Source organism: Saccostrea echinata, unplaced genomic scaffold, assembly GCF_033153115.1.
Source record: "Saccostrea echinata isolate AGI-Se365-2 ecotype Australia unplaced genomic scaffold, CSIRO_AGI_Sech_v1 ptg000006l, whole genome shotgun sequence".
In the NCBI taxonomy this organism is placed as follows: Eukaryota; Metazoa; Mollusca; class Bivalvia; order Ostreida; family Ostreidae; genus Saccostrea; species Saccostrea echinata.
Genome location: NW_026889755.1, coordinates 13,051,426 through 13,112,500, shown reverse-complemented (window position 1 = coordinate 13,112,500; position 61,075 = coordinate 13,051,426). Strand labels below are relative to the sequence as shown.

The 61,075-nt window shown below is 33.2% G+C and overlaps 1 protein-coding gene and 1 long non-coding RNA gene across 2 annotated transcripts; one reads left to right on the top strand and one right to left on the bottom strand.

Moving 5' to 3' along the window:
• The first annotated feature begins 8,266 nt into the window (after positions 1-8,266).
• Positions 8,267-55,332, top strand: LOC133180408 (transient receptor potential cation channel subfamily M member 2-like). The gene is made up of 20 exons (XM_061314938.1): positions 8,267-8,447; positions 17,454-17,641; positions 17,849-17,963; positions 18,718-18,865; positions 19,330-19,441; positions 19,740-19,836; positions 22,132-22,475; positions 25,432-25,539; positions 29,054-29,125; positions 29,322-29,424; positions 42,383-42,541; positions 44,586-44,685; positions 46,972-47,203; positions 47,400-47,462; positions 49,705-49,857; positions 50,801-51,061; positions 51,977-52,169; positions 52,615-52,774; positions 54,546-54,804; positions 55,324-55,332. The coding sequence occupies exons 1-20, from the start codon at positions 8,267-8,269 to the stop codon at positions 55,330-55,332; spliced, it is 3,057 nt and encodes a 1,018-aa protein (XP_061170922.1).
• On the bottom strand, positions 34,981-37,259 carry LOC133180285 (uncharacterized). Its single transcript, XR_009720316.1, has 4 exons — positions 37,010-37,259; positions 36,646-36,754; positions 35,952-36,036; positions 34,981-35,174 (listed from the first exon to the last, which is right to left on the bottom strand). It is a non-coding gene; the product is annotated as an uncharacterized LOC133180285 (long non-coding RNA).
• Positions 55,333-61,075: the final 5,743 nt, after the last annotated feature.

The window sequence follows — 61,075 nt, the reverse complement described above, 5'->3', positions numbered from 1 at the left end:
ACACATTCAAAACTTTGATTTAAGATTCTAATGTAAATTCTAACACATATCACCAATAGTTAAACAGCACATAATCAGTTTGTCTAGCTCAATTTTCCACAAATATTTTTACCAAGTTTAACATTAAACTGACTTGTTAATAGTTTTAAAGATTTTAAATCTAAAAATAGCATCAGTTGCAAGTTACATGTGCAGCATATGCAAAATTACTAATATTATGCACAATAAAAGGTTTGCATAGTAAAATATAAACATAACAATCTATTATTCAGACAATTTTCAACGATATAACTTACATGGCTGCCGCTATCTATGACTAGAAATCTTTTCAACGAAAAAACGCTTGTGCATCAACTTCGTGCAGATTACAGGAAATGCAGATATACAAGAGAAAATAAACTAAACAAAGACGGATACACAAAATCTCCGGATTTATCCGGTGTGGTAACATTACAATACTTCAAATGAAAAGCCAGAAGATAACTTCCAAGGCATGTACTGCTTCTTTAGGTTAAGGAATATTGTGTAATATATAGACTTGATCAATTATCCAGATAGGACGTCAGTAAGAGGACATCTTCAATAAATGTAACATTTTCCAAAGTGAAATCATTTTGGTGTTTTTATTTAAGGTCAACCAAATTATATTAATAAATTTGTACGGTATATCCAGTGTTTGTAATGCCTTTCTTGCAATTCGATCTTCATTATCGACCGCAGCTGCGGTCGATCCATTTGTTGTTGTGTTAGAAAGTGAACATGGGGAAATGAGGTGTTATTTTATTGTGTTGATAGAATAATTCCTTATTGAAAGTATGCATTAAAGTAATGAATAAGTATTTTAAAGAAAAAGTTTATATTCGCAGTACAGTTAAGGCAACATTTTCTATAAAAAGGCACCAAAAACGAGACACTCAAAGTTCAACAGTCTTATTTTTTAGCATGAAACTCTATCTGAAATATCTTAATGGCTTTATGAAGAGTTTGGCCATCGCGTTTCACATCGGTATTTTTTGTCATCATGTGACCCTCTACAGTCACGTGAGCTCCGATTTTAGGTCAAAATATGAAATGTCAAATTTAACCAAAAAGTGCAAGGGCAAGGCAAACAATATTTGAACTGCACAAGGTTTCATTGTGTCCCTTGGTAACTATCCTATCGAAAAACTGATGCTCATTCAGTCAGATTTCTGAGATATTTAAGTTATTCATTGAAAACAAACGCCAGTATTCAAAATTAGGGTATTTTTCATTATTTAATCGGAAATTTTAAATTGCCTAATGAATTACAAAGAAATGAGCATCACTTTTTAAAAACTATACAGTAAAATAAAGAATTTAAAATAAAAACCTACCTCTTGGGTTGTCGCCTTGCCCTTGCACTTTCTGATTAAAAATTGAAATCTTAACACATTCATTCTAAATATAGTTTTCAAACGCATCATTGACCCAGCATGGGAGATAACTCTGTGGTACTTAATAGAGGATGTGTACCTTGCAAATTTTAAACAAAGTAATACCTACGGACTGTGCTGGGCTTTATTTCACTAAGTCAAAACGGTATGCATAAAAAAATCTTTGACATTACTTTGTTTTGCATATCTTCGTTATTTTATACGCTACACAAGACGTACATGACACCTACCGCATTTCCTCCGTTCGTCAACAATAGGCCTTAATTTGCCGCAATATCCATCATGTAAATCAATTGGAAAATGCCTATGGTTAAAAATATTGAAAGATACAATCATTTGTAATAAAAAAAAAAATAGACAGCCCTTATCAATGATAAAACATTTATTCTTCCTCAGTAGACACACAGAAAAAATATTTCCAGCAGAACTTAGTTTTTTTTTTTACATAAATTATTTGTGATTATTTTAGTTATCAAATCTTCAACTGTTTATAGATTCTGTACTGCGTTAAAAGTTTTAAGAACAGGAGGAAGGGATTGGGGTGCTTACTCCTGTATTTAATAACCTGTTTTCCTTTCTACAGATCTACCCCCCCCCCCTTCCCCATCACCAGTTTACCTCTGGCTCCTTTGATACCATATACCTTACTGACATGTTAAAAATAAATTATTAAACAGTGTTTACATCAGGTTTTACTTATTTGGACATTCACTATTGTAGCACAAATCACATTTTGGAAGGGGGGGGGGGGGCTTTAGTCTCATGTTTTTGAGTTATTATCTATCAATATGCAAACAAGATAATCGGAGTAAAAACTTTGTAATCAAGAAACAGATACTCTGTTAAAGAACAGGTGAACAAAATATTCATGCTGAAATTTAGATCTTGTTGTACCCAAAAACACAGACAGGCGCGGAGTCAGAATGGAAGTGAAATGAACGGCTGGGGTCCGCTTTGAGACCCCCAGTGGATCCAGGGCGAAGCCCTGATGAGGGCCCAGGGGCGAAGTCCCTGGAAGCTCATGGTTTTTACCGAATATTTCATTCAAAACCATGCCATTTCGATTTTCTTTAGAAAATACAAGACATAGTAATATTGTTTTTAACACAAAGTTAAATACTTCCGTGCAAATTTATTGTACATGTAGAGGCTGAATATTTTTTTAAAAAGATATATTGGTATCATCTTTCGGCAACAAATATAATTAATTTCAATTGATAACAAAAATGAGATTTCAAATCATATTCTAGTGGATCACAGCATTCAACGGTTGATATTTTCTCAAAGATCTTTAAAAAAAAATATCAATGTGTTGTAGGAGAATTAAAAATTAATGAATGTTTTATTTGGTTTTGGCAATGATATAATAAAACGTTACAATTTTTTTTTTAATAGACATGGTAATATAAAATTTGAATTTGAATTGAAACAGTATGAGATAAAATAATTTGAAACACAAATATTTACTGCATGGTATTGATATTTTTTCTCTTCTCGGAAATCTCTCCCTCTCCCCCCTCCCCCCATTTTTTTTTATTTGAAAACGATGTGTACGCACCTGCGTATTTGCGTATAGGCAGCTACGCGCCTGTCAGAATACATGCAAATAAATATATTCAAATCTTAACAGCCTTCAAACTTTCACACCATTGTACTGTTAAAAATTCAAAGTATTAATTATCTAGAAAATTTATTTAATTAAAAACAGCTTTTCAATTTCAAAGGCAGGCTGTGAAGGGATTTCTGAGCAGGTGCAAAATATTTCAAACAGTCCACAGTTCAAACAGTTCTTCTGGATGAAATCAATTCTGAAAACAAAATGAAATACCATTATGGAAAATTCATTGGTGTTTTAAAAAAGTGATACTCAAAACAATGCATTGAGTAACATGGAAAGCATATACATGACTCTTCTGTTCTTATTATCAAAACATTCCAATATTCTTGCTAGGAATATGTATGGTTTATAGCTATTATGGAGCATACCTTTTTATTTTATTGGTGCAAACACTTGCTGCCTGAATGAATTGTTCAAATTGTTTGGGAGTAGCTACAACACAATATATATGTAATGAGTGAAATACATAATGATTACTATTGTATAATGAAATGACATTGCATTGTGCAAAACAAACCATGCTATACTATATTTTCTGAAATTCATAAAATAAATGGAAACAAACTTTTGATACAAAACTTTTCTGGGAAATTGAAACCGATGACATTTGCAAAAGTAGAATTGGTAGCTATACTCAATTTAAGTAGAAAAAAATAAATCAATATACTAGAGATAGCATTTAATTCTTTCACCCATACAAAATTTAAAAAAAAAATTTAACACTGGCATACTATAAACTTAATGTGAAATGCTTTAGTGTGATCATACCCAGTGGAGAAATTGATGCATCTATTTTGATAGTTCTGGCTGATGTAAATGCCAGTCTTAACCAGTTCTGTGGCAGCTACAATGATAAAAGAATTATACATATAAACTGTTAATAAATACATGTATATACATATAAGACTGGCTTAATGTACATGTGGTCAGACAAATGAAAATTCAAATATCAATCTTCACTAATGTAGAAATTCTACAAATTTACAGCCTAGTGATACAGAAAGAAAAGTTCTACGGATGAATTTCACATATGAAGCACTGGTAAAATCTGAAATCCTAAAATTCACACATTTTTGATTGCCAGAGGTATAAATTAAAATTTATAGGGTCTTATACTCTTGTATGTACAGTGCACGTACATTATACACCGTGCAGTTTGACTTCACATTGAAATACATTGTAAGTGTGACTGCATCTAAATTATAATTTGATATCATGACATGCTCTGCTTATATTATGTTACATGTTTGTACATGTATGCCAAAGGACAACATCATTACATGTTAAAAACTGTGCAACTTTCATAATGTGTGGGGGGGGGGGGGCATACACACAAGGCACTGCATTACAGTTTGTGACGGCTGTAATAATACATCTTATTGTACATGTTCACGGTTATTTTACATCTATGTAAAGAACAGTATGTCTACATGTTAATACCTATGCGCATACACACCTTAATGAACAGAAAAGGACCTAGGGAGGTAGTGCGGATCGTCTCAGTTTCCCATGATTTCCCGAAATAACGTCATCATCTTCTCATCAAAAACATAAACAAGGCCTAGGTCTCTTATTTTATCCCTATTCTCTTTGAAGATTGCCTGATTGTTGCATTTATCTACTGCATATCTCAGCTGCTGTCGCCACGTTTTTAGATGTAAACAACATTCCGTGTCACCGAGTGCAAGCGCTTGGCTGAAGCCGAATGCAGCCAAACGACACAATAAAAAGAGAATTATTTCGAAGACGTGTTGTTACTATATAAGAGAAAATCACTAATGTTTATTTATTTAAACCTGAAAATACAGACATTCATTACAAATTCTCGCAATCATCATTAAATAGCTTTTTTGAGCTCTATTTCCTTATATAGATCTATCAAGGCGGAGCAACTGTCATGACGTCAAACCTCATTATGACCTCATTACCATATTATCTTCATGTGTAGCCTTAACTGTACTGCGTTATCTCAATTATTGATATAAATGCTTTTTTTTTTTTGCTCAGTTTTAATCAAATATCAAATTTATAACTTTTCCCAAAAGATGGGAGTGTATAATGTATAAAAGCAACTCGATACGATCGCAAGCTTCCGGAAAATTAGTTTTTTTTTTTTAAATATTGAGGAGATATGTTTTGAATTTGCTACAGGTGCGAATGACAAAACGATAAATGTTCATTACTTCACATTTACTGTGATGTTCATCATCACTGCACGCTTGCAGAAATCATCGGCATCAGGTTTAATAGATTTAGGGAATACATTTGATTTCCATTAATGGAACTCTTCAAATTAGAGACGCGTTTGATCGTCTGACTGGGACAGCATGACGATGCGGATAATATAAAAACATACCAATCTCTGTCCAATTTTGAATGTTTATTGTATTTGTCATTCCAATTAAAGGATAGCAAAACTAATAGACGTATGCAAGGGAACGAGAATCCTAAATATATCATCCATTAATAAAAACACGACATTTCAGAGGCATGTGCCGTTGTATTTAGATGTACCATTCGATGAATAGATACAAACATGTACGATCAACAATAGGTATAAATTGATATCGTTGTTGTTTCTACTTTTGATGCATATAAAGTCCACAACAATAAAATGTTTCATTTGCATTTTTGTAAGGATTTGTTGATTGACATTCAACATGTGTTTATGTTACGTTTTTCCCAGAAATCCCGCGAGATTTGTATATTTTTCCGACTTTTTCACAAAAGAGCGTACTAAGAACTATAACTCTTCCATATTGGAAATAGAACGTATTCAGACGATTTGATGCTTTGAATCAAAATGTTATATTTTGAAAAAAAAAACAAAACAAAACATTAATATAACCAGTTTAAAAAAGTTTCATATCTTAGCAGAATTATAATGTTCAATAAAATAGGTAATTAAAATACATATATTTCTGTTCCTAGATTTTATAAAGCGTAATTTAACGTGTAGTCCTCGACTATACATCTTTTGCTAGAAGCTTTGGTGTGTCTTGCGTATGATAAATAAGATTTTGATTTTTTTATTTTCACCTTGGGGGTCAAATTTAAAAAATGAAACAAAACTTTTTTACAAGAACTGGTACCTAGAACTTCATATTTATTGTAAACAGAGGCCATACTTTCTTTTGCAACATCAAAATGGGTGTTCTGTTGACATAAAAAAAGATTTTGTCTTTTTTTTGTCTCTCTGGGAATTGAATATATAGCTCAAAAATGGTGTGTGTGTTTTTTTATTTTAAAAAGACCTGAAATGAAAATATCATTTGAAATAAGTTCACTCGCGTTATACGTAAGGAATAACCAAAGAGAGGACTCAAAAATTGACGAGAACACCAATCCATAATAATTAACTGACATTTATTTAAAAGAAAAAAAAACAGCAGGGGCACAATATGAACATTTACCAGTCAAACACACAAGCCAGGTAGACGCATTTAAATACCTTATCTATTTATGGCTATATTTATGTGATTTGAACATTGTAGTTTGCTTTCCTACCGATGAATCCCCAAAGATTAAGCTTAATGTATGTTGGTCAGGTAACTTTACCCAAAGAATAACTTGCCTTGAAAAATTCTATTCCACGGCAGAGAGAACTGAATTCTTACATTCTTGAGAAATTATCGACCAAAACCCTGACACGGTATTGATACTTTTCAATCGTTCGTTCAAAGAGTCTGCTTTTTACTTGTGTCTACTGCTCCACAAAACGGAAGAAAATGGCGAATTAAGTTGTTTAGATTTGTTTTCCATCTGTATTTCTTTACTTCGAATGGGACGTTAAACAAAAAAAAATCTTGATTTCACCATTTCCAGTACTAAATGCAATGTAAACGCGAGGCAAATGAAAACGTTATTAATGATATTTTTAGAGATAATAACTATTAACTACTGAAATGCCATGGGTAAACAAAATAATAAAGCTATCTCTGATAGTGTATTGAAAAAAGCCTGCGTATGCGCTGTCCCCAGATTTGTAATCTATATAGATATTTCTTTAGACCGATAATTATTCGTTATCCTCACCCTTTTAACTGTAAGATTGAAGGATAAAATAGTAAACATCTCCAAAAAAGTATTTCATCTAAATTTAAATGCCTTTTATTCAAAATGCAGGCATTGTATTTAAATAGCGGTAGTTCTTTGTTGAACATTTGAAACCAATGTGTGAAATCCTTGTACGAGGACATACATTTTCAGAAAACATATCGATTAAGTTCTAAAATTCAAGTTTCAAACAAGTGTAATCATCTGCAACAACTGTTCCAACTGACTTTGAAAATTGAAATGCGTCGACGTAATATTGACCATATTGCAAAACAATTTCTAAAGGCTGATGTGTACTCTAACCTGTTTTAAATTTTTTTAAGTATATGTTTTGATGGTGTAATTTTTTGGTCGGGTATCTTATTGAAATATTCTGCATTAAGCAGGTAAGGGAAATAAATTTATTGTTTGGAAGGCTTATATATTTATGAAAGAAGTTTTAATAGCATGTCTTTTATGCCTTTGAATCGTTACATTATTGAATTTATAAAAAATTTTAAAAGACCATTTTATTAATAAATACACAACACGTGTTTATTTTGGAACTGGAATTCTGATTTGTGGAACCGCTATGTAAGTAAGCTAATAAGTGCGACTCCAAATAAACGCTAAACTTCAAATCTGATTTGTTGAATCGTATGTGTAACTGTTAAATACAAGCATTCTGAGAGTGTTGCATTAGCAATACTAGTCCCCTACCGGCAAGTGTAATCTGGTAAAAAAATGAAAATGCCATAATTCCTTCAAAAATCAATGAAGCCGAACGAAATGCAAACTTGATCTATAACTCATCAAGGTTAAGTCACATACCAAAAATCAGCTCAATATCTGCAAGCGTTTAGAAAAAAGTGCGGAAAACCCAGAAAAATTGAAAAGGTCGTAATTCCGTCAAAAATCATTGAAGCAGAACGAAATGCAAACTTGATCTGTAACTAATCAAGATACACTCACATACAAAAAAGCTCAATATCTGTAAACGTTTAGAAAAAAAGTCCGGAAAACCAAGTGGGACATACTGACAGACCGACAGATGGACGGACAGACTCAGAGGAAACCTATAGTCCCTTCCGGTTTCACCGGTAGGGGATAATAAGTCGATACACTTACTAACATTGATCAAACTTCTTTTACTCCCACAACAGCAATATTATTTTGTAGATTGTCCTGAAATTTAACAATGGATCAAAGTGACATGAACGACACATCTGGGAAGATTTGGGAACCTCTGGTTAAGGAGTTCGGAACTCCAAAACTTGTTTTGTCCGTAATCGGTGACTCGGACAGCTTTGTCCCCAGAGCCTGGCCAAAATCAGTTTTTCAGACGGCACTGATTGAGACTCACAAAAGCAGTGGGGGAGGTTGGTGACAAGAGATTTACATTCAAAACTACAAATGTATTACATTACCAGTGTAGTTCATTTAGTATTAATTTAAGACCTTGAGCATTTTTTAAATAAAACATTCTCTGAAGACATGCAATTTCCATTTAATGTTATTTATATATAAAATTTCTTTATTGCATTATTGCATAATACACCCATATAGGTCACGCAATACCATCCAACATAAAAAAAAAAATAGAGAAAATTGGATGTTTATAAACAATAGGCGCAATTTAAGTTATTTACTCAATATTTGTTACACCGATGTGGACCTTTTATTTCTTAATTCTAATGATTTTTTTATAAAAGTGCTAAGAGCCGGTATAACTTCAACTGTACATGTAGGACGAAGTATATATTCAAGTTTTTGTATGGATGATTTAAGATAGAATGAGGTACAATAATCTAGCATGGTTTTTATGCCCCTGGATCGAAAGATCCCGGGGGTATATTGTTTTTGTCCTGTCTGTCTGTCTGTTGTCAACTTTAACCTTGCCCATAACTTTTGATTGGTTGGAGCCATGATTTTCATATTTCACATGTGTATTCCTCGTGACAAGACCTTTCTTTGGATACCATCATATTTGACCTTGACCTTGGAGTTTGACCCACTTTTGCAAAATTTTATGAGACTTTAACCTTGGCCAAAACTTCTGAACAGTTGGTGCTTAGGGTTTCAAACTACATATGTAAATTTCTTGTGACAAGGCCTTCCTTTGGATACCAATAACTTTGACATTTTGTCTTTGACATTGCAGTTTGACCTACTTTTGAAAAACTTTAACCTTGGCCATAACTTTTGAACAGTTGGAGTTTCAAACTTCACATGTGTATCCCTTGTAACAAGACCTTCCTCTGGATATCAACCTCTTTGACCTTGACCTAGGAGTTTGAAGTACTTTTGAAAAACTTTAACCTTGGCCATAACTTTTGAACGGTTGGAGCTAAGGCTTTCATACTTCACATATGTAATCCTTGTGACAAGACCTTCCTTTGGATACCAACCACTTTGACCATGACATAGGAGTTTGACCTACTTTGAAAAACTTTAACCTTGGCCATAACTTTTGAATGGTTGATGCTAGGGCTTTCATATTTCACATATGTAACCCTTGTGACAAGACCTTCCCTTGGATACCAACCCCTTTGACCTTGACATAGGAGTTTGACCTATTTTCGAAAAACTTTAACCTTGGCCATAACGTTTGAATCGTTGATGCTAGGGCTTTCATACTTCACATATGTAATCCTTGTGACAAGACCTTCCTTTGGATACCAACAACTTTAACCTTGACATTGACGTTTTACTTACTATTAAAAGACTTTAACCTTCACCGTAACTTTTGAACAGTTGCAGCTATGGCTTTCAAATTTCACAGGTCTATTCCTCGAGACGAGGCCTTTATTTGGATACCAACATTTTTTATCTTTTGGCCTGGATTTTGACTTGCATTTGAGAACGCTAACCTTCGCCATAAGCTGCCATACGGGGGCATCAGTGTTTCACAAACACATCTTGTTATAAGTATATTCCTTGCTTGTATATTACAATTACATTGTTAAAAGATATGAAATTCATCATCAATAGCATTACATGAAGTGCATAGTCTTTGCTGTCGAGGTATTTTCTTATGTCCAGTAGTTTCTATCAGTAGGCAGTAGTCACTTGTTCGAAATTTAGTTAGCAATTGTCTATTCTTGAAACTATTTTCAAGCATAAGATATTTTTCCATTTAGATATTGTGTTTTATTTTACTGTACAAGTATAGTTTAGAGTTTCCTGTGAATTTAGATACTTTTTTCATAGTTTTGTCTTTATAATTTTCTATTACTATTTTCTTCAAATTCTTTTAAACTGAATTTTGAATGTTGTTAAATTTTTCCTCTTTTTTCTGTAGTCATTACTATTTTCTTTAAATATAGACAGTGCGAGGGTATGCCACGAGTAAAATCCCTCTTCATGCAAAGACATGTTGATATATATGACTCTTCAATCATGGGGATGGATTACATTCTGAGAGTTTAGTCGTACAAAGTATTATATCTTTAGTTTTAATAAAGAAGAGACTGGAAGCCTACCTAGTTCACATAATGATGAAATATTGCATGCTGTTTTGTTGAGTCCTAGAACTGTTTTACAATATCTGGCATGTACGTTTTGATAGACAGATTTTTCTTGTAACGCGAGATCATCACTTGAGTTCTTATTTTTCATTGCTCTAAGCATTGCTCTGTACGATTGAAGGTAATCATCCATAAGCCAGATTTCACTATTAAAGCATAACATAGAGCGAACAAGAGTGTCAAATAATCTACAAGACAACTTCACAGGTAAATGTAAAATGGAGAATTTTTTTCGTAGGGAGAATATTGCTTTCAAAGCTTTCTTAGACAGCTCTAGTATTCCTTTGTTTCCACTACCTTTGTGATCAATTATTGTGCCAAGGAAATTATATTCTTTTACTTCTTCAAGAGGGTGATTATCATAATAAAAACAGGGGTTGCTTTAAATATCTTTTGAAAAGTTAAAACTTTTGTTTTTGTAGTATTAACAGTTAGTTGCCAATTTAAGCAATAATTTTGCAATTTGTTCAGTGTATTCTGTAAATCAGTATGGGACTCTGAGAGCAGAACAAGGTCATCTGCAAAGCTTAAAGTAGATACATGTGTGTATTCGAGTATTAGTGGATCACACGACTGATCAAATGTGTCAAGTAGGTAATTAATAGAACAATTGAATAATGTTGGGCTTATACTATGCCCTTGTTTTACTCCTCTATCAAGTTTAATATAATTGGAATGAGTGTTTTCGAATTTAATAGCTGATTCACATGAATTGCACATACAGTAAAACTTGTTGAATCCGGATGTTGTGCATTCCGGCATGTTGTTCAGTCCGGCGTAATATTTTAGTCCCTTGAATTTTCTTCATAATTTATGTTAAATAAATGTTGCTCAATCCGGATCTTGCCTATTCTGTAAACCGGCCGCTATTTAAAGAACTAACTACTCATAATTAGTACAAATTATCTCCTCTACTCCGGCCACTTATTTTTACCTGTGCCCGCTGGTCATTAGAGAAGTCTCGCGTTGGGGTAATTATTGTCCCGTTAATGATCTATCCTGTATGGACAGTTTAGATTTTAACAAACGTGATTAAAAAAAAACATCGATGACTCAAGTACGGCGAGGAAACTCGCAAAGGAACGAGTGATAGTGATGGTTGCGTGTAGCATGTCTGTAGAAAAACTTGAAGACTTATTCATGACCTCCTTTCTACTTTCGTTTTGCGTGCTCGACGTGCAATTCGAATCATTTCCCTTTGTGTCGCTAGTTTACAACGACCATAACGACAGAAGATTTTGGTCCAATATTCATTATAACATTTGAAATAAACAAATACCGTGTCTAAATATTCAATTTTAAAAGAAAGAAATTAATAAGGAATCTGTCCCTAACAAAATAATATTTACAGCTACGATGAGGTTTTGGAGCGTGTTTAAAACATTGAACGATTTTCAAATTTAATGAATGACAAGAGATATAAAACTTAAACAGAAATGAAAATTCTGAAGAACAAACAGAGTTCAAAACAAACAAAATAGACGATTTTTTCAAGTGAAACCTAAAAAATGACATTTGATAAAGTATTTATTTACTACTCTGTTTATATCTATGTAATTTTTAACTTGCTATAACGGTTCAATTTTCTCCAATCCGGATGTTGTCTAATCCGGCGAAAAATTTTGGAACCACTGGTCGCCGGATTAGACAAGTTTTACTGTACTTTGAATAATTTTAGGAAAAAAAATTGGCCAATTTGATTGTTCATTAATTTGTATAAAAGGCCATTATGCCAAACAGTGTAAAATGCTTTGCGCAGATCCACAAAAACATGCATATATTTTTGTTTTATTTCGAACAATGTATTTTGTTATTAAAGTTTTAAGAAGAAAAAGGCTGTCTGTTGTTCTGTGGTCTGTTCTAAAGCCAAATAGTTGTTTTGAGAATAATTTATCATAATGTAGCATTAATTTTTTTAAGTATAGCACTAAATAGTTTTGCTATGCAGTATCTGGAGTGAGATCTCCGGCATGCAATATTAAGTTTAATAGTTTAATTATAGCTTTACAAGTAACCACTGAGGTATGTTTTAATATTTCATTTGGAAAAAGATCTGGTCCTGCACTTTTATTAGTTTTAAGCTTATGAATTAATTTCTTGACTTTAGTGATGGTTAATGGTTGGTCAGTAATTAAGTTTTCTTTCAAAAAAAATTATACTGAATTACATGATCTTGAATTCTTTTCTGAAAATCTTTATTGATTTTCTTTACATATACCTTGTGTCTTACAATGGTTTATAACTTTATTGATGTTTACTAATATATCTGCTTTATTATTAGAGCTTTTATCTCTTTTAAGAGAATTAAGCACTTCCCAGTATTGTTTGGGGTTTGTTTCTTTCCAATTCAATAATTTATCATCTAATTTTTTCTGGAATAAATTCTTTTGTTGTTTTACCATTTTTTTTTCATTTGTTTACAGTGAGTAAAATAATCACATCTAATTTTTGAATTAAAAGGTTCATTTTTCATCTTAGTTCCTAGCATTAACACAGTTTGTTTTCAAATCTTTAATCTGAGTGTCAAACCTTGGTTTGTTCCTCTTAGCCTTTTTTTTTCTTACAATTGATGATTTTACAAGATTTCATTGCTAAATCTTGTAAAATTGAATTAAGTGCCTCTGTAGCTTTATCTATACCTTCTGCATTTTGTTCATTAATTGTATTTTCATAGGATAAAATCTGTTCTAGTAATTAAGGATCAGACAAAACAACTTATAATTTAAATTTTGAAATATTTTCCCATTTATAAGAGCATTTAAAAAAATTTCAACTGTAAAGCTCTTGATCTAGAGGTAACTTCACTATTGGGCTTATTGCACTGAATACATACAGATATTTCTGCATGATTTGATCAATATGTGGGATCAGTTACTTTAAAAAAAATTTATATCATTTAAAAGGTCCACATCGGCCAAAATATAGTCAGCAGCGGTCGGAATACACTTCTGTAATACTGTATGACTCAATCATGAATCATTGGTGCATCTATTAAAATTATGTAATAAGTAATAATACACTTTCAAGTCCGGAGACACTAAGAAATACTGTCATCGATATAGAACATGTAATAATACATTAATGATATAACATAATAACATTATGTGTATGCTACATGTATGAGTAAAATACATGCTTTGTTGATCAATACATCATTACAAATAACAGAGTAATAGTGAGTATATATGGCATACATTCATGTAAATCATGTATTAATATATATGTATGTATGTATATATACAGTATATGTCATGACCATCTTTTTAGTTACAACATAAGCACAACTCATAATTATGGATTAATTATAGTCAAGTCCCAAATGTAACCGTAAAAGTCGCACATAACATCGGTTGGAATGCTGTTCGATTCGTGATAGTATGAGCCCCTCTTTACACCATAATTTTTATAGCTTTGATAATGGTTCGGAGACTTTCCAGTCCAGGTTCGAGGTATTGAACTTCGATGACGTTGGTAGGGGAAGGAACTAGTTAGGTAGTTTAGGAAAAGCCTGGTTTCGTCTCTTTGAAACAGAGTGATCATTACTAATCTCATCATCACTGGGAACATAATGAACCTTACTTTTGCCTGCATCGTCTTTTATTTCCACTGTACATTCCTTTCCCCGAGAAGTTTTCTGTGCAGTCAATTTTGCTGCCTCGTCAATCTGTTCACGTTTATGTCAAAAACTTGTACTCTCTGCTTTACTTGTTCAGTCGTAGCATTGTTTTGATTTAATATTTTTTCAAGTGTCAGCTCTCTTTCATTTGCTTGGTTCAATTTTTAGCTCTACTGGTAAGAGACCAGAGGAGCTTATGCAAAAGTAAGGAGTCCGTCGTCCGTCCGTCTATCTGTCTGTCAACAATTTTTCAAAATGCTACTCTTCCTACAGTTTTAGTCTGAATTCAATACAACTTGGCACACAAGTAGACTACACTAAGATACAGAATTCTGTATATCGGTTTTTACTTTCAATGGACGGTGTTGCCATGGTTACTAAAAATAGATATTTTGGGAAGTACATTCAAAACACTACTCCTCCTACAGTTTTGGTCTGATTTCAGTATAACATAGCACACAAGTAGACTACACTTAGATGCATAGTTCTGTGTATCGGTTTTTGATTTCAATGAAATATGTTGCCATGGTTACTAAAAATAGAAATTTCTGTGAAAAACTTTCAAAACGCTATTCCTCCTACAGTTTTGATCTGATTTCAATATAACTTTGCACACAAGTAGACTACACTAAGATGTATAATTCTGTATATCGGTTTTTGATTTCAGTGAACGGTGTTGCCTTGGTTACTAAAAATAGAAATTTCTGTGAAATTCTTTCAATACCCTACTCCGCTACAGTCTTGGTCTGATTTCAGTATAACTTGGCACACAAGTAGACAACATTAAGATACATAATTCTATATATTGGTTTTTGATTTCGATGCACGGTGTTGCCATGGTTACTAAAAATAGAAATTTCTTTGAAATACTTAAAAAATGTTACTCCTCCTACAGTTTTGTCTGATTTCAGTATAACTCATCACACAAGTAGACTACACTAAGATACATAATTGTCTTTATTTTTTTTTATTTGTTGAATGATGTTGCCATGGTTACTTAAACCGAAATTTCTGTAAAATTCTTTTAAAAGGCTATTCATCCTACAGTTTTGATGATTAATATAAATCTTGCCGAAAAAAGAGACTAAACCAAGGATCATTATTCTATTTATTGCTGTTGCAAAGTTTCACGTATAAGTGCTACTTTTATCTTCTTTTGTTATAAGTACAAACCAGTAGAGCTACAGTCTCATCAGAGACTTCTGGTTTCAAGATGGGACTGTCACGATCTCCTTCAGAAGTTTTGTCTAGTTTCTTCTCTAGTCTCTGAATCGTCTCTGTTAATGCGTTTTTTTCATTGAATTTCATATGACACTCAATTAGTTTCATTTTCATCTTGTGAAGAGCATGTAAATATTACACAGACATACTTGGTTCTTGTTTTCCATCTTTATCATTTGTTTTGTTATTCATTTCAAGTTCTCATGAAACATCAACTTCTGGTTCTATATTATCATAGATTTGATCGAATTCTTTACGCAATGTCTCACTTTCATCTAAAATTGTAGACTGACCGTCATTAGGAAGTGTAGATTGACTGTCGTCCAGAATTGTGGATGGACTCTCATTTTGAACTTAATACTCACTATCATCTAGAGTTTTTTTTTAATAGATAAATTTGATTTTCTATCAACATCTAGGTTGGGCGGTTTAAGAAAGGGCTATTTTCTGATTTTTTGTCAAACAATTTTGGGGGATAACTTCCCTTTGTACATGTATCAATAGTATTCCGAATTCGTTCAAATTCTTTTTGTATCAATTTTTGACACATATTACCTTGTACTAGGCAACGATTTGTGGTATAATACAATGTAATTGTAATAATTTTCACATCTTTCGTTTTTTATTTGAACGGTAGATTTTGCAAGTGCCGAGAGTGATAGTTTTTCCTCGAATGGGTGCATCTTGTCAAACAATCAATAAATCAACCTTCCCATGTATCCTCGTTCAAGCATTTCACTATTGTTCTGATGTAAAATGATTTCTCTAGTATTCACAGTTCAAACATATTTATAAGTTACAATTATTTTGGAATTTTTAACATTATAAATACTTATAGACCCTATATGGTAATATCTCTTCATGCAAAAAGAAAAAAAACCCATTTAATTTATTAAAATAGAAATAGGCATCGCATGATTGGCAACAGTAATTTTTTATTCCTAATATCCAGGGAAAAGATATTGACCTTGACCTTACCTTGCCTCTAAAATAAAACGGTCAAATTTAATCTAACTGATACCATCACTTAATGATATTGTCTTCTTGATTCTGTGAAAATTTCATTGATTTTTAAATATAAGAAATAAGTGTTCTTACGAGAAGAATCCCTCCTTAAATCATATATTTGTCTGAAATCAAAATTACATGGCAACTTATACATTCTTGTGATAATAAATATCAACTATGTTCAGTTAATTACTACGTGTACATTGAATCTGTATAATTATGAAGACAGAACTACTTTAATATATTCCCAAATATCTTTGCCTTTTAAATTAGGCCCCGGCTTTCAAGAAGTTCCGACGAACAATAATTTTTGTTTAATTTGAATACATAGACGAACTCATAAACTAAATAAGAAGATTTTAAAAGACGGACCTTTGCAAGCTTATTTTTCATACGTGTCTCGGAGTACATACAATCAAAAGCCAAAAAAGTTGTGGTTAAACAAAGGATTTCTAATTTGTAAATGATCCAAAGGATTTTTCAAATCGTCCATAACAAAATAAGGCTTTAGTTAACCATATTTTACTTTAGTATCCACGTTTTTACTGTAGGAAATCAGAGTTTTTAATACAATGAATTAACGTCTTTTAATCTTTTAATAATGGATTTCAAATTGTTGTATTTAATTTTCTGAAATTGCTACATGTATTTTTTTTCCCTTAAAATCACGAATAATGATGGATCCTCTCTCGTAATTTTCGTATATGTTTATTTCCCGTTGACTTCACTTCTAAATCAGATATATGTTTTGAACTCAAAGGTTCTTATTAAAGGAGTTTTTAAGAAGTTTTTTTAAAAAATTATCCAACGAACCTAGTTTGAAAGCCTAAAAATGTGTGTATTTTGAGATATGCAAAAATGATGTCAATGATGTATACAAAGTGGTGATAAAAAAGTGACATTTTGTCTTTCAAGGTAAATTGCTACTTTGCCATCAGTAAAACATCCAAGTATTTCACAAAATAAACCTGATTAAACAAATTATTAATATTGGACTTTTTTTGATTTTTCAGATACGTGGATTCTTTACGGCAATAAAAATGTGGGTGTATCAAAGATTGTAAGAGACGCAAAAGATGTTTACACCACAATGGAGAAGTCAAAGACTAAAAAAGGAAACGATATTATATTAATTGGAACTTCATCAACAGATTCTACTGAAAAAGGCCAAATCCAAATTGAAGATCAAGAAAAACTCAGTGTACGAATATTTGGATATTGGAGTCTACACCTTAAAGCAATATCGTATAAAATCATACAATGTGTTTAATACAATTTAAAATGAACACAGCATAAAAATGCTACAAAAGTATTTATAATGTTTCATGAATGTCCTCTTTCTTGATAGTGAAATAATGTAATTGAAAGCCAAACGGTTCTGTTTTATATAAATTAATTTTGTTTCCAGCCAAACAGTGCTGTTATGAACTTGTCCAACTTATTAGAACTAGAAGAATTTGTTCAGAAACAAATGGTATCTATCTTCACAAGCTTAACTACAGAAGAACATATTCCTGGTTTTGGTAATTACACTTGGACATTTTATAATTAATATTTTCTATTAAAATTACTATATACATAGGTATTTAAGGAATGTTATGTAAACACTGTATGTACAAAACAAAAAAAAATTGATAAGCATCATCATTAGGACTTTCCTAGGCTGTGCAATAGTTCATAGAATTTATTACGCAACTAAGGAAAACTAAAAGTTTTACCCAAAAAGCAATGACTGTAAAGTCTGTCTCTCTCTCTCTCTCGGGTTTAAATAGGGTATTCATATCGTGAACTTTAATCCATTTGAAATGGCTGGAAAAGATTTGCAATACACAAAGAACCGAAATTTCCTACGTTTCAGAATACCTCAGAAAATTATCACTGGGAAAGGTACACTGAAAATTTCATGTACGTTGTGTTTGACCTTAAATTTGAAATGATGGAGAACCCTGCATAGCATTAATATTCGCCTAAGAATAAGAGTCATATACTAAATTGATCGACAGTCTATTATTCACCGTAATAATTCGAAATTATTCTTACCTTTATTGTTGATATTATCCGGGCAACGCAATGCCGATTAGCCGTTAAGCAAACACCATGCATTTGACATTACTTCTGTCCAGTTGTTACCGGGAATCGGAAATGTAGGAAATGAAAGAGAAGACTGGGAAATGAGGTCTAAAATTAAAAACCACCAAAGTCTTACATATATAAAAAATCAGATAGCCTTAATATCAAAGAGGTTTATAAATGAAAATATATGTTTTTCATCCATAGTCATGCATATACCGATTGTAATAATCCTTCTGGAGGGAGATGTTGATGACATTAAACATGTTGCTGAAGCTGTCCATAAAAATGTGCCGGTCATCGTCATCAAGGGTTCAGGCAAAGCAGCGGATATCATCCTGGACTTTCTCAAAAGGTAAAAAAAAATGTAAAAGGTTTGAACTATTCCTTTCCTTTTTTTCTCTCTCTCTGATATGGTAATCGGAAGGGCGTGTGTTCGAATCACAGCCGCGACTGATCCAAATTGAGAAAAAATAGGAAGCAACTGTTCCTTCGCAAGGCGCTCGATACTTTGAAGTCAAAATTTGAAGTCCTTTGGATGAAATCTTAACAACCGAGGCCCCGTGTCACTGTAGGCGTTGGCACGATAAAGAACCCTCACTGCTCAATGGCCCTGAGTGCCGAGTAAATTCTAAATTTGAAACCTTTTACCGGTATATGGTGACGGCTCTATATGAGTAAAAAATTCATCAACGGGACGTAAAACAACAGTCAATTAATCTCTCTAATACGAATGAGCTTTTGTTGAATTCTATCATATTCGCACAACATTATAACAGATTATTCACTATTTGATACTTTTGTTTGTGTTGAATATAGCGAGGATAACCTTCGAAGCCAGGCAGCACTTCTATTTGGACTCAAGTTCGATGACAATCACTTTGATGAGTTGGAAAAGAACCTCAAGAAACTGAGAGAAAGACCGTGGATGGTATGATGTATGCATTTGTTTTAGAAGCTTTCAGACTGCAACAGGCCGGTTTCTTCAAACTACAATTTGAAGTGGAATATTAAGTCTGCAAAATTTGCGGGTGCCCCACACTGATAAATACATCCGTTCGATGTCACTTGCATGTAGTATATTTTTGTTCCCTTTATCCATCCTAGATCAATGTTGTGAAGAGAACTTGAATCAAGGTAAAAACTCTAGTCTTAAATCTATGACTAGGTTTTACAAAAATCAAAGTTTAGTGATACTGAAACTGGACAAAATCAATTCTTTACCTTAGGTGAGCGAGTTTGACACTGAACATGATGATCCATTGATGTTTCCCAAGCTTGTTGGTGAAGCAGTGGTAAGGGGGTGGGCATTGGAAGAAGTGCATGGTACGGTTTGTATGGTTTGTATGGAAATTTTCTTAGGGAACGATCATTTGATTCTAAAGGGGGGGGGGGAGTGCTGGCAAAATTTTTCGAGTCAGATTATTCATTTTCATGCCAGTCAAGGAGAGATTATTTATTTTCCAAATGATCAAGGACAGATAATTAATTTTCTTCTTCACTGAAAAAAGTTTGTTAAACAAAAAAAAGAAAGGAAATGTCCCAACTCCAAAACTCTATTTCGTGTGTGTTGGGGGGGGGGGGCACAAGTCAAGGTCAGACTATTTATTTTCTTGTCGGTCGAGGACAGATTATTTTTTTCGAGGTCAGATTATTCATTTCCAAAAAAATGGCAGCCCCCCTCTCAGAATAAAATGGTCTTCCCCTTATGAAATCGCGGTTTGCACATCGAAGATGCAATATTTTTATATTCCATATGCAAAGGATAATTCTTAACTTGCCGAAAACATCCTTCCGTAAAGGAAAGGCAATTCTAATCAAACGAAGCCCTGTTGCCTAACAAAATTTGCTATAGTTAACTTTACATGTAGTTTATTATAGCCCTTTTCGCCCGCTTGGCACAGTGATTAGAGAGTCTGTGCTAAAAACAAATGTTTAGAGTATCAAATAAATTTAGGGGAAAAAATACCTCGTCGTTCTCCCTTAACAATAAGTGTTCAAGATCAGAGGCCCAAGGTAAGAAAAATAGGCCTATTTTGAAATTGATTTCGAAATAAACTTTGGTTTAATATATGAAGAGAAAGAAAGTATAATTTAAAGCCATTTGATTTATTAGTATTTCACTGGCGAAAGAGGGTATGTGATGATATATATATATATATATGCATTTGTATATTTCTCTGGTAAAGTTCCAAACCTTTTTTTTAACATTCCCAGCTTTGTTAATCTGATTAAAGCGACTCTATAGTCTGTATGTAAAACAGGACTACGAATGTATATCGTATGTATGAAACATTTGATTTTTAGCTCACCTGAGCTGAAAGCTCAAGTGAGCTTTTCTGATCACCCGTTGTCCGTCCGTCCGTCCGTCCGTCTGTAAACTTTTCACATTTTCAACTTCTTCTCAAGAACCACTGGGCCAATTTTAACCAAACTTGGTACAAAGTATCCCTGGGTGAAGGGGAGTTCAAATTGTTAAAATAAAGGGCCAAGTCCCCTTACAAGGAGAGATAATCAAGAAAAGACAAAAATAGTGTGGGGTCATTAAAAAATCTTCTTCTGAAGAACCACTGGGCCAGAAAAGCTGAAACTTATGTGGAAGCATCCTTGGGTAGTGTAGATTCTAAATTGTTAAAATCATGACCCCCGGGGGTAGGGCGGGGCCACAATAGGGAATCCAAGTTTTACATTGAAATATATAGGAAAAATTTTTAAAAATCTTCTTCTCAAGAACCACTGGGCCAGAAAAGCTGAAACTTATGTGGAAGCATCCTTGGGTAGTGTAGATTCTAAATTGTTAAAATCATGACCCCCGGGGGTAGGGCGGGGCCACAATAGGGAATCCAAGTTTTACATTGAAATATATAGGAAAAATCTTTTAAAATCTTCTCAAGAACCACTGGGCCAGAAAAGCTGAAACTTATGTGGAAGCATCCTTGGGTAGTGTAGATTCTAAATTGTTAAAATCATGACCCCCGGGGGTAGGGCGGGGCCACAATAGGGAATCCAAGTTTTACATTGAAATATATAGGAAAAATCTTTTAAAATCTTCTTCTCAAGAACCACTGGGCCAGAAAAGCTGAAACTTATGTGGAAGCATCCTTGGGTAGTGTAGATTCTAAATTGTTAAAATCATGACCCCTGGGGTAGGGCGGGGCCACAATAGGGAATCCAAGTTTTACATTGAAATATATAGGAAAAATCTTTAAAAATCTTCTTCTCAAGAACCACTGGGCCAGAAAAGCTGAAACTTATGTGGAAGCATCCTTGGGTAGTGCAGATTCTAAATTATTAAAATCATGACCCCCGGGGGTAGGGCGGGGCCACAAAAGGGAATCCAAGTTTTACATTGAAATATATAGGAAAAATCTTAAAAAATCTTCTTCTCAAGAACCACTGGGCCAGAAAACGCTGAAACTTATGTGGAAGCATCCTTGGGTAGTGTAGATTCTAAATTGTTCAAACAGGACCCCCCGGGGTAGGGCGGGGCCACAATAGGTATTACAAGGGGGGGGGGGGGGAATCTGGTAAAGAACAGCATGACTAAAGTTACTCAGGTGAGCGATGTTGCCCATGGGCCTCTTGTTTCTGTGATTGATCAAAAGTATTTATCTTATTCAGAAACACCTGCATTACCGGAAAAAGGCGATTTATACGGCATTTCGTCGTATGAAAGTGCAAAAGTTCCCGCTGAAGTCCCAAATGGTTCCCTTATAAAGGAAAACGGTTATTTGTGCAGTGAAAATAAGCATGACAAACCGGTTGTATCTTGGAGTTTGGAAGCTCATAAGGACGAAGTCACCAAAGACAAGAAAGTCACCATTGCCGAAAAATTACTGACATCTTTCGGTACAGAGGGATATATTGTGGATTCAAAATATACATCTCCACCCTCACTTCCGCTTTATTTTTACGTCGGATACCAAGTGTTACAGGAACATAATCTTCTTATGGAATGTGGCCATGTAAGTAAAGGATAATGTATACTTTTTGTAATGCATTTTTTCTGATAAATATTACCGAGCTTTCATTATAATAAATCACATTAGGTTAAATAGGCACAAAACCAATCCCCTTTTAGCTCACCTGAGCTGAAAGCTCAAGTAAGCTTTTCTGATCATCCATTGTCCGCCCGTCCGTCTGTAAACTTTTCACATTTTCAACTTCTTCTCAAGAACCAGTGGGCCAATTTTAACCAAACTTGGTGCAAAGCATCCTTGCGTGAAGGAGAGTTTCAATTGTTTAAATGGACGGCCAATCCTCCTTACAAGGGGAGATAATCAAGAAAAGACAAAAATAGGATGGGGTCCTTAAAAAGTCTTTTTCTAAAAACCATTGGGCCAGAAAAGCTGAAACTTTTATGGAAGCATCTTGGGATAGTATAGATTCTAATTTTTTAAAGTCATGACCCCCGGTGGTAGGGCGGGCCACAATAGGGAATCCAAGGTTACCTTGAAATATGTAGTAAAAATCTTTTAAAATCTTCTCAAAAACCCCTAGGCCAGAAAAGCTGAAACTTAAGTGGAAGCATCCTCGGGTAGTGTAGATTCTATATTGTTAAAATCATGACCCCCGGGGGTAGGGCGGAGTCACAATAACGAATCAAAGATTTACATTGAAATTTATAGTAAAAAATCTTTTGAAAATCTTCTCAAGAACTACTATGCCAGAAATGCTGAAAATTATGTGTGAAGCATCCTGGGGTAGTGAAAATCTAAATTGGTCAAATCATGAATCCCTGGGTGTAAGGGGTGGGCACAATAGGGAATCAAAGATTTACATTGAAATATATAGAACAAATCTTTTAAATTCTTCTTGTAAAGAACCACTATACAAGAAATGCTGAAACTTATTTGGAAGCATCTTAGGGTAGTGAAGATATTAAATTTTTAAAATCACAACAGACAGGGGTAGAGCGGGGCCACAATAGGGAATCCAAGTTTTACATTGAAACATATAGAAGAAATCTTTTAAAAATCTTCTCAAGAACCACTGTGCCACAATAGCTGAAACTTATGTGGAAGCATCCTTGGGTAGAACCCTAAGAAAAAAATACCACAGTAAACTATAGTTAACTATAGTTTACTATAGTTAACTATAGTACCAAAGTAAAAACTTTGGAACTTTGATTTACTATAGTGAAAACTTTGGAACTTTGATTTACTATAGTAACAAATTTGGAACTTTGATTTACTATTGTGAAAACTTTGGAACTTTGATTTACTATAGTGAAAACTTTGGAACTTTGATTTACTATAATGAAAACTTTGGAACTTTGATTTACTATAATGAAAAATTTGGAACTTTAATTTACTATAGTACATGTAAACACTTTGAAACTTTGATTAAGTACTATAAATCCCGTGGAATTATGTTTTTGATTCGCATTCTTTACATTTTATGATATTTCAAGTTTAAGATTCATAAAAGCTTAAGAGAACATTTTAAAAATCCGACCCCTCTCCTAAAAGAATAATGTACAATATAGGAATTTTAATGTAAAGGTTGTCGATTGCGCCGATAAATAAGCAATATTTATTTCAATGCATTTAATTTTAATGTTATGCAGATGTAACGTAAGTCTTATTTATGGAGAAAAAATAATGAAAAAAATTGTGTCATTTAGAATCAAAATATCTGCTTCATCAACTTCAGTAAACATGTAATTTTTTTTAAATTTATAAATGTAAATATTGCATTTGAATTAACTTCTTCGTATGTTTAAATAAAGATGTACAACAAAAACCAGCTCCAACCAACCCCATATCCATCCCCTCCCCTAAAACGGCTAAATAATAATAATAAAAAAATAATAAAGATACATAAGTTGTTAAACTAATGAAAAAAACTTTGAAACTTTGATTAAGTATAGGGAAAACTTTGAAACTTTAATTAACTATAGTAAAAACTTTGGAACTTGGATTTACTATAGTGAAAACTTTCGAACTTTGATTTACTATAGTGAAAACTTTGGATCTTTGATTTACTATAGTAAAAACTTTGGAACTTTGATTTACTATAGTGAAAACTTTGGAACTTTGATTTACTATAGTTAACTATAGTAAACTATAGTTAAATATAGTTTACTATAGTATTTTTTGTTAGGGAATAGATACTAAATTATTCAAATCCTGACCCCCGGGGGTAGGGCTGGACCATAATAGGGAATCCAATTTTTACATTAAAATACATATATATAGCAAAAAATCTTTAAAATCCTTCTCCTCAAGAACCACTGGGCCACAAAAGCTGAAACTTATGTTGGAGCATCCTGGGGTAGTGTAGATTCTAAACTAATCAAATCATTACCCGTGGGAGTAGGGCGTAGCCACAATAGGGAATCCAATTTTTACATTGAAATATATAGGAAAAATTTTAAAAATCTCCTCCCCTAAAAAGCACTGGGTCAGAATAGCTGAAACTTATGTGAAAGGGTAATGTATATTCTAAATTATTCAGATCATGACCCCCAGGGGTAGGGCGTGGCCACAATATATAATCAAATGTTTACAATGAAATTTATTGGGAAAATCTTCTCAAGAACCACTGGGGCAGAAATGCTGACACTTATGTGGAAGCATCCTGGGGTAGTGTTAATTTTAAATTCGTAAAATCATGACTCCCGGGGGTAGGGTTGGGCCACAATAAGTATCATTACAAGGGGAAATTTTGGTGAAGAACAACAGGGCCAAAGTAACTCAAGTGATCGTTGTGGCCCATGGGCCTCTTGTTTCTTTTCTTTCTCAATCGTAAAAAAGCAAGGTTTTGATGGCATAATCATTTTTGGAAAATAAAAGATAGACGAAATAATACAAAAGAGGCTTATTTGGAAGGCTGAATGCTTATAAAAAGCTATCAAGTAACCAAAAAATAGTGTAGTTTTATGAATTAATCATGTTAACTCATTACTGTCTTTTTCAGATATTACTATTGGAGGCGCTGAAATCCAATAGAACCGATTATGTCAAAGTCCTCATGGATCACGGTGTATCTGTCAAAAAGAAAGATATGCCAGTTCTTTACAGATCGGTACGTTCTTAGTTTAATTCTTCTAACGAAGCTTGGCGGATACATATAACAACAGGATAAAAGTTATGATAATGATAACCTAACTTTTAAAATTTCTTGCTTCCATAGGCCACAGACACTTGATTTGTATACAGGGTGTCCCGACCTGATTTTTGCCACAATCTACCAATCTAAACTCAATTTCAGACACTCCGACTTAAAACTCGTATTCTCTTAATTTATCAGTCATTTACCCCTTTAGCAAAAGAAAGTTCGCTTAAAAAAAAATTTTGACTATTTTTTTTCTTTTCGTATTGAATCGTTTCAAACGTCCTTTGTGGGGCCTCTTTATTGTAAAATATGCATAATAAAAATTGTCTAAATGCACTTGTCGACTTTATATTGGATACTTCAACTTCCGATTATGTTAATACTATAGGATAAAACCAGAAACTTCCGAAATCTGAACTGAAGTCTAAAGGTAGGTTTATAGACAGTTTTTGATAATTTCATGTCCGAATAAAAGAAACTTATTCTTGAGATAGATATTAATAATGAGGTTTGTCTTGACAGCATTTAAAGTGAGCTTTTAGCAACTTCTGTGGTCTTTATAGTAATGCTTTGAATAATATCTCTTTGGCCCAAGAATATGACTCGAGAAACATAAATCTTCGCAGTGAGTTGCCATATGGGGGCATAAACATTTCACGAACACATCTTATTTTAATATTCTTTTCGTGATAAGGAACACAATCTCAGTTTGGCTCAACTTATATATTTTTATTATACACCCGCTCCAAAGGAAGGGGGTTGGGGGTTGGGGGGTTATACTGTTTAACCCTTCTGTGTCTAGCTGTTTGTCGTTCGTCGCAGTTTTCTTAGCAACTACATGTACTCTTTGCAGATGTTGGAAAGAGTGTGTTGCAGTTCTTTTGTTATTTTCCCTAACGTTGTAGCAGTTTAAAAGAAAAATTTCAAGTAACAGAAAACGGTCTTAAATTTTTTTCAGATACAACGGTATATACAGCACAATGTAGAACAATATTTAGAAACTGCATATCGACTACCAGTTTGCCATTAAATGAAGTGTAAATTAGCCACTTAGGAAAATAAGTCAAGTTTTCTGTTTTTCGAATAGGGAATCCCCATTGTTTTGAAAAATTGCCTCCTTGAAACAGAATGAATTTGATATACGCATAAAGAGACAGGATTTTTCTTCAAAACTGCCATTTCCGATTTTTGTTTCAAAGAGGCATATTTTTGAAAATCACAAAAATCGAATAAATATTATTATCCATCCGAAATGGAAAATGTGCACATAAAATAGCACTTAATACTTCAGTGTTGGAGCTGGTCTAGTGGTAAAATGTGTGGAATCTTTGCGAAGTTTCTTTTGCCTAAGAATGGGTTCGAATCCTGGAATGGCTGGTATGTGTATACATATTTTTTTTCTTAAATAATGGAATTACAATGTAACAACTCTCTTGAGAGAGAAAGAGAGGGGGAGATGTCGTAAAGTTAATGAGTAATATTTTAAATGCATGCAGAATTAAATTGTTTTCCTTGATATTGTGATTTAAATCAAATTAGACATACATTTAGTGGCGATGTCTTTAAAAATAAAGTGCACATGTACTATCATTTTAAATAATTTAATTTTTTCAGACTCATTTCGTTTCATTATTGTTCTGTTAATTAGTTGCTCAGATTTGACTTGAAACAACTAAATTGAAATGACTCAATGGAATTTTTTGGATATTGCATCAACAGCGTGATTATTGGACACATTTTTTTTAATACATATTTAAAAAATATTAACGCATGCTGTCTACAGCACATCTTTCAAAATGATGTGCGAGATGCACTTGCCATTAATTGTGCATTTTATCGTTCTAACTTTTCGCGTGCAATATGGCGATAGTGACCATAGATGTGAAAAAAAAGTTTACTATCAGGTCGCCAGTCTATAGGATAGAATAATTTTTATTTAAAGTCGGATAAATCAACAAGATAGGAAAAACTATGCATGAAATAAACATAACATGTGAAATGTTTTGCTAAAACACGATGGACATACCCGCCGTATAAATAAAGTCATCTACGTAGTATTATCTATATTAAGCGATAACTCTTCATGCGTCGTGGGTATTTAAATGTCCTTCTCGATATAGGGAATAATCACGAGTTTCTGCAACACCCTCTTTTAGCACACTCTTTGTTTTGGCATGTCATATGTTGGGATTCATTTTTGTAGGAATCTGATTTGAACTTCCTGACGTAAATCCGTGATTCTGCCAGATTTTCATCGCAATTTTCACAGCAAATGCTCATCGCAGTGCCTAACCAAAAAAAATACTATAGTAAACTATAGTTAACTGTAGTTTACTATAGTAAATCAAAGTTATCACTATGGTTAATCAACGTTTTCAAAGTGATCACTATAGTGCTATAGTTATAGTGATAACTTTAGAAACTTTGATTTACTAAAGTAAATAAAAATTTTAAAGTTATCACAATTGTAAAGATTTCATAGTGATCTCTATAGTATTTCAAAGTTTTCATAGTTATCACTATAGTGTCATAGTGATCACTAGAGTAAATCAAAGTGTCAAAGTTATCACTAGAGTAAATCAAAGTGTCAAAGTTATCACTATAGTTAACTAAAGTTTTCATAGTGTCAAAGTTATCACTAAAGTTAACTATAGTATTTTTTGATAGGGATGTGTCATGTTGTTACTTTGAATTTACCGAGTGGCAATAAATACAAAATTTACAACATGACAAAATTTTGTATTTACTGTCACCAGTAAATTCAAAATTTACAACATGACAGATGCTTGAAATTTTAGCACACTCCTTGTTTAGGCATGTCATTTGATGGGATTCGTTTCTGTACGAATCCGATTTCAACCTTCTGTTTATCCGTGCGTCTGTCTGTAATAATTTTTCGTCGCAGTTTTCTCATGAACTACTCTTCGCTGATGCTTGAAATATTTGCACACTTTTTGTTTAGGCATGGAATTTGGTTGGATTCATTTTGTATGAATCTGATGTCAACTTCCCGTTCATCAGTGTGTCTGTCTCTTTCAAATTTCCTCCGCAGTTTTCTCAGCATTTATTCAAACCAGATGCTGGGAATTTAAGCACACGTTTTGATTAGGCATTCCATATGGTGGGATTCATTTTTGTACGAATCCAATGTCAACTTCCTGTTCATCTGTGCGCGTCTGTCTGTGCAAAATTTCCATCGCAGTTTTTTTTTCAGCAGTTTCTAATCACAGATGCTAGAAGTTTTAGTACACTCTTTGTTAAGCCATGCCATATGGTGGGATTCATTTTGGACGAATCCAATCTCAACTTGTTTTCTGTTTTTCCGTGTGTCTGTCCATATATTCAAATAACAGCGTTTATTCAAATCAGAGCGGGGGTATTACAAGTTAGCATTGACTCACATACGTCCTGTTCACTGTGACAAATACAATAGTATCACTTTCAATTTTTTGCATATTTCAAATTTTAAATTATTTCTTTCAAGACTATTAGTTGTACAAAGCATGGACCAAAAGTTAAAGACTGTAACTGCTTAGGAATGATGTGGTTAATGAAGGTAAGTCGATAATTAATAGTATCAACGAGACGTTTGTTAAATATATGTTGAAGAAAAAAATAATAAGTGATAATAAGATATATGTAGGAGAATTCCTACTATATGTTTCTGTTTTGAACTAATCTCTCAATAGCTAATTTAAATAAATGGCCATAAACCGTAAACTTGAGTATATAGGTATTTCACTTTTTTTTAGTCAATAAACAAAGAAGAGGCCAAGAATTGTTTCAAGGACAAAAAGGTGGTTAAGGCTCTACAGGCTCCACAGACCATTTGCAGAGAACTGCTCGATTACCAGAGTAGGAAATACTTTTATTTTTTATTCCATATGTTATACATGTTTACAACACAGACACTTGGAAGCTGCCCCCCCCCTTTTCTTTTTTTCCTTTTAAATCTGGGGTAGACACACCTTTTTTCCTATTTTTGTAATATAATGTGTACTACGTGTTCAATAATGTAACCCTTTTGTTTCCATAAACTGTTAAATATATACCGTTTACGGCTGATACATAAAAAGAGAGAAGGCTTGCAACTCTTCTCTCGTCATCCGCCTCACCTAGCTTAAACTTCGCGTGATTATCAATCATGGTATTGCAAACATAAATAAATCTGTAACACACTCTTCTTCTTTCTATACTTCCATTTCATTTTTAAGTACCACCTTTTTGTCCCCCGCTTTCACTGAAAGTGGGGGATATTAATTTGGGTCTGTCCGTCCGTCCGTCCGTCTGTATTTCTGTCTGTCTGTAACACTTTCGTTTCCGCGCGATATCTCGAGAACCCTTTGAGCTTTCGCAATGAAATTTTGCACAGCAACTTCCTATGGCCTGAAAAAGAACCCTATTTATTTTGAGGTCAAAGGTCAAGGTCATAGATTCTGTCTGTTTTAACACTTTCGTTTCCGCACGATATCTCGCGAATTCTTTGAGCTTTTGCAATTAAATTTATACCATAACTCCCTATGGCCTCTCTTGCCCCTCTCAAAGTGTCCCGCCCCGTTTGTTCTTATTTATTGTATTAAAAGTCGCTTGGCACTATTTTTAGCACATGGGCATCTGGAGAGTTATTACGTATAATGCAGATTGTCGGCGGACTTTATATTCTAATTACATCTATTAGAACTGTTTAGTAAAGGCTAAATCAGACAACATTTATTGTGTAAAAGTTTGACAATATCAAAGGTGAATATAAACAGTATATGTGACTTCAAGTAAATGCATTTAATTGTTTGTATAATCAAGTGCCTCCGTGGTCTAGTGGTATGTTGCTCGCTTAGCAAGCGAGAGGCCCGGGTTCAACCCCCGGACGATTTAATTTTTTTTTTGATTTACTAAATGATACTATTCAACATGTGAAATGAAAAATTCATGATGTCTGGCGTGTACAAACTCATAAAATCATTATAACAGTGTGATAAATATACACATATTAAAGAATAAGCAATCAAATCTTTATATGCATATTGGCATTTTTTAAATTTGTTTCAATATACATGTATACATTTAATAATTCTATAAATACAGGGGACAGGTTGACCCCCCCCCCCCTGCATCTAGGGTAAATTTTTTTGTGAGTTCGATCCCCGGCGCCTGTGATGTCAGACTTTCTTTAGCAGTTGCTAACGCTATATAAATCCGTCGAACAGTATGCATAATAACGTTTAAGGACGTACAACACACCCACCACCAAAAAAATCCTGTCGTTTAATTTTCGCTATATTTGTATATTTCATACATGACTATATATACAATGCGTATGCACATTTTGGACAAAATCGTTCGAGTCGTATTTGGACAGGAAGTTCCAAAAGTTACCCCCCTTTGGTTGTTCACGCGGGGAATAAATTTCGATCGGCTAGCTATAAAATCCTTGATTTTCAAAAAAGTCCAGATAGTCTGGCTGTCAAATTTCATCGACTCATTCATTTAACCATTAACCACACAAATAAAGTATTTTTGTAGAGGTACACATCACCAAAATATTTTTTGAAGAACTTAAACAGAAAAACTATGGTTCATTTAAGCCTTGAAAAATGCGTATTTTTCATTTATAATATTTTTTAGGAAAAAAACCTATCGTTTAATTTTGTAAAAAAAATACGTTTTTAATGTAACTGGTTACAAAAGTAATCTTTTTGTAATTTTTTTAAACGAGCCGTTTTGATTTTATTGCGAAAAATCACCCCCCCCCTTTCTCCTTAAATCACGTTTCTCAAGGCTCTTTCAGACGTGGGACGAAAGCATTGTTAGATCTACATATACACATGAAAAATTCCAAGCTAGAAAATATATTTTGCTTTAAAAAACATTATTTACATTATAGATCAGAGTTCTTAAAACTTTTCAGTTCATTGAAATGCAGATGTATAGACACTTTTTGACGAAGCCCCCCCCCCCTCCCCCTTTTTTGTACGTAGTCATTAGAGCTTGATGAAACATGGGTTACCCTCGAGATATATATTTAATCTTTTAAATCGCTGAAGTACCAATTAATTAATTCATTCATGCAGATTTAAATTCTGACAACTAGAATAAGAGTTAAACTATCAACTACTAGAATAAAAGTAAAACTTATTATCTAAGGATTGTATGTCCACCTGTCCAATATGTAGTCCATACACATGGCTGACATGCATTTAATTTTATACCTGCGTATGAATTCAACTTACATTGAATTTCAATTTTATTTTTCATTAAAAGTGAACGCACAATGTTGAAAATTCAACTCTTCTCTTATGTAAACAGGCTGGTAAATGTATATATTGTTTCTTATTTATTTCAAAGAAGAGAGGGGTCTAAAAGTAACCCCACCCCCACCCCCTTGTATGCATACTTTTGTTGCTTCTATAGATAAAATTGAAATTTCGTATTCGTCTACATTAACTTAAATTTATCAAACTGTAAATTCTCCATCTATGTTTAAATTATTCATGTGTCAAAATATTCATGTACAGTGATACATGTATAACCGTTTTGTTTTGATTCGAGGAAATGCGCACTGAAATTGTTGACAGTGGTATATCACAAGTAGAGCTTTTTCAAAAAGCTTACCGTCTTTAGCAAAAACCTAAACAGTAAACTGACCAAAACCAATTCTTGGCTTTGTATTTCTTCATTAGTTTTTTTTTTTGACATAAAGATAAGCCCTACCAAGTGAAAAACAGATGCTCGGCTGTCTCCGTAAACTTCGGCTCTGCTGCCGAGATCATTCGGCAAACCTCACTCGGCACACCTCGGCTGATGACGGAATCAGCCGAAGTTTGCCGAATGGGCAAACCTAGGCTGATTCCGTGACCTTTGTGATATGTAATCGGCAAAACAAAGGGAAAAAGAATACATATATACAAGCTGTAAAGCTTGCATGCAATAAAGATCAATTCTGTTAACGTTAACAATAAAAATATAGAAACGTTTTTTGATAATTGCTATAAAAAAAAAAACTAGTATGTTATTTCGAATTAGTTCAACAGGCACTGTTCGTTCTGTCATATTTTTTTACATTCTCCCTTGCAGAGTTGTCGTTCGTTTCTCTCTCAGACACCTCTGCGATGGGCTCACGTCAAGATTTTTGACATAACGTAAAAAACATGACATTCAAAGGATTATTTCAAATTTGAATGTATGAGCCGATGGTAGAGAGTGATTTTTTTACGATTGAAAATCTTGAAAAATTGTTAAGTCGTACGAAAATTAGATCATCAGAAAATTATCTCCTTTGCCTTGAACAGCATTTCAACCAATGAAATAATTGAAAATTTTCTCATCATGCAATTTCTACCAATCACAAAAGAGAGGAAGTACATAGTCCGGAGACTGTAAAATACTTCAACTCTGTATACCGTCTTCCAAGGAAGACGGTAATAATCTAGATGGTCGGATAGGGCCAGTTTGTCGCATATAAGATATTCGTGAATTCAGGCCATTCAGTAAACAATTCTGTTACATTTTCGGTACTTAATTAGTATATATTATAGTTTTCAGTTCTTGAGTTCATCAGAATTCATTGTGTCTTCATAACTGTTCGACAAACAGGAGGAAATAACTCAACTAGGGGAGGGGGAAAATCTCCCACATATTTAGAGTTGTTCCTCTTTGATCAGTGAACTTTTGGAAACGGGTTGTAAAACATTTTTTTTCTTAAAAGGAGAACAAAACTACGATGGCCGATATCAGCCTGTACATATTCCGACTGCTATTGAAATTTGTACATTTAAGGTAGAGATTGATAGGTTGTCAACAAAAAAACTAACCATTGAAATTTTCTGAATTTTATATATGTTTGTGTTGAGTCTTTGTTCTAAATCATATTAAAAATTCAAGGTAGGTCATCGGGCTAGTTTAAGAGAAATTTGATTATTTTAATATAGCCTTCATCACCCACCGAAGAGCTGAAAAAGCAGGGTAAAATAATATAAGAAGAAGAAATGAAAAGGGCTATAAAATTTTTATTGATATATTAATTATCATTTGTCTTATATGAATTCAAACATCTGTCTATATGAATTAATATTTGACATCAATCTTAAAAGTATCAAGCATTGTAAACAAAAAACAGAATTACATTCACCAAGATGCATGGTCAAATTACGTTAAAATATTGCCTATTCATTGCTCAAAGACTCACACTTCTGCTTCCACAGTGAAAAAATTACCCATCAAATTTCTTTTTTTATTGCATATTATAATTAGTCATTAGGTATCTTAAATTTCAGAAAAAAATCATACTAGATAATGGGGTTTAATTTCAACCTGGCGCAAGTTTATTATCTTACACCCTACCCTACCCCCTTCCTTTACAAAGGATGCACTTTTGAAGAATATGGTGACTAAGAGAGATTATCAAAGAATTCATCAAAATATTTCACAGAAAATGCGTAAATTCTTTGTAATATTCTTCTAAATTACATTTTATATCACAAAAGCAAATATTTATACATCCTAGACACATGTTGCCCTGGTTGACCTTTTTGCACTTACATTCAAACAGATATAAACTTTCCTTTATATCGTTAAAATTGACTTTGATAGATTTATTATACATATGATTCTTGGATGAATTATCAATGACAATATCTTTTGACCAATTCTGTGCATAAATAAACTGTTCTTTTAATCTTCCTTTGACAACATTAGTATTAATTTCACTTTCCTTTAACAGTTTCTTTTTCATTCCAAATACATGTATAACATATATAAGAATACCCAGTGATTATGAAGTTTTGTAAACAGAATCAATCCACAGTATGTTATCCTTGTTTTAAAGATATTCAAATAAAAGTATGAGTTATGTGTTTCACTGTTTTATGAAGACTGCCTGGTCATCAGTAGTCAGATATTAATACACTAAAGCATCACATGGTAAAAAGTGCGGGGAAATAGAGTGATTCGGTTATCATTACATACATACAAAAATAGTGTAATAATTTACGTAAGAACATATAATCTATTAAAGGTAATAATTTGTAACTTTAAAGTATAGATTTTACACACAGATTCATAAAAGTTAGAGGACTGTATATGATGGTGTACAACTTTTAAACTCAGGATGTAATTCAACAAAATAAAGTGAATACATTCAATAATATGTAAGTTTTTCTTGAAGTCCAAACTCCTCAAGTAATTTCAAGAAAATTGGAATGTCATTTGATACAACATTATGACCTACAACAAGAAAAGGATGGTTTGATTTAAGAAAATCTAAGAAATATAACAATGCTTGATGAATGTTGATGCTACATGTACATGTATTACCATTAAGATTCATTTGGAAAAGTAAGATAAACTTGTTATTTTGCTAGCTGTAGTTTTTTGGCTTATTGGCTGACGTATGAATCTTTAATTGCCATCATATGGATCCACTTGTGTCATGTTCAAGGAACCGGACAATTCTGTTGATTCTATGTCAATACAATGTACAACAAAGGTGTTCTTTTCAGAAGGAGCTGCAATGAGCGGAATTCATTCTGTATATTCAGATTTTGAAGCACATATATAATGGGTGGGATATGTCTGTTCCTCTTTACTGTATCCTTCTGGTAGTTCTTTTTCTGAAATGAACAAATTATTTTAATATTTAAAGAACTAAAATACATGTATTACTTCTTTCTTACACTGCAAACATAGTATGACTATGTCTATATTATGAATATAAGACATTTCTGTCAGATTATACTGTAGCAATACATTTTTATATATATGTATTCATCAAATTGTCATGAATCTTTTAATCAAATGCATATGTAGTCAGCCTCATTAATCTGGACACTTTTGCTCCCATGGAAATTGTTTGGATTAATGAAGTGTCTAAATTAAAAAAAAATTGGTATATATAGATAAAGATTAAATGTTCTAGTTTCTCAATGTAGGTCACACTCTAAGGCCAAGATCATGGGGTTAAAAAAAGAAATAAACATGTGAAATACAAAGACCCAGCAATAACTGTTTAAGAGTTAAGGCCAAAGGATAAAGTTTTTGTGGAAAAAACACTACATGTACCTGTCAATGAAACATCTTCAATGTAAAACAATACATACAGCAACTAGCAACATGCTGTATGTGTACTTAAAAAAGCGGGCTTCATATTTTAGCAGCTTTGGCGCAGACAACGATGCGCTAATTCAATAATACTGCTAAGAAATCAGTTATAAATACAGCAGGGACATATATAGTTCGAATTCATGATTTTGCCAAAAATTCCACACCCAGTAATTGCGCTAAATTTTAAATACGCAAATTTATGTACAGTAACTATTATATGTGGAATTAAAATACATTTTTTACATCATTCTTATTCCTTGGTTTTAATCCAGTCTTGTCCTAATTACCTTATTGACATAATTCCAATATTCTTTTGTAACACTGCATATGACACTTGATTATATAGCCAAGGATCATGTATGTCCATAAGATCTGCAACATGAAGAAAAGACAATAAAAATTAAAGTAGATAGCTTGATCTATTTAAAAGATATTGTAGAATTTATTAACAATTCTGGCCCCAGGATCATGAAAGATCTTAAGCTTAAGTCAAAATCTTAATGTTGCACTAAAACATTGTAGACATTAAGTAGACCAAAATTAAAATAATTGTCAATATTGCATTACAAAAGTGTTTTTATCTGCAAATTTAGAGATTAATTCAATAATTAATAAATACTTTACAGGCGATTGAAAATTTGACTTAAGTCTAAGTCTGTTTCATGATCCTGGGCCTGATTTAATTTGTAAATTTAATTTTTTGTAAATTTAGGTATGATAATGTGAAGAAGTCAGCATGTACATGTATTGTTAAAAAAACCATGTCTCATAAGTTTTTTAACAATACTGACTTCTTCAGATTATCATACCAATTCTTTGGTGTTATAGTTGAAACAATCTCATTTAAGTTAGAAGACATCTTTACATTTTATAATTTTTGGTTACATGTATTCAGTTTTTAATTCAATTTACAATGTGGTTTTTTTTTGTATGTTTATACACAAGCATTTACCGGTACAGGTATTTAAGTCAATAGAGCACCTGACTAGTGATGCAGATGTCCCAGGTTAGAATCTCGGTCCAGCCATACATTTTCCTCCTTTCCTGTCACACATGTACAGTTACTATAGCAGATCTGTCTTGAATTTTCCTGAAATATGTATATGAACTTTGAAAAATTATTGACTTGAGAAAATGCTTCTACATGTATACAATAGTTTGTACATTATGGTGTGTAACTTAAGAGTATAAGGACTAAAAATTTGAAATCTAATAAATTTATAATAATATAAAACACCCCCCCCCCCCTTATTGGAAAAATTTCTGGATTTTCCCTGATACATGTGCAAGTGTAAATTGAAAGGAAAAAATAAGAGACGAAACAAATTAAGCTTTAAATACAAACCAATGGCTACTTTGAAGTTAATGTAAAAAGCACCCTTGATATTCCTCTTTCCAGCTGACACTTGATTTGAATGGCCACATTATTTCCGCAGAGAATGCTGAATACACTGCCTTAGCCTAGTCCATATTTTGCTTCACCTGTAGTATTTAATATTTCTTTTAGTATTTATGATATCTGTTTATAATCAGGGCCCTTTTGAGCATACAACAAATACATACATAATTTATTACATGTGCATAATTATTACATAAACTTGCATTTATTTAAAAATCTTTTGAATACAGCACCATTTAAACTGTAATTTATCATCTATGTATATGGTTCATAAGATAACATGTAAAATACATGTACTTAAATAATATACAATGTTAAGTATTAAACAGGTCCAGTCAATCAGTACATTTATCTGCATAGGTTGAATTACCTACAGACGGCTACTGTAACTTTATTTAGCTACTTTGGGTAGCTTTATTTAGCTATTTCAATGCAACTTTTTACAAATTTGCTTTTTATTTCAAAAAGACAAAAGATCTAGAATTGCAGGTAAATATCCACAATTACTTATACAAGGGATTAATATTTAAAAAGCGATCCAAAGCTGAGAAAGTTTACAAATTTTTGCGTTTTAACACTTTAAGCAAAATATGTATTTCTATTGTTTGAGTAACTATACACAGCCTGGTGTGCGTTTAGGCACAGAAAAGTATGATTACTTCACATTGTGCTAAATAATTACCAATCCGGCCTTTATCATGTTCACCAGAAATGTCTGGTCTTGTTATTTCATTCAAGAAGTAAGAGTCTGGTCATAAAATAAGTTTGACTTTGCAGCTAAATAAAACTACTTTAGTTAGGTAAATAAACCTATGTAGGTAATTCAAGCTACGTAGCTAAATCTAGTGATTGTACCAGACCTGTACGTTAAACTGTTAAACAAACATGCACCATAGTCGTAATATTCACCTGATATATCTGAAACGGACACTGCAAACAAAACATTTGTTCTGCAAAATTTTTACTTCTTCCATCATACCAATTAACATCTGCAGGGTCATGGCCTTTAATCAGCTTATGTCTATATTCAAAACCACATCAGACACAGATACCGGCACCCACGTGGTGCTGCAGTCGACAAGGAGTAGTTTCACCAAAATTATGTTCATGGTCGGTTTCAGTCTCATTTTCATCTCGATTCTTATTAAGGTGCTTCAATTTCGAGGACCGTCAAGATTAAATATGTATGGAAACTTTGTCTTTTAGACGAGGAAATTTTCTCGACTTCTTCGTCGGCCATCTTGTAGCATAGACAATAATGTGTAAATGAAGATTATTATTTGGCGGCGTTGCGGAATCCGGAAAAACAGCACGTGCTAATATGCGGATTCTATCTATCACGTGATTGCTATCCGTCTCTACCTTAAAATGTACATTGACATGTACATTTTGCACTGACAGTGCACACTTCGTGCTCTTAACTTTTGTCTGTACATGTACAAAATGGCAAAAAGGCAAATGTCAGAATGTGAACGTTTGAAATACAAATTCTTTTAATTAAAATTCCTGGTTGGTGAAAACCATTAAATATGAATAAAATTGTACAAGGCACTGGAGAGAGTTTTGCAGTAAAAAGGCTGAAAAACATTAAAAGAAAATGTTCAAAATTTATGTCCACCTGTAGGTTAAAATCAATAGATCTTCTTTAAATAAGAATAAAAAATTTCATTGATTAAAATTGCCTTCCACAAACATTTCTTTACACATCCATATCAATATACTGTCCCCACCCACCTCAGCAAGTGATGGCGATTAGTATACATATGAAAGAAAAAGTGAGCAAGCTCACATACCCCACGCTTCCCCAAAACTCGACAATGCAACACGTAATGAATGGCACAGTGCATTTTAAATACACAGTATAATTCAAAAAAGGGGCATTACTTGCAAAAACTCATCACATCAAAACTTCTTGCATATAAGGACATTCAAATCTTTGTATGTTACAAATTTAACTGGGCTGAAGTTTCTAGATAAATAATGGAATCAAAATTTCTTGGTAATATACAAATCTATACATTATTCTGAAATACCTACAAAGTTTCAGGAAATTCAGTGCCGGAATTATGCTGACAAACTGTTATTTAAATTCCTCAGTGATTTCAATTTGTTAATGAGTGTAAGTCCATGTCCAACACATGACAGTTTACACATTTAAATATAATTGATGGAAACAAAATTATGATGTAGTCATATGAATCTGTTTATATACTGTACTTATGAAATTATTTAAGGCAAAGCACACCAATTTGAAGGGGGGGGGGGGGGGAGAGAGAACTATCGAAGATGGTGTGAGTGTGTGTTTGTGTTAAACCATTAATATTTTGATCTCAAAATCAATAGGGGTCTTTTAAGGTCATAAAATATTTCACATAGAATTTCATTATAAAAAGCTGATTCCAGTGGAGTTTCTTATTACCTAGCTGGAAAGTTTCTTCAATAAAAGGCAAAACTCTTAAGGCAAAAATAATGGAATCGGAATTTCCTGGTGATATGCACATCTACACACTGTGTACTAAATATCTGCAAAGTTTGTCCAAATTCTGTGCAGCGGTTTAAGAGGAGTTGTGCTGACAAACTGTTCACCTCTATATTCAAGATATGGCCAAAAACCTAAGTTGAAAAGTGCCGAAATTCCCAGAAAAAATAATGGAATCAGAATTTCCTGGTAATATGCACATCTACACACTGTGTACTAAATATCTGCAGAGATTGACCAAATTCTGTGCAGCGGTTTAAGAGGAGTTGCGCAGACAAACTGTTCATCTTTATATTCAAGATATGGCCAAAAATCTAAGTTGAAAAGTGCCGAAATTCCCAGAAAAATAATGGAATCGGAATTTCCTGGTAATATGCACATCTACACATTGTGTCCTAAATATCTGCAAAGTTTGACCAAATTCTGTGCAGCGGTTTAAGAGGAGTTGTGCTGACAAACTGTTCATCTCTATATTCAAGATATGGCCAAAAATCTAAGTTGAAAAGTGCCGAAATTCCAAGAAAATATAAAGGAATCGGAATTTCCTGGTAATATGCACATCTATACATTGTGTGCTAAATATCTGCAAAGTTTGACCAAATTCTGTGCAGCGGTTTATGAGGAGTTGCGCTGACAAACTGTTCATCTCCATATTCAAGATATGGCCAAAAATCTAAGTTGAAAAGTGCCGAAATTCCGAGAAAAAATAAAGGAATCGGAATTTCCTGGTAATATGCACATCTACACATTGTGTCCTAAATATCTGCAAAGTTTGACGAAATTCTGTGCAGCGGTTTATGAGGAGTTGCGCTGACAAAAAAACAGGACTGACGGACTGACTGACTGACTGACTGACACACTGACTGATTGACTGACTGACTGACGGACGGGTCAAAAACATTATACCTCACGCAACTTGTTGCGTGGGGTATAAAAATACATATATACATGCACTCCTTTTTTTATCAAAAGTAAAAGAAAGTTGAAAGGACCACAAAAAATGGTTTCCATATAAGTAAGAGACATGCCGAAATATTATGTAAGATTAAATTATGACCTTTGAAGTTCATAAAATCAACATTTTCTTTGAATTTCATTTACATAGAAATTTTAAAATGACTATTTCTTTATTTCAACTTTCACATTTTATAGAAAAATCATTCATATTATAAATACTTAGTATACCTATATACGTAATAACATTTTCCGTGTTAAGAGTACTTATATTAGATCATTCCAACTGTGTAAAATTACCATGGAATTAGAACTCTTCAGTGAGCAGTGTTTGGAGTTTTCTTTTAAATCAAAGGTTTAGAACATTTTCCTCTGATATTTATCAGTTTCTTTTTTTTATTGTCCAACTCTTTTCAGTGCCATTATACAATTTTATTCATATTTAATGGTCTTCGCCGACCAGGAATTTTAATTAAAAGAATATGTGTTTTATTCCTCTACTTTTTAACATTTGCCTTTTTGCCATTTTGTACATGAACGGACAAAAGATAAGAGCACGAAGTGTGCACTGTCAGTGCAAAATGTACATGTCAATGTACATTTTTGAAGTATAAATTTCAATAGTAGTCGGAATATGAAGAGGCTGATATCGGCCATCGTACAAAACAGTATTTATATGGCTAATTCTTAATTTGAAGATAGGCCCGTGATCTGTTAATGCGAATGTTAATAGCTAACTGTAACAAAAGAAAGCAATGTGTCATAAAAGATAAAGAATATTGTTGTGCTAATATTAATATTAATAATAATCACGGATACGAGTGTCATATAAAAAAATATAAGAAATTTAAGACATAATCTTTCTTTTCTTCCCTTTTTATGGAGGAAGGGCGGGTTTTAAATCAAAAGCGCAAATAATCAAGGATGCGATTTGGTTTCTAAAGAAACCACATCAAGTCCCTAATCACATTTTCTTATAATTACGTCGGGATCGATTCGGTCGTCATTTTGACGCTTTATTATAAACGTCAAATTTGACGTCAAGTTAAACATTTAATTGAAATCGCAAGAGTTATCTCCCCCAGTGTGTTGTACGTCTTTAATAGGCCATCCTAAAGACGTTATAAGTTTTGCAAAAAATACATTTTTGCATCCTCGTAACATTTATGTGGAGGACATTCTGTCACAGGACGTAGAGCAAACGATGAAATTAATACTAGTTGCTTTGCTTAAGGTCATCTTTTTAAAAATTTGTTGGTTGCCCTCTGCCGACCGACTGGCGAAGAATAGCCCGAATCAAAACTTTAACTTCGAGAACCAATTATTTTTTGTTCGGTTTCTGGAAAAAAGATTTTAAAATTTACCATTGAAATTAAAATTTTCTGAGAAAAAAGTTTCTCACCTACCTACCTACCGACCCATTTTTTCATCCTTATTCGAGAGAGGGCAAACAAGCATTATTTTAAAGTTGGCCTAACCGATAATAAAATTTAAGAATAAAACTTTGTTGTCTTTTCTTTTTTGTTAAATTTTTGATAAGATAATTTACTTGATGTGTAAAAGTGTGTTCTGTTATTTTTCTTGATGTTTAGGTGCACAGTCGCGTAATTTTTGCCAAATTAGTCCGATAAAATACAGCAAATGAGGGATAAACGTTTTCTAACATTAGTTGTTTGTACACGTTTTGTACCGCCTATCGGATATCACAGTGAATGGAAGCTTGGACCTCGTATCATTGTATATCTATTAAAGGTTACCCTATAAAATAGACAAGATTTATGACAAATCGAGTTTTCTACCTTCTGTTGAAAACTTAACCGGTATGTTTAATTTTGATTAGTTTACCCTTGTGTGAGACAAAAACAAGAGTAATTTTTCTTTTTCAGAAAAGCAATACACATGTCAGAAAATAAAACCAGAGGAAAACAAAGGTGAAATACAAGAAAGTCAAACGGCCCATTTAGAAGATATACTTCTTTGGGCATTGTATGCTAACAGACCAGAGATTGCTGAAACAGTTTGGCTAAGGGGACAAAACCAGCTAAGTATGGTGTTTTTTAAAGAAATATCACTGATTTTTTTAGTCAAATTTATATCTTGAAATATAACCAGAAAGAAATTTATGTTGTACTAGGGCTGTGCAATATGTAATGTGTATTGGACTACAGTGAGATAACGCTTTGCACGATTTCATGGATGATGAAACTTTTATATAGCTCAATTCAAAACCTTTCCAATGGTATAAACACGAGCCTTCAGCTCTACATAGTTTTAAACTAATAGTCGTTGCAATAGTTCCCCGCTGTTGTAAAAAATGTTTTGAAACATCTTCAGAACATTGAAAGAAATTAGAGCTTATATAAAAGTTCGCACAAAACTCGGTCATTCGGTAATGCAGATTTTTACGGGGTGGGGGGTGGGGGTATGGATCTGAAAAGGTATCGTATGAGATACTTCGTAGGTAGAGAAAGAAATTTCTGACTTGCACATAATCTGTCAAAGATGCAGCAAAATCTGACCGACCTCTGACTGTAACAGGCAAGGCAAATGTCTAAAAAGTCAGGGAAGTAATTGAAAGTGATGGCAGATTCTTGATTCGTGATACTGCCAATGATGTTTGCATATCGCTATCGCGGGTGCATTTCATTTCAAGCGTATTTTGAAAGTACGAAATATTTCTGCCAGAAGGATACCGCATATATTGTCAGTCGACTAAAACGGGTACGACTACAAACCACTAAGCAATTGCTCAAAATGTTTCCCAAATTTAATCAATGACACTCTGCAGACATTGTTACTTGTGAAAAAACATGGGTTCACTATTTCGAACCAGTAAGAAAAACTGGAAAGAAAATATGACTAACTAAACACAATACAAGGCCTGCAGTTGCCAAAAAAAATCATATGCAAGAGAAGGCTCTTTTTTGCATATTCTTCTCATGTGATGAAATAGACGTACAAATTCCGGTGCCGAAGGACAAAAGTGTTACAGGTCGGTATTACCAAGATGTTATACTAAAAAAGCTAAAGAAATATTATCATTATCGACGCCCTGTGTCAAGGTTAAGGAATGTTCGTCTGCTTCATGATAATGCTCCATCGGAAACATCTGAGCTTGTGAAGCAATTTTTGAAGTCGTAGAGGGTTACATGTACCATCTTGCCATACCTAATCTAGCTCCATGCAACATTTCCCTTTTTCCAAAACGTAAGAATTCTTATCTGGTCGTCGATACAAATTCCGACAAGCCCTTGGCTCAGCCATCAGTCAGTGCCTCAAAAGTCTATTTAAATCAGCGAACCGTGACGCATTTCAGAAATGGATTAAAGATTGAAATTAAGTATTTCAATCTGCGGAGAATACTTCATGTCACTATTTGAGTCGAATGCTCTTTGAGATCGTACGATGCACATTACATTTTGAACAACCCTCGTGCATTAGTATGGATATTACCTACATTACAAAATGATTTGTAAAATCATTTGAATATAACATGTGTATATAACAAACCATTCTGAAACATACAAGAGAATGCTTTTTCTAAACCTCTATCAAAAGAGATATTCGCCCCCTTTATTTTTAATCTATGATAAATAACCATTGTAAGAATGTTACTGGTAGAAAAATTGATAAGAAGAACATTTAATGTGTAGAAAAGTTTTTTTTTTTGGTTATCAAGTAGACATGTAAATATTAAATAAAACCGAAAATAATACCTTATATTATTGTTTTTATACTAGATTTTACTATGCAATGTATACTTGATCAATTGAGTTCACAGCGTGTGTGACCGCTCAACAGGGGATGCTTACGCCTCCTAGGCACCCAATCCCACCTCTGGAATTTCCAGAGATCCGTGTTTTATGCCCTTTTCAAATATTTGTTTTGTGAGATCGATCAATATCCATTATCTTCATCATTTACATTTGCACAATTCCAACAAAACAACAAAGACAAATAATACTGTTGTGAACTTCACAAGTGTGATCAGTGTTACATGCACATAGACATGTAAACAAGAATGACATATTATTCAGTATTATAATTCAGTGTTACGTTCATTCAAACTATTCCAAAAATGTATTGCAGTGACAGGTCTGGTTTGCTATGAAACATTACGAAAGTTATCAGACGAAGCCAGTGATGTTAAAGAACAAAACTTTTCCAAAGACTTGCTGGAACATGCACAGTAAGAAGAGACATCCTTTTCTGATATTCTATTTGCCATCTTTTATGATGAAATTTTCGAGTATTGTCTTATTTTTATTATATAATTCTAAGCGTTTCCTTTTGATTGGTGACTGATTTAAATGATTGAGCAAATATCCTAAAACATTGATTCATTTTTCTCCCTTTGTTATATCTCACACAGAATAAAACTCTGCCATTCAGTTAACTGAAAGGTGTCTGAAAGCTAACTGAAAGGCGACTGAATGGCAGAGCTTCATCTTGTGTCAGCTGGTTATTCAGCAAACAGTAAATTTTTGAAATTCATTCGAAATCCTACCTTGAAGTTAATATAGATTATTAATAAAAATCAAAATGCAATTATGAGTGTTTTAAACCAATTCAAAATCAATTTTTTTTTGTAACCATGGTTTCGGCTTCAGCAAAAAGAGTAAAATATACGTCCTGACAAGAAGTTCAAACATAATTTTTTTTACAGGTATTTTGTTGTTGACGTTTTTTTTTGTTGTTGTTGTTTTTTTCTTTTGTTTTTGCCAGGATTTTTGCATTAAAAGTATTAATTATCTGAATTATAGTAAAGATGTCACAATTTCTTAGAATTCAAATTCTAATATCAGAATCAATTTATTTGATAATTGATAAGACAAAACAATGATGAAGATCTCATCAGTTCATAAAACATAACGGGTAAATAGACCTTTTGTCATGTAATTTTTCATTAATCCGAAATTAAGAGTATCATATTATTTTAAAAATGCATTACTGTGTATACAAGCATAAAAAATGTCATTATGCAATGATTATTTAAAATAAAGCCAGTAACAATTTTCCATCTTTTGACAAAGGTCTTTTTTGCCATAAGAGTGACTTCTGCAAGATAGATTGCTAGAATTTAAAAAAATTATATGGAGTCGGAAAAGTAAGAAGCCATCTTAACGTTACATCTTACAGACGTCAGTCTTATATCTACAAGATCTCTGTCAAAAGATCCGAAAGATGAAGCATATATATTGGAGAATTTAACTAAGAGAAAAATTAAATAAAAGGTTGAATAGAAAAAAAAACTACAATACCTTTCACATTATTTGATAAAATATTGCCTTGATTACCATGATGGAAGATTGTTGATAAACTGTCCTGTTCTGATCTTTAATTACTGTACGTGTACATTAATTGGCGTATTCAAAATTTAGCGCAATCACTGGGTATGGAGTTGTTGGCGAAATCATGAATTAGCGCTATACATGTCCTTGCTGTATATTGTATTTATAAATGATTTCTTAGCGGGATTCATGAATTAGCGCATCGTTGTCTGCGCCAAAGCCGCTAAAATGTGAAGCCCGCTTTTTAAAGTACACATACAGTATATGGAGAAATCGCAGCAAAGAATGTAACAATTTTGTAAATGTAGAGCGTTTGGGATTTTAAAAGAGGAGAGGTAAATTTTTTGACTGTTGTATTATTAAATTGATTGGATAATCATCTGCATAAAAAATAATGAAATACCTTAAACCCTGTTGCTCCTCAGAAAAAATACTCTCTGAAATAATGCTCTTATGCTCTTTTTTTTTTTTTACCATTTATTGTTTGTTCGTAGAATAAGCAGGGATATGTGTATTATATAAAGAAAAGTATTATTAAACATTTGCTTCCTTGAACATTTCTTCCACTATACGTTGTTTGGATAATGTATATTTTTATATATGTGTGAAAAAGTTAAAAGTGCATTACTTCATGAATGAACTCTTCACATGATACGTTGCCATGGAAACACAAAGCATGATTCTTGTAATTTTTACTTTTTGTAATAATCACTATCACTTTTCATAAAAGTATGTAGTTTTCATTCAAAGTTGTGATTTTTGCACTTTCCACTTTTTATAAGATAATTTCATCGGTAACTGATAGGTTCTCTTTTTAAAAAATCAAGAATTAGCAAAGTGGTATGTATGAAATGTCTTCCTAAGTATATCAGAATCAGTTATTTATTCTTGAAACTTTTAGAATACCGGTAATAAGCATTTTCATATTATGTTCTCGGTTTTTACTAGTATTTATAAAATAAAAAGAAATATCAACGTGGACTATTTTATCTCTTTTTTTTCGGAAAAAGTAAATGAATATGTAAAAGTAGTACTTAATATTTCTGCTTTACATCTTAATGTTCATTTGAAAATGAAAAAACTCTTTTAAGTCTTTTCTGAAGTTTATTTTCTTACTTGCATGTGTAATTCCTAATTAGCAGAGATTAAATCAGAACAGAGACCTGTATATTTGTTTCTTTTAGAATGTTTTACAAAAGATCGTTAGAATTACTTGATTCCATGTTTGAAACCGACTCCAAAAAGACTTTAAAAGTCCTGGAAGACTCTGTTAGCATCTGGGGAATAACAAGCAATCCATTGACCTTTGCTTACGAAAATTTCATGTACGAGTTCGTGGCCAAACCTGCAAGTCAGAAGAATCTAAACAAAACCTGGTACGGAGGACAAGCGCCGCATCTTATCCCTTGTATTAAGGTAGCAAACCTTGTATTAAGGTAGCAAACCAATAGTTTGTACAGAATCTTTTAAAAAACATACGTCTAGTGAATTACATTAAAGTTTTGTTATATATTGATAAGTTTTTTAATCATAGTAACAAATGAGCAATATTTTGTTAATAAATTCACATTTTTTAATCAATGTTTGTTCACCAATTAATATATTTTTAAAGTCTGTACCCAATCATCCAGGCAAAGTATTAACATCTCCCCTGTCAAAGTACGTCTTCAATTATGTAAGTATAATAATTTAAGTTCAAAATGTAATAAATGAAACTATAAGATGTCATGAAATACCTGTTTCATATCTGGATGTTAACATACTGTTGACGATAAAAAAAAACAACTAACAACTAAATTATATGACTAAGAAGATGATTTCTATAGTCAACTTTTCTTATTTATTTTGTAATATTCCTCTTTAACCTACAAAAAGTGTTTTTGTCTTCTAACTTGTTCGCTAACCAAGAGCAAGCTCTGCTTATAATCAATTTTTAATCTGAGGCAGGCTACTAGCACATAAATTGATGTTACTGGGATTTCAACATCCTCGTTTTAAGTCGGCACTTTGTAAATTTTATGGTCGCTATAATGACCCTGTTAGCAAAATGACTTATCATTGAGTCGTATTTTGGCTGACTAGTTGCATACCAATTGCTAGCCTTTTGTTTTTTATAACAAATTTTACTATGGAATGTTCCGTCTACTTGATCAATACATAGGACTACATGGCGGGTCTGAGGGGTCAACAAGGTTGCTTAATAAACTCGTGCACCTGATATTACCTCTACCTGTCCAGGGGTCCGTGTCTATGCCCTGTTCACTCACAGATTTGTATAGTTCGTAGATATTTTGATCACTGTTTTTTATCTTCACCTTTTTCACGGTAATACTCCTGTTGCCTCTAATTGTTTGCAAGATCCCTTTTTCTTGAGTAGGGGAAGAGCAACATACGTCATTCTCTAACTTCAATAAAATATTATAAGTACATGTTATTATAAGTACATGTGTTTCAAATGATAAAAACAGTACCTGTCTGAAAATATAAATACATTCTGTAAAAAGAGAGAGTCTAGATGTAAACTTTTTTTGTAAAGAAAAGAAGAAAAAAAAGATTCCAATTTTGCTCAAAGGGAGAAAAGAAAAATTCCAAAATCCTATTGCTTATCTGTAGAAAACCCTCGTTCATGTTGCAAGAGAAAGGATGGTCAGTGTTAACAATATTAAAGAGAAGTTCTAGATACCAGCTTTTTCTTTTAAAAAGTCTTTTAACAACACTCGTTTGACCCCCCGATTGAAAAAAAAAAATCAAAATTTTATTTATCTTATTATTATTGTTAAGGCCCTGATCACAGATTTGAACTTCAATTTGAATGGTGCTTCTCAGTGAGATAAGCAAGCCCGAAGACATCGAATGAAATTTGTCATGGGTCCAACGGCAACGAATTGACACAGAACCCCTGAGGTTGTGAGGATAAAAAAGTCTGTGTAGAAAAATAGTATTATTTTAAAAAAAAAACTTATTTTACAAAACTTTATTTCACCCTCATGGTACATTGGTAAGAGAGTTTGCTCTCGAGTCGGGGAGTAAATTTCGTTTGTATGTTGATTAATGTCCCTCTCGAGATTTTTCACTCATATGGAGACGCCACCACTTGCCGGTGGAGAGCTGCAAATTCTGTCCTGTACTCGGCACTTACGGCTATTGAGCAGTGAGGGATCTTTTTCGTGCCAGCACCTACTGCGACACGGGACCTCAGTTTATACGGTCTCATCCGAAGGACCGGTCTCCACGTCCCGCAGTGGAATTCGAACCCGCGACGTAAGGATCCACTCCTTACTTCGCGACTCTAGAGCAGAGGCTTTAACCACTGCGTCACGCGGGCGACTCGGGGAGTAAGCAATTAATCCTTACGTGGAAGGTTCAAATCCCACTGTGGTGCTTGGAGACTGGTCCTTCGGATGAGACCGTATAAACCGAGGTCCAGTTTCGCGTTTGGTGCTGCCACGAAAAAACTTCCTTACAGCTTAAAGGCTGTAAATGCCGAGTAAAGGTCTGAATTGGTAGCCCTCCATCGGCAAGATATTAGTGAAAAAAAATTCTCAAAGGGACGTTAAACATACAAACAAAACCAAATTTAATAGTACTGAATTCATAAAATCTTGAAAAAAAAAAATCTTAAAATAAGTCAAATTTGTCGGACTTAAACATGTCGTACTGCTCAAAAAGTCTTCATTAGATGTGATAATAAGCAAAATTAACGAACCAAATGCTTTAAAAAGAGTGTCTTTCTGATATATAATGCTTTGCAATTTGCAATAAGGACTTGTAGCATAAGGCAACTTGGTTTTGTAAATATGTTCCGTAACTATGACCAATGCGTTCAGAAAATGTAATTTTGAAGGAGGGCAGACTGATTACATGGAAGATCAACTTGTAATAAATCCAAATATATGATAGGGTTTTCTTATTTGCAGTTTCTGTTCTTGACAATGCTGATCAGCTATAGTGCCTTTGTAACGACAAGTATTAGTACCACATATTACGTCAGGGACATAGCAAGAATATTTGAATATTACGTCTACTTCTGGGGATTTGGTGATTTGTTGGAGGAGTTTTTCAGTTGCTTTGTAAGTACATGCAATGATTTAAAGTCTAAAAATGTAAGGTCACGCATTAAAACATATACTAAAAAATGATGGCACATGGTCCGCAAATGTAACAAAAATTCATAGTATAATTGCTAGATTGCTCAATAGAATATTACAATTAATATTATTTCTGATCAAAGGTTTTGTCTACATGAAAATATTAATGGCGCTTGGTTTTAGGATGGTATGACATATTTCCGTATATGAAAAAGACCGTCAAGGTTCAAAACACGCTATCTTTGACGCGATTCTTGAACTCCCTAGACTGTCCGTGCAATGTTGGGACACCTCTACATTTTACTTCCTTGGAAATCATCACTTCCGTTTCTTTCAGTTTCATTGTGCAATGTATCGACGACGTTTTGGTTGTGTATGTTTTGAACAGCAAGTGCAAATGCAATCGGCAGACGATAAGACGGAGTTATTTAATCATATTGGAAGCGTAGAAACCCGTTGAAAAAGGGTGCACTAGATAATAGTTTCTAAAATAAAGTATGAATCGAGACACCGCCGGGAGTCCAAGAAAGCTGGTTCCGAACCTTTCCAGTTCTTTTTTATACAAAAAATTGGTATCTTAAAAAAAATGCTACTTTCAGAGATTTTTTATGTCCCCCCCTCCCCCCCCCCACGAAAATGGAACAATATATTAATTAAAAAACAAGAATTAAGCCAAAGCATACCATGAAAAGTTAGAAAAGGTTCCTTGATCCATTGTTAGTTAAGGTGTGGAGATGAAAATATTGTTCAGAGCAATTCCGATTACTATGAATTTTTAAAAGGAATTCGAGGAGTATTTCGAACCTAATTCTCACACATCCTCCAACTTTTTGTTTTATGAATCTTGCAAAAAAATCCGTTTCTCTTCTGATTCAAAGCTTTAAAATATATTTTTTGTTTTATATTTCAGGGAATATTTCACGAGACCGCCATTGAAGGAAAATCCTACCGCAGTTACACAACTATAGTAAAACGTTACTTAAACAATTTTTGGAATCAAGTAGACATTCTGTCTTACGTATTGTTGATCACTGCTCTGTTTGTACGACACATGCATCCATCCGAAACCTTCACTATATCACGAAGGATGTTTTCCTTGTCTTTACTTATTATGTATCTTCGTTTTCTGGAAGCATTTCTTATGATTAGAACACTTGGCCCTACGCTGATAATGATTAAAGAAATGGTAAGCCATTAATTTAGCAGTATTATGAAAACCTGTATATGCATTTATAAATACATATGTACATCGATGATCATTAACTTGAATAATCAATCATAGAGTATTGCTGACTGACGTTTTTCATACTAATTGTTAGGACATTATTTACACACCTGAATTTTACTGTGTGTCTGATCATGACAAGGAGCACATGTCGAGTGTGTCTGGTCCATAAGGGATTCTTGCTCCTCCATAAATATAGCATCTGATCCTATCTCTGATGTTTTTGGAGGTCGTGTTTGTTTTGAGCTTGATTAATACATGTATTTCTTATTTCTATAATTCAGTAACTTCAAATATTGCTATAAATATTACAGTATTTTTATTACTTGATACACTGTACTTTGAAGGATATGAAATAGCATCTAAGATTTCTGATGCAAAATACTCATTTTGTTTTCCTAAAAATAATATTTTTATATTTTTTTCGGGGGGGGGGGGGTTACTTCCACTAAAGCACTTGATTAAATTACAAATTAAGCAACATCTGCGACGTATAAAAATTGGAAGACAGCCAACCAAATCACGGGTGTTTGTTTCTCGGAAATGAAAGGCAATTACATTGGAATCATTAATTTCTTCAGTTCTGTACAGACTTCTACCCCTTTGTGAGAATTTAAGGAATTTTGGTTGTTGTTTAACGTCCCTCTCGAAATTTTTTCGCAACACTTGCCGGTTCCTTGTTAAGCATGCTATTTTAAGTAAAATTTAGTAGTAAGAAAGGTCTCGGTCGCTCTGCTTCTCCTGTCCTCTACTCAATCTACATATGTTTTCACTATTAAATTATTACAAACACACCTTAATTAATTGAAAGCTTATAAAATTGCAAAGATTTCTGCATTGGGAACAAAAATATTATGATGTTGTTTATTCCCATAGCTCAAAGACTTGTTTGGATTTATCATCCTGCTCTTTGTTGTGATTCTTGGTGTGGGGTTCTACTACCACGCCAATCTGTGGCCGGATCATGTTTATTTCTGGGAAGGTAGATGGACAGACTGGAGAATCTGGAAAGTCATTTACTATCCCTATTGGCAGCTCTACGGAGAAACATTTAACGATTTCCTCGAAGGTAAATTTGAGTAAAATTAAGAAGCAAAAGAAAAAACAAACAAACTTTGTTAGCAAATCTCTGTGAACGTTTATAATTTGAATGTTTACTTTACAAAAATCCAATCCTGACCTCCTAAGTAGATGTTTTTTTAATTGTATTTAATTCACATTAAATCTAGCATTCGTTCATATTCTCGGTGTGCATTGATTTTGATTTCATTTCGCCAATTGATTCATATCTTTCTTAACCCCTGCGTACACACAGTTTTATGTCTAGTTGAAATACTCTTAAGTTCCGAGTGAAATCATTCTGTAAGCGAGTGTTCTGCTTTATGACCTCATCATTCAAACCTATTTCAATACATTAACATAAATGGAGTTATAAATTGAAAACTACTTCAAACAGTCACACAAGTATACTAACACCCCAGGCATAACATTTTTGTTGAATACAGGAAATTCAGGACCCTGCGCCGAGGACTGTACAATAACCAATTTTACTGTCTCTTCTCATGGCTCCGAGGACAGATGTCCCCAGGAAGATTGGACAGTCGGTGCGGTGTCTGCTCTGTACATGCTGTTCTCAAACTTGCTGCTTGTCAATCTGGTCATAGCTATGTTCAGGTAATAATTAGTTGCTATGTTCAACAATTGATCAGTTGCTTTGTTTAGGCCATCTTTGAAAGATTTTAGTTGCACTCTCCCGACTGACTTGCCAAAAATGACCTAACTAAAATTTTTGTTAGCCCCAAGGAAACACGTTGTATTCCAGAAAATATATTTCGAAAATTCAGCATTAACGTTGAAATTTTATGGGACATTTGTTTTCAAGCTACCAATCGACCCAACTTTTTCATGCTGAGTCGGGCGAGGGAAAACAAACATTATTTTAAAGTTGGCCCCAGCTAGTGGTCAGTTGCTATGTTCAGATAATTGGCCAGCTTTGAATGGCCATGACAAGCAGATTTATTATGGGCACATAAGGCTGATGTAACAATCAGAAACTAGATGTGTCTTAACGCCACGAATGCCCCCGCAGGCAGCCAAAGTTTCAAATGCCATATTTAGTTTTAAATTTGAATTCGAACTTGACCTGTATTTTCTGGTAAAATACCTGCATATGCAAGTTCAACCTTATACATACATCTTTGCAAAGGTTAGAGAGTCGAACCTGAAAATTTCTAGTTCAAGAGGGAAAATTTCTTATTTTTTTCTTAGTTCAAGAGGGATAACTCTGTCAAAAATCAATGGACCATGACCAAATACGAACTTGACCTGAGTATTCCTATGACGTATCCATATGTCAGATTTCAGTTGTGCAACTGTTAAAGAGATAATGAACAGAACGTCAATGATGACGGAATGACAGAACAGGGTAATACTATATGCCCGGGCCATTTTATGGCGGGGCATAAAAATAAAATAACTCATTTGAGGCTAATCAGAAAATCCTGACTAATGATTTTGTTTTTATATAATGAAAAATTCCCAGACGAGATTGATAACGAATCGAAACTTCTCATTTTTCTGCGCACACTCAGTAACCTCGACTTCCTGATTCGCTGCCAGTGAAAAAAACGAGTAGTGATCATGATTAGATGTCTAAAATAAGCAATGCAAATCCTAAACAGAGCCAGAAATGTCCTCTGAAAACAGAGGTGGGATCAGGAAATGAATGGATGCTGGTTAATAATCGCTAACTGAGCACACCAGTTAAACATATTTTATTCAACGGGTGTGAATAGAAGATTTGTGTTGAACACCATCTCCTCATTCTACCTCTTACATTTACAACCATTAATAATGCTGTATAAAGGTAGAAAATCTTCGAAGTGGAGGCCCCTTTAACTGTTTGGATGATGATCAATGTCTTATAAGAGAAGTTTTCATTTAAACATCCTCTGGGTAAAGTGCCACAAACTTAACCCTTTGAATGGAGGTAAGGTATTAGCAGCGAGTGATGTATCTTCAATAAGCCTGTCATGATAATGGACCTCGTTTTTAAAGGTTTCATCCGAAAATCTAATGGCTTTCACATCTGCATTCACTTCCTATGATAAATGTCCTTCATTTGACGAGGAACCGGGAATGAAAATCGAACCCAGATCTTCCGATCACGAAAGGACTGCCTTACCATTGGGCTTTCTCAACCGGTCTGACCCGGTTTCTTTACAACACATTGCTTATTTCGTTTTGTATTTTATCTTATAACAGAGAGGGACAATCTCTAAAACTTACAAAATTTGGGAAAGAAATCAGAATGGTGCCTGTTAGTTTTATAACTTTATCAATGCAAATTGATTTACTGAATCAGAGGTAGGAAATGAAGTAACAATATCAGATAATATTTAATACTTTCAGCAATACTTATTCTATCCATACTTCTTTTGTACAGTTCTACATACGAAAGAGTGACAGCTAATGCGGAGAACCTTTGGCGATTTGAACGTTACACCGTGATCATGAATTACAAATATCGAGTTCCCTCTCCAGTTAATTTGTTGTACACGATCTACAGAGTATACAGATGTATCAAGCGTGGTTCCTGTAGGAATTCATGTTGTTGCTGTTGTTTTGACTACCGTGAACCGAGCAAAACTGGTGAGTGGATCACCACTATAGTGTTTCTGAAACAAAAGGTTAATGGTTATGTTGTAGGTAATTTAACTAGGAAAAACATACTCTCTGAAAATGGTATACATGTATCTGAGAAACATATTGACTAGAATTAAACTAGATTCTTAATCCTACAAATATTAATAAATCCTTTAATGTGAATAACTTGCAAACATCATCTCAATTTATAAAAAAATGTCTTCAAATGTCTTTCCATGAGAAAAATTAACTATATACATACACCCAAAATATTTTGCTATATTGTAAAAGTTTCCCGTTATTGGAAAATAATTTACTACTCGAAATAAGAACATTCATTATATTTCTTCTGACTGTTGACCATGGCTAAAAACAAGGAAAATTTGAATTGTTTTCATAATAGCAATTCTTTTTAACAACTTGTCGAATAATGTAATAATCGTTTTGGGCTTAAAAAAGCTTTTATGCGTGTTAAAAGCATGTTCACAAACATTTTAAGGATATTCTAAAGTGCTTATAAAAAGTTTATTTTGCTTATTAATAATTTTAATATAAAATATACATTACTTATTTAACAGATGGACTAACATTTAGTACTAAAAATATTGTCCTAACAGAATACATAAAAACTGTTTATGGTTACAAGATTTTCTAGGCGGATGAAATATTATAAAACTAATTTTCTCCCATGGGGCAAGGTTATATATTAAATCTTCCGGGATTATATTTTACTTTTGGGGGAGGTGTACCTTCCGACACCGGTAAGAAACCGTCATTAATTGTTTTAAATGCTTGCATTTTCAGAGAAAAAAGAGAAGAAAATAAAGAAAATGGAAACTCGACAAAAATTTCAGAGAATAATGGCGAATAGAGTGTGTGATAAACTTAATTTGACAAACTAGAAACAAACCACACATCTGCTGAAGAATACTGTAGGTGATTGTAAACTCAATTGAATTTCATTTACACTATGATTTTTGTTTATAAAACATTTCTGGCAATGCTGTGCTATTTAATATACAACTGTACATAAATTGTTGTATCTGTGCCCTTTACATGTAGACTGACTGCAGTGATTCCACCATGTCTATTGTATTTTTTTCTCTTTTTTTTCGTTCTTTAAAAGGTAAAGTGTTGGTAGAAAAGAAACAATTTAGAAGGTATAAAATAAACGTTAAACATGAATTTAGTCCCATTTGGGATGAGGAGGTATTGTTTTTAATGTGACCTGTTTTCAAAACTTATTTAAAATCATTTAATGCACCGGAATCATTGTCTAAATTTTAAATTTGGAAATCAACTTGACTTCTGCTCCGGTAAAGTTACAACGAAGCATGAGTTCAAATTCATTCAGTATATTATGTTCCTCACCAAGGGGAGCTCATTTTGGGTAAAATAAATCAATGTGAATTTATTCTGGATATTAAATAAATGCATTAACATTCCATCACAAATGCATTTGGGGGTTTGAACAAGACGAAAACTATGCAAAAGAGCAAATGAAAATAAATTCACACGTATTTTATGCATCGTTTCTAAGGAAACACAAAAATGGCTAGGGTCGAACTTTAAGCTTGTACCCTATAACAAATATACAGAAAGTCTTTATGTTAAGTACCAACAGGTTTCACTTTAAAAACATCACGTGTCCTTTCTTTATGTTAGCTCCGCCCATTAATGATTTTCCTTTTATCCTATATTTAAGATCTACAAAAGTTTTCACTACTGATTACAATTAACAATTTTTAAAATTTGTTTGAATCATTTTGAAATGTACAACTGCTAAAAGCACTTTCACTTGACATGTTTTAACTCGAGAACTTGTACATTTTCATGAAAATATGACGACAGAAACGTCTACGTTGAAAAATGTTACCTACCTTTCCTCTTAAAGATATTAAAAGTATGTTTCCATACCAATTACCTGTCATTTTTGAATTTCATAAGACGTTATATATCCCATTTAATCCAGTCTGTCTGTACCACGTGTTTCTTATCATCAACCATGTACGAGACTGATTGCATTGATTGTATGTTGTACACCCTTGACTGGACGAATTAAATTTTCTTTGTTATAAATTCATATTTGTTATTGATCTGTGCGTTTTATTCCAAACTTTCAGTTGGGGTTATCTTGTGCTACAATGCATTGTGAGGTCGCATAATTTGCTTTATATGATTTAGAAACTATTCATTGTGAAATCACGTTATTAACCCTTTCCTTCAGCTAGAGTGTATGGAAATTTTGTTTACATCTATCTTACTGATTAAGTAAATTTCATGTTACAAGCTGCATCATGTGGAAAGGAATATGATTTATTAAGGAATCAAATATAATGTATTTGGTTGTTAAATAGGTCTTCGTATCTCCCAAACACTTATGCAATAAATTGTTTATTCAGTGTGAACCGAAAGAACTAGTTCAATACCCGAATACGTAAATATTGACTGAAATTAACTCAGCCGTACATGTAGCCCCATCAGGCTATAGAACAAATTTAAGATATATATGTATATTTCATTTCAGTAGTGTTAAAAAGTGTAAATAAACATTTTTGTCTGATAGAAATAGCATTCATTCTATATTTACTGCCTTTCAAGTATTTTCATCTTGCTGTTCATGCTTGGTTTTTGGTTAAATATATTTCATCAAAATAAACCGAGAACGCTATATTCAAATTAGAAAAAAAGTTTGTTTAAAAAAATTGAGAATGACTTAAGAAATGGTATGAATTAGATCATAAATGAAATCTATACATATAATTAAATTCAAATTAATTCTTAATTGAGTATGACGTGGATAGCCATATTAACATGCTTTTCTTAACATAAAAAAGTTCAACTGAAGAACAAATTTTAACAGGGCATTATTGTTATATAAAAAAAGTATGAGAACATTATGTTGCCTTTAAAAAAAATTGGAAAAAATGAAAAATGTAATGAAATTAACTGGGCTAAACCTTTGAAAAGAAAAAGAACTCTGCAGATAAATTAACTCTTAACGTTTTGCCAAAGGTCAAGATGCCCAAAAATTTATTTTTACAATAGCTCCAAAACTATGTGAGGTATAAAGTTAAAACTTTCACAGTTTATAAATATGTCATTGATTTACAGATAGAAAGTATCACTTAAAAACAACTTTTTTTTTGGAGAAAAAAAAATTCAAAAAAATTGCATATTTAAAAAAAATGCACCTGCTTATTTCTGAACTTTAAGTGAAAAACCATCATTGAAGAAATAATATATGTTTATCAATGAAGGGCAAGTTGGACGTGAATGGTCTGTGAAAGGCTGTTATTGAAAGCATGACATGTATAAAGACAAGACCCCTATAAAATCCGCCATTTGCAATGTACTTTCGGTTTCGGTTTCAAATCTTAACATCTGGACAAAATAAACAAGGAAAACAACTTTCCAGAGGTTATCGAAGTCCAATTTACCCTTCATTGATAAAACATACATCGTTTCTGCAATGATGGCTTTCACTAAAAGTACGGAATTAATTAGGTGTATTTTTTAAAAAATATATGCATTTTTTTAATAAGATTTTCTCTCCATAAATATTTTTTTAAGTATACTGAAACGCAAAAGAAACGCAACAAGCAGTAAACTACAAATGTTTGAATTCTTTATCCAATGATTTTCAAAAATGATAACAGTGAGGTAAAACACGATTTAAAAACATCAGTCATTTGACAAAAAATATTAAATGATTATCTTTTAACTTTAGAAAGTCACATGACTGTTAAAACACCCCCACCCCGGCCATTAAATTACAGTGTGCAAGATTGCCATGCACAACAATTGCAGCTTGATTTCTACGATGCAATAGGTTTATCTATCTCGAGATCTGAGTGAAAGAAATATTCTTTGCCATTTTTAAATGCCCGTTTTTCAGATGATTAGGTCGAATTTTCTCTAGCCTAGCGCAGTGTAGTAACCCTTGGACTTCCGGTCCAAGGACTGTCATTCATGCTAATGATACGTAAGAGTCTCTTAAGGCGTGCTGTAGTGCATATTTGCATCTGCAAATTTCCATCACCATTATTTTGAGATTTTCAAGCTAGAGCAATGGAAATGCGTACTTACGGCATTTTCAGGAATCCTTGGCATCGCTTATGGAAAAGAAAGGAAAATTTATTTATCGGAATACTGCTGCATTACTTATGATGAACAGATACAAACCCTTAAAACCCCATGTTATTGCCAAATGTTTTGTTAAGCATGCAATTTTTGATTTCTGTTAAGCGGGCTCAAACATAACCTCCGGTAATGGTATGAAAATCATTCAACCGTTAAATTACCGATATTTACAAAGTTGAAGATGTCTTTACTTATTAAATACAAAATTATATTCTATATATAATATTTCCCCCTAAAATAGGACGTTGCGTTTCTTTTGCGTTTCAGTACATGTATATTTGTTATCAAGTGATACTTTCTATCTGTTAATCAATGATATATTTATAAACTATAAAAGTTTTAACTTTATAAACCACATAGTTTTGGAGCTATTGTTAAAATAAATTTTTGGACATGTTGACCTTTGGCAAACCCTTAATCAAAGTTGCAAGGAAATCAAACGGATAAAAAAAATTATGTATCTTAGTGTAGTTTACTTGTGTGTCAAGTTATATTGAGATCAGACCAAAACTATAGGAAGAGTGGCGTTTTGAAAGTATTTCCAAGAAATATCTTCTTTTAGTAACCATGGCAACAAAGTTCATTGAAATCAAAAACCGATACAGAGAATCATGTATCTTAGTGTAATCTACTTATGTGCCAAGTTATATTGAAATCAGACCAAAACTGTAGGAGAAGTGGCATTTTGAAAAATTGTTTACAGACGGACGACGGACACCTTACTATCGCATAAGCTCTTCTGGTCTCTGAACAGCAGAGCTAAAAACTTCGTCCTTAAGGGAAGTGCACTTCCGAATGAAATTTTTACGTATTTAAATCGACATGTAAGTTAATTCACCATGTAGCTGAATAAACATGTTCTGAAGTGTATAGCAGGGCGTAATGCGTGCGCAGATAATAAAATCTGCCGGAAGCCTCATATGGAATCAACTTTGATCGGCCGAAGCTGATCACAAAAATAACATAAAACAACACGTGAAGTGCTGGGTTATAATAACATGTTTAGAGTAAAGTATTATAACATGTATATTTCTAACACTAGAGGTAACTAGTATGCAGATTCCAAGAATACTCTACAGAAACATGATGAAATTTTATATAAAGCGACATTTAAGAAATTTAATTACATGTACAAACTGTCAAAGTTTAGTCTGTCCATTTGTCAACCAAATTCTTATGATAAGGACTGTGTCATGGAAGAAATTAACACATTTTTGTTTTCAAATCTCCACAAGGTATCAACGTTAATGCTAGGCCCGTAACAGCGGTTTCGGGGGGGGGGGGGGGGCAACTTCCCAAAATATTCTGACGAGCAAAATAAAAATTAATTGTCCAAATCCTGGAAATTGCAAGTGCTTGACCTTACAGCAACATGTCCACCATAGAACATTTCTGCACCCCGAAATAATGACCAATACATATTCCGTCCACCATATATAAAATCCTCTGATAACGACCTTGAAAGAGGGTTTGTCACTTGATTATCAAATCAATATCAAACTTGGTAATTCATGAATTTTGTTAAAAGTTTTGCTTGGTGGTTGACAACTAATTCGTAGTATTTTATGTAGTCTTTTTTAGTATCATCCATCTGTTGTGTCATGTGCTGTATTGCTGCATTTCCAATAATATTGCCACACTGTCTATGAGCAGTATGCAATGATATACTCAGTCACAAAATGATCTATCCCCTCGTTCAGACACTAAGGATGGGATCCAAGGTGGCACAATCTATGTTTCTGGACAAAGTACCATTAAACTGCTTAAGAATGTTCTGGAGATATGTTTGGTATTCCAAAGACAGTTTTGCGAGCTCAGCTCGAGGATGGAAAATTTAAAAGCTGTTTAATCTCACTACTTTTTGTTTGTTCTTGACTGATATTAACTGTTTTATATGTATGATTTCTACAAAAGTCAAAAATAGTTCAGAAATTTCTTTGCTGATTTTTATCTACAAGAATTTCTGGTGAGTAACCATGGCTAGCTTAACCAAAAAGAGTCGAGCATCGGATCCCTTAAGCTGCATGTTTTTGTCTTCAGTGGTAGATTTTGCAAAAATTTTCAATTCTTTTTGTGTAAATAAATTATCAAAATAGCAGGGTAGTTCTAATAATGGATTCTGTACAATGTGAGTAATATCATGGAGAAGCTTGCACGGTGGTTTCTCATAGTGATAGAGCAAATTAG

What these genes read in the sequence shown, in the direction of transcription:
- LOC133180408 (XM_061314938.1), top strand. Translation starts at nt 8,267, where the DNA reads ATGGATCAAAGTGACATGAACGACACATCTGGGAAGATTTGGGAACCT. An exon ending in TGCCAGTTCTTTACAGATCG is followed by an intron (nt 25,540 to 29,053) that starts GTACGTTCTTAG and finishes ATTTCTTTCAAG; the next exon opens with ACTATTAGTTGTACAAAGCA. An exon ending in GACTTGCTGGAACATGCACA is followed by an intron (nt 44,686 to 46,971) that starts GTAAGAAGAGAC and finishes TGTTTCTTTTAG; the next exon opens with AATGTTTTACAAAAGATCGT.